At 45.3% G+C, this 59,416-nt stretch overlaps 1 protein-coding gene across 1 annotated transcript; it reads left to right on the top strand.

Moving 5' to 3' along the window:
* Nucleotides 1-1,600: 1,600 nt before the first annotated feature.
* LOC140120405 (calpain-8-like) lies at nt 1,601-40,815 on the top strand. Its single transcript, XM_072139462.1, has 21 exons — nt 1,601-1,763; nt 4,945-5,194; nt 7,782-7,851; nt 7,938-8,062; nt 9,325-9,458; nt 12,667-12,832; nt 13,795-13,866; nt 13,943-14,028; nt 15,252-15,326; nt 16,313-16,464; nt 17,744-17,901; nt 20,542-20,753; nt 24,343-24,379; nt 25,081-25,131; nt 28,109-28,172; nt 29,027-29,091; nt 35,303-35,371; nt 35,497-35,575; nt 39,739-39,852; nt 40,217-40,275; nt 40,523-40,815. Exons 2-21 carry the CDS (start codon nt 4,958-4,960, stop codon nt 40,556-40,558), a joined length of 2,061 nt encoding a protein of 686 aa, XP_071995563.1. The 5' UTR covers nt 1,601-1,763; nt 4,945-4,957; the 3' UTR covers nt 40,559-40,815.
* The last annotated feature ends 18,601 nt before the right edge of the window (nt 40,816-59,416 follow it).

The raw sequence follows: 59,416 nt of genomic DNA, 5'->3' as shown, positions 1-59,416 counted from the left end.
ATCTCTGGGAGTGATTGTTGTCTTATTGTACAGATCTGAGAATATTATCAGTCTCCATTTCCTGGACATTATAATAAAAAAGGAAAAGACTCATTTCAGCAAGAATTTTTTTTTTTCCCATCTCTGTAACTTTTAGTCCCTGCAGTTACATCACAATGTGGTCCGGACATTGTACAAGCTGAGACTTTATGTTCAGAGATGAAGCCCTGAACGTTCTGTCACATTTTATCAATCTGGTTCTATCATTAGTCACAGATGAGATTTACTTTGTAGGGTAAACATTTGAGACAAATTTGGCACAAATGAATCGGACATGAGACAATTCCAAAGTGCATTTACTAAGGCAGAACCAGATCCATCATAGATCAGGAGCCAAAAAGAAGAACAAACCAGGCACAAAAATAGGCGAAGCTGAGACCCCTATGATTAATGTCCCCACTAAGTTTGGTTTAGGACTGGTGCTAGAGCCTGGGCGTGGATACCACGCCAATGAAATCCGGCAACGATGAACTGCAAAGCAAATTTGGGTGACACAGTGACAGTCATAGACAGAAGATACCCAGTGCAACATCTCAACACCCAAGTAGTATTATCCACCGTGCACAACCACATATCCGACAGGTGTTCCAGACGCTAGAATTTTTCTCCATGCAGTAGCTTGTGGGAAGTGTTGAGCGGACCTGAAACACAAAGCTTGCACCTCGGACCTGACCCAGAAATTCATTAGAAGTCCTGGCCCAAGTTTGACTCAACATCCCCACCGTTAATATTCAGTTAATACTCTGTTGGTGGTGTAAACTTTTTCAAATTCCACTGGTTTACAGCGGCACTTATATCATGACCCAGCGCCATTTTCTGGGATCGTCAACTCACCTCCATAACATCAACCGTCGCCTCTCCCCAAAATGACGACGTGCAACACTTAACAGCATGTGCCGGAGGATGGTGGTGGCTATAGTTTAAATGCGGCTGGCAACGTTTGTTTGCAGAATTTAAACAGTTAACACCCGTGAGCAGTGCCAGCAGCGACGGTGGGGGATTGGGTCTGGGTTTGGTAGCCGGATACAAACAGATTTTTAAAATTCGGGTTCCGGTGGACCAGAATTTTAGTGGGTCTGCTCATTACTACTTCTGGGTGAAATGAAAACTTTTTGGCATTCCTGTTGTGTAAAGGTGACACCCATATCCTGTTCCTACTTTGGCAAATACCCGGAGTCCCCCTGTTTGTAATAGAGAATATATAAGGGAGACGAAACATGCTGACGGAGAGCCTTGTGTGCACAAAAGGAGTGAGAGTGGAATCAAACATAAGGTTTCCCCTGGAAAGGTTCACAGTTTTAACCCGAATTTTCTAATCCCCTCCATAAATCATCATTACAGTCACACAGAGAAAGTCTCTTCCCAATCCATTTGAGAATGGGGGTTATAAATCCTGATACGATCCTTGTATTGTAAGACAGAGGTCTATGTAGTTACATCAGATGACATAGAGCCCGGGAGCTTTGTCGCTCTGTATCCGCTCGCCTCTATTTGGGAAGACACGACGCCCGTCACATGTGTTTGCTAAACACACAATTGTCTTCATAGGTTCTGGTCCACGGGCACAAACCAGTCTGTGCATAAATTATAGGCAGCTCATAGTAGCTAATGGTACCGGTTATACTTACTCCAGCAAATCGTCCTGAACTGGTCCTAAAAGCTGCTGGGAATACAGAACCTTTTCCCTGGACATCATTTCCCTTTTTTTTAACCAGGAAAAACTGGTGAGTAATGTTATGACTAGAATAATCCGATATAACTGCAGTACTCGGATCTCTTGTATGAATGTTATACTTGTGTATAGAACAGTGCTGCATCATGGGGGACATTAATCATAGGGGGGTCTCAGGTTCGCCTAATTTTGCGCCTGGTTTGTTCTTCTTTTTGGCTCCTGATCTATGATGGATCTGGTTCTGCCTTAGTAAATGCATTTTTGAATTGTCCCATGTCCCATTCATTTGTGCAAAATTTGTCTCTAATTATTGCCCTACAAAGTGGATCTCATTTGTGAGCAACAACAAAGTGAGACTGAGAGAAGGAGACAGAACGTCCAGGGCTTCATCTCCGCACATAACGTCTCAGCTCGTACAATGTCCGGAGCACATTGTGATGTAACTGCAGGGACTAAAAGTTACAGATATGGAAAAAAAAGAAATTCTTGCTGAAATGAGTCTTTTCCTTTTTTATTATAATTTACAGTAAATGGAGACTGATAATATTCTCAGATCTGTACAATAAGACAATAATCACTCCCAGAGATGATCCCATAGACAATAATCACTCCCAGAGATGATCCCATAGACAATAATCACTCCCAGAGATGATCCCATAGACCAGTGATGGCAAACCTTTTAGAGGCCGAGTGCCCAAACTACAACATAGACCCGCTTATTTATCGCAAAGTGCCAACACAGAAATGTAATTTGTGATTTATACTCCCTTCTCGGTCACAGTTTTCATTGATAGCAGCACCTGAGGACACAAAGCAGAAAATAGTCGCAGGTAGCGCTGTCGCTTTAAAATAGCTCTGTGCACAGCAAGTCCTGGGCTGTCTGGGACTGCAGGAAGATACCTGGAGTCATCTCTGGTGATGGCCTGAGTGCCCACAGAAAGGGCTCTGAGTGCCACCTCCAGCACCAGTGCCATAGGTTAGCCATCACTGCCATAGACAATGATCACTCCCAGAGATGATCCCATAGACAATAATCACTCCCAGAGATGATCCCATAGACAATGATGAAGTCGTTACTGGAGAATTTTTACATTTTATCCTGAGCAGAAGGATTTTTTATGTTGCATTTTGTAAATTTTTCATTTAGGAAGCGAAAACCTTTGGTAATTAAAAGTGAAGTTTTTTTTAAGTGCAGCTGCTCAGAGTAGGAGCATTTTTGCGACTTTTTTGCACTTTTTAGGCGCAAAATAATGATAGATGCCGAGCAAACATCTGTATAGCAGCCGCTCACTATGTCAGATAAGGCGCAGGGACTCAGAACCACTAAGTGCCGAAGTTTTGTTTGCACTTAAAAAAGTTGCAAATTACAGACAAATTTTACTACTGCGCCAAAAAATTGCACAAAAAAACCCAGCAAAAACAGTTTAAAAAATTATGATCGATGTCCCCAAAGGGTACAATGGGCCCCTGGGCTGTGTGAAAAGCGGGTCCTCTACATCCCTGTATTTTAAACAAGTGATGAGACTGGGACTGGATTTCCATTATGCCATTATGCAGCAAAAAGACACAAAACAACAATGTAAGGGGGGGAAAAAGTGACCCCCATTATCTACTTTATATTTCTGCATCTATAATTCTATCATCTATCTATAAATCTCTATCATCTTCCATATGTATCTTCTATCATCCGTCTCCCTATTCTCTGTCTCTCCTATAAGATTCTCCTACATCTCCATATTACAGACACTTACCTACTACTGGGTGTAACTACAAAGTGTTATCACTCTGCAGGGATAAAGGAGCCTCTTACTGACTGTGACTGCTTATAAAATAGTTTTATTTTGGGGCTCCACTTTTAGTTTTGCCCAGGGCCCCACTTTGTCTAAAACCGGCCCCTGATAAGGAAAACGTTGCCTCTTAGCTACCTTGTAAGGCAGCCCCTTAATATAAAGCATGACTTGCAAGAAGCCTAATAACATGATGTGGGATTAAAGACAGCAGTAGACGGCAATGTTTCCATGTTTTTGCATCTTGTTGGTAGAGTGTATGGAACTGGTTTAAGAGTCTTTTGACCCTACCCTACACCTACCCTACACTTTTGACCCTACACTTTTGACCCTACACGTACCTTACACCTTTGACCCTACACCTACCCTACACATTTGACCTTACACCTTTGACCCTACACCTTTGACCCTATAACTACCCTACACTTTTGACCCTATACCTAACCTACACTTTTGACCTTACACCTTTGACCCTATAACTACCCTACACTTTTGACCCTATACCTAACCTACACTTTTGACCCTACACCTACCCTACACTTTTGACCCTACACTTATGACCCTACCCTAGACTTTTGACCTCACACCTTTAACCATACACCTTTGACCCTATACCTACCTTACACTTTTGACCCTACACTTTTGACCCTACACTTTTGACCCTACACTTTTGACCCTACACCTTTGACCCTACATCTACCCTACACTTTTGACCCAACACTTTTGACCTTACACCTTTAACCATACACCTTTGATGCTATACCTACCTTACACTTTTGACCCTACACTTTTGACCCTACACTTTTGACCTTACACCTTTGACCCTACACCTACCCTACACTTTTGACCCTACACCTACCTTACACTTTTGACCCTACACCTACCCTACACTTTTGTTCCCTACACTATACTGATGAGTTGCAAAGACATGGAAACAGCACTAGAGTTGGGAATATGTTCCTTCTGGAATAGATAAACTGGTTTGGCTTTAATCCCATCATCATGTCATTAGGCTTCCTGAAAGTCATGCTTGATGTTAAGGGCACTCCCTAACAAGGTAGCAAAATGAGGCAATGCTTTCCTTATCCCATCCTGGTAAATCTGCATATTTCAACAATTATTATACAGTTTTGACCCCAAATCAGAGATACATGATAGCACGAGCCAACATGGAGAGACCACCTTTGTAAGTCTTTCTAGTCACGTAGACTTCTGGACTTACAAAGTCCGATGAAAATAGTTTTTTGGAAGGTTTTTCTTATTAATAGAAAATAGTATATAGATGGAAGTAACCAGAGGTGCAGGGACTTATTAATATTCATGGTCTAGTATTTACACAGCCATGTGATCACAGCTCTGCTTCACCCCGGGGTCTTATCCCGCACATAACATATGTGTATAAATACCTCCCTGACTGTCTGTAACCATCCACCACGTCTCGTGTAGAAAGCGTCACATCATGTCTGGGGTCGCCTCCAAGATCGCCCATCAGAGGGCCAAATCCGAGGGACTCGGCTCCATCAACAACCCAAGGAAGTTTGCAGGTCAAGACTTTGAGAAGCTGAAGGCAGAATGCTTGGCCGCTGGTACACTATTCCAAGATCCTGTATTCCCCGCTACGGCCGCCTCCCTAGGTTTAGCGCGTTTCGGTCCAGATACAGACAAGGGAAAGGATATTGTGTGGAAGAGACCATCGGTAAGTGAAATGTCTATATATCTTCTTGTTTGTTTGCTTTATGTTAAATATCTCCTCCAAAGTCATGTGCAAATGAGCTGAGAAGAGTCATTTTTTGAGGCTGGAGGAGAGCATCACTTCAGACACAAAACAAAACAGAAGAAACAATAAAAATCCACCTGATGCCTCAACCGTCCTCAGATTCTGTAGCTCGCAGAACCTCAATACTGAAGATGAGATTTATACCTTTAATATGATGCTATAAACATGGTTCTTGCTGCTATGGAGCCCATATATATGTCTGAAGTCAAGCTCCCCTTCCACTCCCTAAAAGTGATTCATGTCAGGAAAAAAGTGACTCATTTAATTTCATTTGCATATGGCTTTGGGAGGTTTTTTGTTTATCTATATAGGTAAGTGCCCGACATTAGTGATGAGGGGGTTGGTTGAAATTTGGGTTTGGCGCTTGTTTCCGAATTTTGAGACAAAATTCAGTTCAGGACCCAGACTTCGGGCTGAACTTTCACTCGAACGCGAACGCACATTGAAGTCAGGGGGATCCAGATTTTAACACCTAAAAATGGCAGTAAAATGGGGCTACAGGGGGGTGCAGGGCTGAAACATGGGGGCAATAACAGGGGCAGTTACTCTGATCACTACAAGCTGTGGTGCCTGCGCAAGGTCTGTATTATTACTGGGGGGGGGGGGGGCAAAAATTTTACTTCATGACATGCGAGCTTTATCTTGATACGATAGTTTTGTTAATTAGCATATTTTTTTCTTTTTAAAATTTGCCAATAATTGACTAAAAATGTGAAAAGACAAGTCATTTTTCCGATTTAAGTTTTTTTTAATAAATAGTAAATTTCACCAAAATATAATAATAATAAAAATATTTAATAATAATAATAATCTTTATTCATCAAATTCTGTAGCGCTTTGCACTTTCCCAGGTTCAGCTACAGATGCAGAGGGTGCATGTACTTCTGCTAAGTTAAAGTAAAAGTCTCTGACTTGGCCCCCGCACCAGAGGTCAGAATAATATACAGTAATGAAAGAAATTGTAGTCACTGTATCTTAATACCTTTGTATACTGCAACCACGACATTTCTGCGGGTCCTCATCGGCATCATATTAACCCTTCATGGGACCTTCATAGTTGAGTACTCGCCACACCAGAAAGGAATCAATATACAGGCAGTCCCCGGGTTACGTACAAGATAGGGTCTATAGGTTTGTTCTTAAGTTGAATTTGTATGTAAGTGGAAACTATATACAGGCAGTCCCCGGGTTACGTACAAGATAGGGTCTGGAGGTTTGTTCTTAAGTTGAATTTGTATGTAAGTGGAAACTATATACAGGCAGTCCCCGGGTTACGTACAAGATAGGGTCTGGAGGTTTGTTCTTAAGTTGAATTTGTATGTAAGTCGAAACTGTATATTTAATAATTGTAGATCCAGACAAAAAAAATTTTGGCCTCTGTGACAATTGGAGTTTAAACATTTTTTGCGGTAATGGGACCAAGGATTATCAATAAAGCTTCATTACAGACACCTTACAGCTGATCAGTGCAGCCTGGGACTATAGTAACATCCAGAGAGGTCACCAGAGGTCAGAGGGGTCTGTCTGTAACTATGGGTTGTCTGTAAGTTGGGTGTCCTTAAGTAGGGGACTGCCTGTACCATGCGTCTCCTTCTCTGTTTTGATTGGTTGTGTAGTTACCAAAAACAATCCATATGATAAACTTACTGCCGAATATAATGAATATTATTGGTCACGATTAATAAAATTCCGGCACAGAAAAACTGCATGCAAACATTTGTACGCAAGAAACGAAGCCAAGATGTGCCAGATATGGAGGAGGTCTACAAGGAAATTATAGGAGACAAATCTGAAGACACAACCATGGGGAGAGAAGATGTGGTTTATGATATATATACGGAAACAAAACAACACTTCTACTTGGTGAAAATAACACACTTACAGTGAACACATATGTGATTATGGATACATAAAACTGCTACTTTGCAAAAAAACACCCTAACCCTATAGATGATGATGATACAATAGTAAGGTTCTCTTAATTTCAAAGTGCTGTGAAACTGGAAAGTATTTCTCTCCCGTCCTGTGTGCCCTGAAAAGGGCAATTCTGAAATTCAGGATGCTCGATTTTTTCCCTCACTGTCCCTATAAGTGCAGCTTTTCTCTCTCTTGTCTGCTCTCTGATCTGTAACCCTACTTGTTATACAGCAAGGTCACATGTCCCGCTTGGCCAATCACAGCTATGCCCATAGAGGGGACCAAACTCTGCTTGATTGGCTACTCAATGAAGCAGTCTTTTGCGCACTTTTACAGCCAAATAACAAACCCAAAAATTTTGAAAAAACTTTAGTTCTGGGCCCGGGACTACAAACTCTTCAAATTCGGTTCGGACCCGCTCATCACGGATTTCACATAAAATGGGGAATTCTATGAAGGACATTTCATTCCCTGGGCGGGTAGTTTAGGGGGGGGGGGGGTAACAGGTGTTGCCATTTATCATAAAATACTTTCCGAATCCCTTAATGACTGCAAAGAGAATAAAATTCCCAAATCTTTTCGTCCTCAGGAAATAAATAACAATCCAGTGTTTATTGACAAAGGGGCGGATCGTGAGGATGTCCGCCAGGGGTCCGTAAGTAAGTCATCCATAAACTACTGTAGGCTCAGATTATTCTACATGTTTAGGATCCGTGTTTTAACCCTTGACTATTCCTGTACACAGATAACTGTTGGTTCGTCTCCGCCACCGCATGTCTTACACTTAATCCGGACGCCCTATCTCAAGTAGTCCCACAAGACCAAACCTTTGAGAAGGAAAAAGGTTATGCTGGGATCTTCAATTTTACGGTAATTTCACCAATTTTCAGATAACCAATTGTTTATCTTCTTAACCAGAATTTGGCGACTCTAACAGAACCTCCACCTACCAAAGCCGTCCCATGTGGCCCGTGGGCGCCTCCATCGGGGGCTTCATGGTGTTTGCTATTCATTCTCTCTCTAGTTTTGACAGCCGACCACACGCCACCTCTATTAAAGCGAATCCTGGAAATTAAATCCAATTAGACGACTGTTTACCAACTTTCTTAATCAACCCCCTCTTCAGGCATACCATAATTTCCATCCATAACTTAATTTTCATCCATATAGAATTATTCACCATAGCAACAACTTAACTGAATGAAGCCTTTCCAGCAAGTGATTAGCAGAAATATTAGCCACAATATGAGGGGGAGATGAGGGGCCACAATATGACGGGGGACAAGATGGACTACAATATGAGAAGGGGATGAGGGCCACTATATGAATGGAAGATTAGAGGGGTCACAATATGAGGGGGGGTTGAGAGGGGCCACAATATGAGGGGAGATGAGGGCCACAAAATGAGGGGGAGATGAGGAGCCACAATATGAGGAATGATCAGAAGAGCCGCAATATGAAGAAGAGATGATGGGGGTCACAAAATGAGGACAAGATGGACCATAATATGAGAAGGAGATGTAAGGGTCCACAAAATGAGGGGGAGATGAGGGCCACAATTTTAAATGAAAGAAAGATTGGGGCCATAATATGAGGGGGAGATGAAAGATGTCACAATATGAGGAGGAGGATGAGAGGGGCCACAAAATAAGGGGGAGATGAGGAGCCACAATATGAGGGGGGGGATGAGGGTGGTCACAATATAAGGGGGGTTAGAGGGGCCACAATATGAGGGGAGAGAAGATCGTGCGCCCAATATCCTGCATGTGTCGCTTCCCCGCTCAGGTCCCCGGAGTTCACCTTCTTCTTCCTGGTGCATGTAAGTGCATTGTCTTGCGACACAAATTGAAAGTTAAATCCCGCGATCAGTCCGAATCAGTCGGATCGTCTGATGGCCACGCCCCCTGATTTCTGTCGCACGGAAGCAGCGCAGCTGCGCCAAAATCCGATCACGTGCGACACAATCCCAGTGCAGACCCCTGTCAAAGCTGCGCAAATCCTGAAAACCGCTAAACTGACGAAAGTGCGATCTGCGACCCTTAGTAAATAAGCCCCAATAACTTTTACCTGATGACCTGATGCCATAGCCCGCATGATGAATAGTTCACCTGAAAGCTGTGGTTTTGTTGCAGTTGTCGCAGTTTGGAGAGTATTTCAATGTGATTATTGATGACCTGCTGCCTACCAAGAATAATAGTCTCAGGTTTGCTAAGTCCAAGACTTCTAATGAGTTCTGGTCCAGCCTCCTGGAAAAAGCCTATGCTAAGTAAGTGAAAGAAACCATGACAGATTGGAAAAAAATAAAATAAAGCAGCCTTAATGTTACGTTTGTGCAGAAGATGTGGCAAAGGATGTGCTGCTGACTGTGATTTTTTACTTTGTATTCTGTCCTGTACTAGTCTGAACACTGCCTTATTGCACTCTTTGATGTCTAAATTGATTTCCACAATATCTGTCTCCTGCTGACTTTGTTCTGGGCTGCAGACGGTTAAGCTAGCTATAATGCACAGATGCCTCCTCCACTTACATTGCTCTCCAGCATTTTTCTGGATGTCAGGGGGCCAGTCCAATCACTGGCCCGGGACCCTGATACAGGCGGTCTCCTACTTAAAAACACCCAACTTACAGACGACCTCTTGTTACAAACGGCCATCTGGATGTTGGTAATTTACTGTACTTTAGCCTAAGGCTACATAATCAGCTATAACAGTTATCACAGGTGTCTGTAATGAAGCTTTATTGTTAATCCCGATTCTTATGATAACCCAACATTTTTATAATCAAATTGTCACAGAGACCCAAAAAAATTCTAGCTGGGGTTACAATTGTAAAATATACTGGCTGTATTTCATAAGAGGATTGTCTTCCCACTTCTCAGTGCTTGCTATTAAACTTCTTTGGAGTTTGCCAGTTCTTTCTGGATTCATGCACTTTTGGGCTTCTGTTGCTTGCTTGTCTTGACTATCTGTTTTTATCATGATTCTGTACTGCATTACCCTCTTGGTTGTGACCCATTTTAGTACAACCATTTGGTGTTTGTTTTTCCTCGTTTTCTCTTTGGTACAAGAAAGGAATGGCAACAAGTTGTTGCCTACTGTTTAGTGTAGGATAGGAAAGCAGGTAGGGATAGCTGGGTGAGTCCAGCTTTAGTGCTAATTGTTTGTGCCTGTCCTTTCCTTTTCCATTTTTTTTCTGTTTTCAAACAGCAGCATTACACTCCCCCTCAGGATTCTCCCCTTCTCTATTAATCGTCTTTCTTATATGTCTATGTTAAGATGAGCAACAAGACCGTAGCTTCACACATTCCTGATCCGCACACATAAAGGATCTGTTCACTTTGTTAGATTTTTGACCTTATCAGAAAGTCCTCATTGTGCTCATAGCTGAAAACCCTCTTGGCTTATACACTCACCGACCACTTTATTAGGTACACCTGTCCCACTGCTCGTTAACACTTAATTTCTAATCAGCCAATCACATGGCGGCAACTCATTGCATTTAGGCATGTAGACATGGTCAAGACAATCTCCTGCAGTTCAAACCGAGCATCAGTATGGGGAAGAAAGGTGATTTGAGGCCTTTGAACGTGGCATGGTTGTTGGTGCCAGAAGGGCTGATCTGAGTATTTCAGAAACTGCTGATCTACTGGGATTTTCACGCACAACCATCTCTAGGGTTTACAGAGAATGGTCCGAAAAAGAAAAAACATCCAGTGAGCGGCAGCTCTGTGGGCGGAAATGCCTTGCTGATGCCAGAGGTCAGAGGAGAATGGGCAGACTGGTTCGAGCTGATAGAAAGGCAACAGTGACTCAAATCGCCACCCGTTACAACCAAGGTAGGCAGAAGAGCATCTCTGAACGCACAGTACGTCCAACTTTGAGGCAGATGGGTTATAGCAGCAGAAGACCACACCGGGTGCCACTCCTTTCAGATAAGAACAGGAAACTGAGGCTACAATTTGCACAAGCTCATCGAAATTGGACAGTAGAAGATTGGAAAAACGTTGCCTGGTCTGATGAGTCTCGATTTCTACTGCGACATTCGGATGGTAGGGTCAGAATTTGGCGTCAACAACATGAAAGCATGGATCCATCCTGCCTTGTATCAGCGGGTCAGGCTGGTGGTGGTGGTGTCATGGATCCATCCTGCCTTGTATCAGCGGCTCAGGCTGGTGGTGGTGGTGTCATGGATCCATCCTGCCTTGTATCAGCGGGTCAGGCTGGTGGTGGTGGTGTCATGGTGTCTTTGGGCCCCTTGGTACAACGCCACAGCCTACCTGAGTATTGTTGCTGACCATGTCCATCCCTTTATGAGCACAATGTACCCTGTAACATCTGATGGCTACTTTCAGCAGGATAATGCGCCATGTCATAAAGCTGGAAGCATCTCAGACTGGTTTCTTGAACATGACAATGAGGTCACTGGACACAAATGGCCTCCACAGTCACCAGATCTCAATCCAATAGAGCATCTTTGGGATGTGGTGGAACGGGAGATTCGCATTATGGATGTGCAGCCGACAAATCTGCGGCAACTGTGTGATGCCATCATGTCACTATGGAGCAAAATCTCTGAGGAGCTTCCAGCACCTTGTTGTATCTATGCCACGAAGAATTGAGGCAGTTCTGAAGGCAAAAGGGGGTCCAACCCGTTACTAGCATGGTGGACCTAATAAAGTGGCCGCTGAGTGTAGATGTCTACAAGACATTGGGGGTCATTTACTAAGGGCCCGATTCGCGTTTTCCCGACGCGTTACCCGAATATTTCCGGTTTGCGCCGATTTTCCCTGTATTGCCCCAGGATTTTGGCGCACGCGATCGGATTGTGGCGCATCGGCGCTGGCATGCACGCAACGGAAATCGGGGGCGTGGCCGAACGAAAACCCGACGGATTAGGAAAAACCGCTGCATTTTAAAAAAAGAAAGTGTCGCGGGACTCGTGCTTACCTTCACCAGGAATAGGCCGGTGAACTTCAGTGCATTTCGGCGGGCCTCGGCGGACTTCAGCGCAGCAGCGCCATCTGGTGGACGTCAGAGGAACTTAGTGAATCCCGTCCGGACCCAAATCCACCGCATAGATCGCGCCGCTGGATCGCGAATGGACCGGGTAAGTAAATCTGCCCCAATGTATGGAAGTCCATCTGTCCACCACCTAAGGTCAAAGCTGCACAATCCCAAAACAATGAATGTTCAATCCAATACCATTTTTTGTAAACTGAGTCCCTCATCTCTAATTCTATATCTTACAGTAAATAAACAGACACTGTCTCCAGAAATAAGAGTTAAATTCTAAACTATCCCTTGGAGGTAGCTGACCACACCAAGATTTTTACCTTTTTACGTTCACCTTGTGTGTTTGTCAGCTTCTTGCACCTTCATAATTCGGGATCACTTTGTTAGTTTGGGGACAGAATTCAGATTGGGCTCCGGCCAAACAAGCAGAACATACTAATAAGTGAAATGTATTCTCCGTAGGGTCAATGGATCGTATGAAGCCCTTGAATATGGTTACCAGGTGGAAGCTCTGCAGGATCTGACTGGTGGGGTCGGTGTAACTTATAATACATCGACTGCTCCGGATGATTTGTTCCAGATAATCCAACGTGAATTACGAGACAACAACTTGGCTGGCTGTAGCTCTGTAAGTTCTTAGCAGTTTTGTTAATGTACCGTAGGTCCTGAAGGGTCGGCGTATGACACAAGGATTCAAAGGAGGAGACTCACCAAGGATTGTCCACCAGATTTCTTGTAATAACCACCAGTGGCGAACCACCAGTAATTGGGATTATTTCCACCTTTACGCCTCCTCCACGGAAAGAGGGCATGGAGGGGTCTGATGGGGGGTGTGACCGGTGGCAGAGTGGGCCGGTGCGAGGCAGTCCGGGTCCATGACTGAGCGCACACTAAAGCCTGTGAACTTCTCATGCGGTGGCACAATTCTACACCGGTGTTTACCAGGCAATTAAAAAAAAAACTTGTCCTGCAAAAAACAAACTTAAACCCAGTCTAAGGCTGCATTCACATGACCGCATGGGGGTGGTATGTACGGCCGCAGGCTTGGGGCAAGCAATGGATGGCAAGCATAGACGGCAATGGCCACACGGAGAGATACGGTGCCAGACACGTGTGGCATCGTACCGCTCCGTACTCTGGAAAAAGATAGGACGTAGGGGCAGCACTGTGGCTTGGTGGTTAGCATTACAGCCTTGCAGCGCTGGGGACCTGGGTTCCCATTGGGGACAGGGACTAATCTGGTATGCCGAGAAAAGATAGGACATGTTCTATCATTTCACGGGATGCGGAACAGTACGGCGACGCACTTGTGCTGCACCGTACCGCTCCCATAGGGCCCCGCGCCCATTGAAGTCTATGGGTGATGCATATAGGCCATATATACGTCCCCCATACGGCAGTGTAAATGCAGCCTTAGGCAAAACTAGACATATGAACGATGGACTCCCTACAGATGTACAAACTTCATCAAAAATGACATATAAGCTGCCTGTGTTATGCTTCATTTCATCTGGATTTGGGGGGTGGGGAGGTTAACCCTTCACTGGTGTAGAACTACAGGAGATGACTCGTATCAATTATTCCTTGCAGGTCGGTGCAGAAGAAGCTAAGGCTAAAAATATTGTTACCAATCATATATACTCTATAGTGAGAGTGGAGGAGGTAAGGCCACTGCATTGTGACCCCTCTGATCTTATACAGAGAGATCTGCTTATACAGGGTGCTGTGTACTTTACAGGTCCAGTCTAATGGAGAAGTGGTGCCGCTCATCAGAGTGAGGAATCCCTGGGGCTACAAAGAATGGAACGGAGCCTGGAGTGATAAGTATGGGCTGTAAAGTTATGACTCTTAAGATTCTTGTTAGAGATGGAGAGTAAATATTGTAAGGGTTCTTGGTTGTTTCTGTATCTTCTATAGAGCTCCATGTTGAGTAACACATGTATGGCAACCTCTCAGCTCAAATTAGTATCAAATTACATTTGGCCATGGAAGTCTATAGAGAAGGAAGGGGGGAGAGGGAGGAGTATTTAATTACATTTGCCATAGAAATCTATAGAGAAGGGAGGAGGGAGTGGGAGGAGTATCAAATTACATGTGGCCATAGAAGTGTATAGAGAAGGGAGGAGTATCAAATTACATCTGGCCATAGAAGTCTATAGAGAAGGGAGGAGGGAGAGGGAGGAGTATTTAATTACATTTGCCATAGAAGTCTATAGAGAAGGGAGGAGTATCAATTACATCTGGCCATAGAAGTCTATAGAGAAGGGAGGAGGGAGTGGGAGGAGTATCAAATTACATGTGGCCATAGAAGTGTATAGAGAAGGGAGGAGGGAGTGGGAGGAGTATCAAATTACATGTGGCCATAGAAGTCTATAGAGAAGGGAGGAGTATCAATTACATCTGGCCATAGAAGTCTATAGAGAAGGGAGGAGGGAGAAGGAGGAGTATTGTACTACATGTGGCAATAGAAGTTTATAGATATGGTAGGAGGGAGGAGTATTGTATTACATGTGGTAATAGAAGTCTATAGAGAAGGGAAGGGGGAGAGGGAGGAGTATCAAATTACATGTGGCCATAGAAGTCTATAGAGAAAGGAGGGGGGAAAGGGAGGAGTATCGAATTACATGTGGCCATAGAAGTCTATAGAGATGGGAGGGGAGAGAGGAAAAAGAATTGAATTAAATGTGGCCATAAAGGTCTATTGAGATGGGAGGGGGGAGAGGGAGGAGTATTGAATTATATACACAGGGCCAAAGAAATCTATAGAGATGGAGGGGGAGAGGGAGGAGTATCGAATGACATATGTCCATAGAGATGGAAGGGAGGATAGGAATGAATTGTGATGTGAGAAACAGGCAAAAGCAGCTGCAGGTGCAAGTAAGTTTTCTATCTCACACCAGAACTTTTCTACATGTGCTGATTAAAAAGCAATATTTGCCATTATCGCATGGAGAAGGATGTTATGACAGCCAAGACTTGTTGTCAGATCGGTTTGTACAAGCTCCCTGTGATAATTAGGATAATTCACGCTTGGTATGTCTCCGTAGTGCTCCAGAGTGGGACAGTGTGGATCCGAAAGTAAAGGCGGAGCTGAACGTTCAGAAGGATGATGGAGAGGTTTGGTGAGTTGTCAGGTTCTAATAAACACTGGAAGTTTCCATGGAAATTACATACAGTTCCTCGTCTGGTGCATTTTTGGAGAATGTACAAAGTTTTGATCACTTTTTATTACCACATTTTATGAGTTGCAAAAGGCCCATTAGACATTTCGATCCTCAGACGACTAGATGTTGGTGCCCAATCTTTGCCCGGGGTATTTAAATGATAAGCACCTGTGATCAGTCCAAGCATAAAGGGAACCCGTCAACACATATTTCACAAATACATCTAGTGACAGGTTCCCATAGAGCCCTATTAACGCCACCCTTCTTTTAGCTAAAAATTGTTTCCCGTTACATCACCATAAAATCAACTTTGTTATCTTACCTGGCATCCCCAGTGGGTGAAAGGTGGCATATCCTTCTTGGTCAAGTCCAGTGGCTCCTCCCTAAACCTCTTTCTCACCATTTAGCAATTTTTGTCTGGTGAGCAGGGTTATCTAAGGTCCTTTACCCACTTACATTTTCAGTCCATGGAGTGGCTGTGATTTCATGGAACCAGATACATACATGGGGTAGATTTTTCAAATGTTAGTGTTAAAAGGACCTTAAATGACATCAACTTGGTCACGTTAATGGAAGTTCTGAATGGTTATAAGGAGGCCTGTGGCATAGGGAGGAGTAAAGGTGAGTGAGGATAGGGGGAGCCACTGGACTTAGCTGAGCAGGACACACCTTCGACTTGCTACAGGATCTTGCTGAATGCCAAGTAAGATTACAAAGTTGATTTTATGGGGATGTGAGGGAAACTATTTTTAGCTAAAAGAAGGGCGTCATTTAGTTAATTGAGTAATATTGACTTCCAATAAAGGTTGTTTGGAAATATCACATGACAGATGGGCACTGGGCGTCATGATTACCTGGAAACTTATATAGTTCTGATAATTCACCATCTTATAAGAGTAATTCTAAGCCCTGACATATATCATGTGATGTTCGCACCTCCGCAGGATGCGCTTCTCCGACTTTCTGAAACAGTTTCGCCTTGTGGAGATATGTGACCTGCAGCTGAGCAGCGCTCGTTGTGGTGATAAGTGGTGTCTGACCGAATTCAATGGGAGCTGGAAAACTGGAAGCAGTTCAGGAGGACCTGCAGGGTCGGGTAAGACTAAGTGCTCTCCAGATTTCCCTCATTAAGCTACCAGCCCCTCAGGTAGACGATGAAACTTCCTTTCTAGAATTCCCTCTTTTATGGGAAATCTCACCTATAGAAAATCTCCTCCAAAGTCATGTGACAATGACCAGAGAAAAGTCATATTTTGTCTGAGATTAATCAAGTTTAGAGGCTACAGGGAGAGAGTCCCCTCAGATGCCCCTATCCTCTGTGCTTTTGTAGTCATATTAAAGGGGTCGGCCACTCTTTTACATAAGTTTCCCATGTGAATTTACTACCTTAATAATAATCCCTGAATGTTCTTGAGTGATTCAGCAGTCCTGCTACTTATGTTTGTGCTGTGTGCAGACTCTCCATTATTCTATGTTTACATGTCTGAGCTCTGATGAATAGAAGGTGCTGTAGCAGGAGAGATACGACTCATCCTGCTCCTTCCCCTCTTACTGAGAAGGAAGACACAGTGGGAGACGCCATAAGAAAGGCATAGAGTAGCGAGAGAGAGGAAGTTGTGTACAGGCGGTCCCCTACTTAAGAACACCTTACAGACGACCCCTAATTACAAACTGACTTCTGGATGTTGGTAATTTACTGTACTTTAGCCCTAGGTTACAATAATCAGCTGTAACCGTTATCACAGGCGTCTGTAATGAAGATTTATTGTTACTCCTGGTTCTTATGACAACCCAACATTTTTAAAATCCAATTGTCACAGAGACCAAAAAAATTCTGGCTGGGATTACAATTATAAAATATACAGTTCCGACTTACATACAAATTCAACTTAAGAACAAACCTACAGAACCTACCTTGTATGTAACCCGGGGACTTCCTGTATGTATGTAGAGGGCAGCATGTTGGGAACAGGGAAAGGCTAAAGCTATGAAAGGAGGCAAAGACACAGGTACATATATGCAGAGACATGTCTTATAGAAAAGTGGCCAACCCCTTTAAAGATAAGAATCTGTGATCTACAGATCCGAAAGATGAGATTTTCATCTTTAAAAGGACACCAGCATCATGTTTCTACGTGCTATAGAACTGAAGATAGGGGCATCTGAAGTGACTCATCTCAGGCAAAATATGACTCTTTTCTGCTCATTCTCTTTGCAAATAGCATAAACTACTTCACCTTTACACTTCTGTGGGGGGAATGTTATAAATGGGTTTACTAGGATGCAATTTGCTAACACATGTTCAATGGGATCGACCCATTTAATACATAATGTAATGATTCACTGCTATTTCTCGGACTTTCTTCCATACACAGACACATTTTGGATCAATCCTCAGTACCGGATCGCGCTGCAGGCCCCGGGTGGTGATGCCAGTAAGAAGTGCATTGTGATTGTGGCTCTGTCACAGAAGGAACAAAGGAAGAAAAAGTCTGGGAAAATCACAACCAGCACCGGCTTCTACATATACAAGGTTGGGGGTCATTTGTTTCTCCTTCATAAAGAGGGAAAGTTATTACATATTTTTGCCTGTTTTTGGTGTAAAAACCACAGATTGGGGCTCATCCTCCATTCCCCAAGTAGCTAATTCTTGTCCCAGATGTAGGAAGTGGCTCCAGACTTGTAGGGGCCATAATATCCATACAGCCAAGGGCACATGGTGGTCTTATCTGCCCCTGAGCACCACAGGCACATATTCAGAACACAGACTTGGCCACTAACACTCTGTGATTTACACTATACTGTACATGCCGAGAGCTGACTACATTATTGATTAGACGCAGGTATCTAGTAGCTTGGAGGCGACACTCTGCTCCATCAGGAAGAGGACTTCACTACAACTTATCTCTGCCGGGAATTATCCTTTAGCTTTGTGCATCTCATCTCCACACTATGTAGTAAAACGTCTGCACACTGCGCTCCTAAATAATATATACACATGACACTATAAGCAAAATGTGACTGTCATGTGCATATAAAACATAGAGGGGTCATTTACTAAGGGCCCGAATTGCGTTTTTCCGTTGCTTTACCCAAATATTTCCAGTTTGCGCCGATTTTCCCTGAATTGCCCCGGGATTTTGGCGCACGTGATCGGATTGTGTCGCATCTGCGACGGGTTGCACGCGACGCAAATCGGGGGGCATGGCCATAAGAAAACCCGACAGATTCAGAAAAAACGCCGTATTTAAAAAAAAAAGTGTAGTTTGACACGCGCTTACCTGCACCCAGCGTAGGATGGTGAAGTTCAGTGCACTCCGACGGCAGCAGCAGCGACACCTGGTGGACATCGGGCGAACTACCTTAGTGAATCGCCGGAAGACCCGAATCCTCCCCATAGAGGCTTATTTACTAAGGTCCCGTGTGCGCATTTCCATCGGGTTTCCCGATGTTTTCGAGGATCGCGCTGGGGATTGCGTCGAACGAGATCGGATAGTGTCGCAATCGCGCCTGCTTTCACGTGACACAAATCGACGGAAGATCGGACAGAACGTGGGATTTAACATTTAAAATTGTGTCGCAAGACAATGCACTCACATGCATCGGGAAGAAGAAGGTGAACTCCGGGGACCTGAGCGGGGAAGCGACACATGCAGGATATCGGGCGCACGATCTTAGTGACTCCCCGCACAGCGCATTATACACGGACAATGCACTTACATGCACCAGGAAGAAGAAGGTGAACTCCGGGGACCTGAGCGGGGAAGCGACACATGCAGGATATCGGGGGCAGGATCTTAGTGACTCCCCGCACAGCGCATTATACACGGACAATGCACTTACATGCACCAGGAAGAAGAAGGTGAACTCCGGGGACCTGAGCAGGGAAGCGACACATGCAGGATATCGGGGGCAGGATCTTAGTGACTCCCCGCACAGCGCATTATACACGGACAATGCACTTACATGCACCAGGAAGAAGAAGGTGAACTCCGGGGACCTGAGCAGGGAAGCGACACATGCAGGATATCGGGGGCAGGATCTTAGTGACTCCCCGCACAGCGCATTATACACGGACAATGCACTTACATGCTCCAGGATGAAGAAGGTGAACTCCGGGGACCTGAGCGGGGAAGCGACACATGCAGGATATCGGGTGCAGGATCTTAGTGACTCCCCACACAGCACATTATACACGGACAATGCACTTACATGCACCAGGAAGAAGAAGGTGAACTCCGGGGACCTGAGCGGGGAAGCGACACATGCAGGATATCGGGCACAGGATCTTAGTGACTCCCCGCACAGCGCATTATACACGGACAATGCACTTACATGCACCAGGAAGAAGAAGGTGAACTCCGGGGACCTGAGCAGGGAAGCGATACATGCAGGATATCGGGCGCAGGATCTTAGTGACTCCCCGCACAGCGCATTATACACGGACAATGCACTTACATGCACCAGGAAATAGAAGGTGAACTCCGGGGACCTGAGCGGGGAAGCGACACATGCAGGATATCGGGGGCACGATCTTAGTGACTCCCCGCACAGCGCATTATACACGGACAATGCACTTACATGCACCAGGAAGAAGAAGGTGAACTCCGGGGACCTGAGCGGGGAAGGGACACATGCAGGATATCGGGCGCACGATCTTAGTGACTCCCCGCACAGCGCATTATACACGGACAATGCACTTACATGCACCAGGAAGAAGAAGGTGAACTCCGGGGACCTGAGCGGGGAAACGCCACATGCAGGATATCGGGCGCACGATCTTAGTGACTCCCCGCACAGCGCATTATACACGGACAATGCACTTACATGCACCAGGAAGAAGAAGGTGAACCTGAGCGGGGAAGCGACACATGCAGGATATCGGGCGCACGCTGGTAGTGAATCCCGACAGACTTCATCCTCGTCTGACAGTCCGGATCGGGGATCGCGCAGGGACCAGGTAAGTAAATGTAAATGATTTACAGGATCTTGAAGGTCACAGGTAGGAGATTAGTACTGATGCCCATAATTAGATGACTAAGTACCATCCAATAGATAGGAGTTTTTTTGCATAGTTTTTATTATTCTTATGTTCTGCTCTGTTATTCTTGTATTATATACGGAGCGGTGGGTAAGTGACGCTGACGACACCTTCTTACTGTGTATTAACCAGATCGACCCATCAGACCAAGTTCCACTGGGGAAGGAGTTCTTCAAGAAGAACCAATCTGTAGGGAGTTATGACGATTTTCGTCCTTACCGGGATATAGCAAAACAATTTGAGCTTCCCCCGGGGGATTATGTCATTGTGCCAGTGACTAAGACCGTCCCGGAGGACATTGATTTCTACATGAGGGTCTTCACTGAGAAACCAACCGGAGCGCAGTAAGTATTGTACACGGAAGTTACAACACTTTGCTCTAAACTTTTCCATCATAAACGCCATTAATGTCATTTAACCTCTTCCCGCTCAGCGTCCGATATATCGGACGCTGAGCTCAATGACTTAGCGCTCAGCGTCCGATATATCGGACGCTGAGCTGATGCCGGTTCAGCTCAAGATCTGAGCCGAACCGGCATCGGGAAAGACGGGGTGCCGGCTGTGACTGATAGCCGGCACCCCAGTGTAACACCCGCGATCGGAGTTGTCTCCGATCGCGGTTGCTTAACCCGTTAAATGCCGCGGTCAGCGCGACCGCGGCATCTAACATGTATCTTTCCCCCACGATCGGCCCCCCCGAACCGTTTTCGGGGTGCGCCGATCGTTGCTATAGTAACTCTGGGGTCCGATCTGGACCCCAGAGTTACCTGCAAGAATTGCCAGTAAGATGGCGTCTGTGACGTCATCTTACTGGCACAGTGCCAGCCTATGCAAGTGTATAGGCTGACACTGATAATACTCTGCAATACATGAGTATTGCAGAATATTATCATGAACAAGCAATCAGAGGATTTCTTGTTCATGTACCATGGTATAAAAGTGAAAAAGTAAAAAAAAAAAAGTTATTCAATAAAAAAATAAAGTCATAAATCACTAAAAATGCCCAAAAGCCCCAAAACATATAAAGAGACATATAACTAAAAAAAAAGTCTAAATCATAACACAAACCCCACATATATAGTATCACCGCGTCCGTAACAACCCGTAGAATAAAAGTAAATCATTATTGAACCCCCACGATAAACGCCGTAAAAAAAAACTGCTATAAACCTTCCAAAAATTATGATTTTTAGCTATTCAATCCCACAAAAAATGCTATAAAATGCGATCAAAAAACCATGTGTACTCCGACATGATACTGGTGCAAAGTACAACATGTCCCGCAAAAAACAAGTAAAGTAACAATGTTATGCCACTTGGAAGACGGCAATACATAAATGATAGATTTTTCCCCACATTAGGGTTTTGTTTGACAAATTTAGTAAAACGTAAGAAAATATATTCATGTCTGGTATCCCCGTAATCGTATCGACCCATAGAATAAAGATAACATGATTATTAGTCTATACGGTGAACACCAAAAAAAAAAAGAGTAAAAAATCCAGTACAGAATTGATGCTTTTCTACTCCTGCCCTCAAAAAAAGTTCCTAAATTTTCAACAATAGGTGATACCAACCCCAAAATGGTAACAATGGAAAAAGCATCTCATCGCGCAAAAAAAATGGCATCACATGGCCCCAATAACGCAAAAGCGAAAATTTTATAGCCTTCAAAAAGGGGCCAATGAGGAAACTAAAATCCTGGCAGCTGCAGCGCCCTCCTTCCCTTCTGCGTCTCGCTGTGCCCCCATAACACAAGTCACAGCCACATGTGGGGGGTCTTTGTACTCAGGAGAAATTGCAGAACAAATTGTATGGTGGGTTTTCTCTTTTTATATTTTGGAAATGTGTAAATTTTAGGGCTAAATGAACGTATAAGGGAACAATTTGACCATTCTAAATTTCACCTCCATTTTGATTCAATTACTATGAAGATCTCAAGGGGTTAACAATCTTCGTAAAAGCTGTTTCTGATAGCTTGAGGGGTGCAGATTTGAAAATGGGTTGGTTATATAGGGGGTTTTGATGCTAAATATGTAAAATTTAATTCCAAACTGTATTTATCCCCAAAATAGTCAATTCTGAAAATCCGGAAAAGCGATATTCTATTTGTGAGCCGCGTGACATCAAAATAAATTATCCAGACATATCAAAAATTATGAAAATGTAAAGTAGACAAATGGGAAATGTTATTCAGCAACTTATTTAGGTGGTAAATCGATCTGCCTGGAAACGCAATGATTTTGAATTTCGAAAATGGCAAATTTTTCAAAAAATTTATCATATTTTCTTTTTTTTTGTAAATAAACGCAAAACTTATCTGCCAAAATTTACCACTAAAATGAAGTACAACATGTGGGGAAAAAACAATCTCAGAATCGCTTTGATAAGTAACAGTGTTCAAAAGTTATAACCGTATAAAGCGACGCAGGTCAGAATCCAAAAAATCGGGCTGAGCCTTAAGCTACAAAATGGCTGCGTCCTTAAGGGGTTAAAGGGGGTTTCCATCTGAACGACTACTACTATACCACCATGATACCATAGGGTGGATTTATCACGGCTTCAACGCCTTAAAACCAGTGTACAAACCGTGATTTAGTAGCAGAGCCGGGAATTGTGACTTCTCCAAGGTGGCGATGCTGGGCCGTGCCTGGAATAATCCCCCAGTCCTTAAAGGGAACCTGTCATCACATTTGCACACATACAGCTAGTGACAGGTTCCTATAGAGCCCTATTAACTAACTGACGCCCTTCTTTTGGCTAAAAAGGGTTTCCCTCACATTCCCATAAATCAACTTTATCTTATATTCCCTGGAATCAGAGGGGGCGTGTCTTGCTTGGCCGGCCCCTCCCATCTACTCCTTCCCATGCCTTATGCCTCCTTACTATTCAGCAGTTCATGTCATGTGATCAGGGTGATGTCATCAAAGGTCTTGTACCCTTTACATTTGCAAAATGTACCCCGTGTATGTATCTGATGACATGAAATCACAGCTGCCTCCATGGACTTCTACTCCTCACCATCCTCTATGGAGGCTGCTGTGATTTCATGTGATCACATCCAGTACAGTACACTACAGTACTCTCCTCTCTTACGCTTCCGGTAAACCACGTCCGCTTATTTTGACTGACATCTCAGCCTTGTGTTATTTTCATGTCATTTGACCCGATTGACATCATCGCAGGTCCTTTAACCTCCAAACATTAGCAAACTGTAACCGTACTGTACTGTACTGTGTGTATGTGATCACATGAAATCACAGCAGTCTCCATAGAGGATGGGGAGGGAGTAGAAGTCCATGGAGGCTGCTGTGATTTCATGTGATCACATACATACAGTACAATACGGGTACAGTTTGCTAATGTTTGGAGGCTAAAGGGCCTGCGATGATGTCACTCTGGTCAAATGACATGAAAATAAAACAAGGCTGAGATGTCAAAATAAAGGGCGTGGTTAATATCAGCGCAAGAGAGAAGTGTCAAAGCCAGCAGACATGAGTCAGGAAAGCTAATTTGCATATCAGGAAACCAGCTGTAATTAAGGTGCAGTGTCGCAATGGAAGCTAATTTTAGGTGACATGGGGAGGACTTGTAACCCTTTATCAGCAGGCATTGTTAGTCAAGAGGGTAAAATTCTGGTGACAGGACCCCTTTAAGCTCTACCACTAATTAACAAATATATATATAACCCCATCTAGTCCTAGTAAATCACACATTTTTTTAATGAAAAGTTCTTTCATAATTTTTTAGTAATTTTTTACCATTTTTTTCCTTTTGTCTCACTCCCCGGTTGGAGCCGCACTGATTAATGCCCATGAGGAACCAGCAGCGATCTCCTTCTACTCATCTGTTCTATGTATAGTTCATTGGAAGTATAGCAGTCTAGAAAAACCCTTTAAAAAACCCATGTTTTTACTTTTGCTTTTTTTCAAGGGATACAGGAAGCAACGTGCAGGCCAATATATATGAGGTAACTTTGTAATTTCTTCCTGATTTAGTAAGAGCTTATATCTCTCTGTATCAGAGACAGAGACAGTGAGAGAAAACCAGAGTCAGAGACAGACAGAGATTGTCGGAGACAGACAGAAACAGAGATAGTCGGAGACAGAGACAGTCAGAGACAGACAGACAGAGAGACTCAGAAACAATAACAAGTCAGAAAAAGAGACAGTCATAGACAGAAAGACTATTAAAGACACTCAGAGACAGAAACGTTCAGAGACAGCCAGAGACAGTCGTAGAAAAAGACAATCAGAGAAAACCGGAGTCAGAGACAGAAACAGAGACAGTTGGAGACAGACAGACACAGTTAGAGACAGTCAGTCAGAGGCAGAGAGAAACAGAGATGTAGAGATCCATATTCTAGCCTGTATAGTGTGTGGTGGATGGCTACTCGCTTCAATCTAACTTCCCTGCCGGACCATAATGTTCTATGAGCACCATTTTCTAACGGAAGATCTGATCGATCCCTGCTCAACCCTCTTCCTTATCTAGCTGAAAGAGAAACAATTCTGATAGAAAATAACGCTTACACAATACTATAGCAAGGGAGAGAGCAGAAAGAGTAAAAACTCACTGCTCATAGCTGCATATACAAAGTCAAGAATATTCTTGCTCCCTGCAGAAATGGATTATTTGAAAATAAATGTTGAGTATTTTTCTCATTTTCAGCCCATTATTACACCAGAGACGGATTCTGAGTTTGAAATTGTGAAGGATGAGGTATCTATCATGTAACTATCATGTATGTATGTATGTATTTATCTATCTATCTATCTATCTATCTATCTATCTCATATCTATCTATCTATCTATCTATCTCATATCTATCTATCTATCTATCTATCTATCTATCTATCTATCTCCTATCTATCTATCTATCTATCTATCTCATATCTATCTATCTATCTATCTATCTATCTATCTATCTATCTATCTCCTATCTATCTATCTATCTATCTATCTATCTATCTCATATCTATCTATCTATCTCATATCTATCTATCTATCTATCTATCTATCTATCTATCTATCTATCTATCTATCTCATGTCTATCTATCTATCTATCTATCTCCTATCTATCTATCTATCTATCTATCTCCTATCTATCTATCTATATCCTATCTATCTCATATATATCTATCTCATATCTATCTCATATCTATCTCCTATCTATCTATCTATCTATCTATCTATCTATCTATCTATCTCATATCTATCTATCTATCTATCTATCTATCTCATATCTATCTATCTATCTATCTATCTCATGTCTATCTATCTATCTATCTCATATCTATCTCATATCTATCTCATATCTATCTATCTATCTCATATCTATCTATCTATCTCATATCTATCTATCTATCTATCTATCTATCTATCTATCTATCTATCTATCTATCTCATATCTATCTATCTATCTATCTCATATCTATCTATCTATCTATCTATCTCCTATCTATCTATCTATCTATCTCATATCTATCTATCTATCTCATATCTATCTATCTATCTATCTATCTATCTATCTATCTATCTATCTATCTATCTATCTCATGTCTATCTATCTATCTATCTCCTATCTATCTATCTATCTATCTCCTATCTATCTATCTATCTATCTATCTATCTATCTCCTATCTATCTCATATATATCTATCTCATATCTATCTCATATCTATCTCCTATCTATCTATCTATCTATCTATCTATCTATCTATCTATCTATCTATCTATCTCATATCTATCTATCTATCTATCTATCTCATATCTATCTATCTATCTATCTATCTATCTCATATCTATCTATCTCATATCTATCTCATATCTATCTCATATCTATCTATCTATCTCATATCTATCTATCTATCTATCTATCTATCTATCTATCTATCTATCTATCTCATATCTATCTATCTATCTATCTATCTCCTATCTATCTATCTATCTATCTCCTATCTATCTCATATATATCTATCTCATATATATCTATCTCATATCTATCTCCTATCTATCTATCTATCTATCTATCTATCTATCTATCTCATATCTATCTATCTATCTATCTATCTCATATCTATCTATCTATCTATCTATCTCATGTCTATCTATCTATCTATCTATCTATCTCATATCTATCTCATATCTATCTATCTATCTCCTATCTATCTCATATCTATCTATCTCATATCTATCTATCTCATATCTATCTATCTATCTATCTATCTCATATCTATCTATCTATCTATCTATCTATCTCATGTCTATCTATCTATCTATCTATCTATCTATCTATCTATCTATCTATCTATCTCATGTCTATCTATCTATCTATCTATCTATCTCCTATCTATCTCATATCTATCTATCTCATATCTATCTATCTATCTATCTATCTATCTATCTCATATCTATCTATCTATATATCTCATATCTATCTATCTATCTATCTATCTATCTATCTATCTATCTCATATCTATCTATCTATCTATCTCATATCTATCTATCTATCTATCTATCTATCTCATATCTATCTATCTATATATCTCATATCTATCTATCTATCTATCTATCTATCTATCTATCTATCTATCTATCTATCTATCTCATATCTATCTATCTATCTATCTATCTCATATCTATCTATCTATCTATCTATCTATCTCCTATCTATCTCCTATCTATCTATCTATCTATCTATCTATCTATCTATCTATCTCATGTCTATCTATCTATCTCATGTCTATCTATCTCCTATCTATCTATCTATCTATCTATCTCATATCTATCTATCTATCTATCTATCTATCTCATATCTATCTATCTATCTCATATCTATCTATCTATCTATCTCATGTCTATCTATCTATCTATCTATCTATCTATCTATCTATCTATCTCATATCTATCTATCTCATATCTATCTATCTCATATCTATCTATCTATCATCTATCTATCTCATATCTATCTATATATCTCATATCTATCTATCTATCTATCTATCTATCTATCTCATATCTATCTATCTATCTATCTATCTCATATCTATCTATCTATCTCATATCTATCTATCTATCTATCTATCTAACTATCTATCTATCTATCTATCTATCTATCTCATATCTATCTATCTATCTATCTATCTATCTATCTCATATCTATCTATCTATCTCTCTATATCATATCTATCTATCTATCTATCTCATATCTATCTATCTATCTCATATCTATCTATCTATCTCATATCTATCTATCTATCTATCTATCATCTATCTATCTATCTATCTATCTATCTATCTATCTATCTCATATCTATCTATCTATCTCATATCTATCTATCTATCTATCTATCTATCTATCTCATATCTATCTATCTATCTATCTATCTATCTATCTCATATCTATCTATATATCTCATATCTATCTATCTATCTCATATCTATCTATCTATCTCATATCTATCTATCTATCTCATATCTATCTATCTATCTATCTATCTCCTATCTATCTATCTATCTATCTATCTATCTATCTATCTATCTATCTATCTATCTATCTATCTCATATCTATCTATCTATCTATCTATCTCCTATCTATCTATCTATCTATCTATCTCTGAATTACCTACCTATGATATTTGCTGTATCTTTCCTTTATCTATGTGTTTATTAACAATGATTATATCTTCTACAGTTACAGAAAGGGGAATTCAATGAGTATGAAGTGAAGGATCTTCTAAACAAGATGTTATCAAAATGTGAGGTTTGGATGATTTGATGTGTGAAGACCATTTGCTCAGTTTTTTTGACATGTAAAAAGACAAAAAGTAACGGTCCCTGTATCCTCTCCCTTATAAGAAACAGAAATAGAAAGAATTTATCCCTGAAATCAGGTGTAAAAGCTCACAAATAGGTGCAGTTAGAGAGAAATTGTGCCCATTTCCCCCTGTACACTACTTCCACACCAGGTGGGCATGGAGGAATGTGAAGGGGGACGCGGCCGGTGGCAGAGGGGGCTGGTGTCGGGGTTACTGCCACCCATAGTCTGCACCAGGAACTATGGCTACTCCTATCTCCTCCCTGGCAGAAGAAGGGTTAATGCTGAGGAAAGACCGGGGGTAGCTGGTACTCAGGTAAGGGCTGGAGCCCAGCGTCTATGGCAGAGTATCCCTGTCTCAGCTTTCTCTTCTGATTGTTTAGCTCTGTTCCCCAACCGCAAGACACTAAGGACTGGGACTATTCTCCTTATACACCTCCTGCCTAGGAAGGACTGGTTACATTTCAGTATAAAAACAATGACAAGGCGATCTCCCATGGACTTAGTCCCAATAATATTCTATGGCAGCAAGTTTCTAAAGTGTAAACAACTTTCCAGACAGAACCTGTCATTCTAAAGGACAAGCCGTCTGCTTGTCTGGTAAACAAGTCTGTTACACGGTCAGAAATGTCTCTCAATGTTCATTAACCCTTTCTACTAGTCTACACAGATACAGTAATAATAAACAGAATCTACATAAAACACTATAGATTAATGCAAGTTAATCCTTGATGGGGCACTGGACCTTGAGGTTAATATATGACGTGATACAGATAGATATCTCTCTGTGTGCAGATCCTGAGATCAAGTCTGAGGGATTCGATGCAAAAGCCGTGGGGCAGCTGATCAAACTTATGGACGTATCCTTCATAGATCTGGAAGACAGATGTGATTGGAAACCTTTCACCTCCAGTAAGTGATCTATGACCCGGACAAGAGGTGAGCGAAGCGATTCAGACAAAGTGGAAATAAATCTGAACAACAATGACAAATTTCCTAGTGATTTGTGTAAATGAAGTTCCCCTAGAATGGCAGCTAAAGCAAGGAAGAAGGCAGGAATGAAAAGCACGGGAATGCTACAGCACAGGTCAGGAGGTGCTACAGCACAGACCAGGAGGTGCTACAGCACAGGTCAGAAGGTGCTACAGCATAGGCCAGGAGGTGCTACAGCACAGGTCAGGAGGTGCCACAGCACAGGTCAGGAGGTGCCACAGCACAGGTCAGGAGGTGCTACAGCACAGGTCAGGAGGTGCCACAGCACAGGTCAGGAGGTGCTACAGCACAGGTCAGGAGGTGCTACAGCACAGGTCAGGAGGTGCCACAGCACAGGTCAGGAGGTGCCACAGCACAGGTCAGGAGGTGCCACAGCACAGGTCAGGAGGTGCCACAGCACAGGTCAGGAGATGCCACAGCACAGGTCAGGAGGTGCCACAGCACAGGTCAGGAGGTGCCACAGCACAGGTCAGGAGGTGCCACAGCACAGGCCAGGAGGTGCCACAGCACAGGCCAGGAGGTGCTACAGCACAGATCAGGTGGTGCCACAGCACAGGTCAGGAGGTGCCACAGCACAGGTCAGGAGGTGCAACAGCACAGGTCAGGAGGTGCTACAGCACAGGTCAGGAGGTGCCACAGCACAGGTCAGGAGGTGCTACAGCACAGGTCAGGAGGTGCTACAGCACAGGCCAGGAGGTGCCACAGCACAGGTCAGGAGGTGCCACAGCACAGGTCAGGAGGTGCCACAGCACAGGTCAGGAGGTGCCACAGCACAGGCCAGGAGGTGCCACAGCACAGGTCAGGAGGTGCTACAGCACAGGTCAGGAGATGCTACAGCACAGGCCAGGAGGTGCTACAGCACAGGTCAGGAGGTGCTACAGCACAGGTCAGGAGGTTCTACAGCACAGGTCAGGAGGTGCTACAGCACAGGTCAGGAGGTGCTACAGCACAGGTCAGGAGGTGCTACAGCACAGGCCAGGAGGTGCTGCAGCACAGGTCAGGAGGTGCTACAGCACAGGTCAGGAGGTGCTACAGCACAGGCCAGGAGGTGCAACAGCACAGGTCAGGAGGTGCTACAGCACAGGTCAGGAGGTGCTACAGCACAGGTCAGGAGGTGCTACAGCACAGGTCAGGAGGTTCTACAGCACAGGTCAGGAGGTGCTACAGCACAGGTCAGGAGGTGCTACAGCACAGGTCAGGAGGTGCTGCAGCACAGGTCAGGAGGTGCTGCAGCACAGGTCAGGAGGTGCTACAGCACAGGTCAGGAGGTGCTACAGCACAGGTCAGGAGGTGATACAGCACAGGTCAGGAGGTGCCACAGCACAGGTCAGGAGGTGCTACAGCACAGGTCAGGAGGTGCCACAGCACAGGTCAGGAGGTGCCACAGCACAGGCCAGGAGGTGCTACAGCACAGGTCAGGAGGTGATACAGCACAGGTCAGGAGGTGCCACAGCACAGGCCAGGAGGTGCTACAGCACAGGTCAGGAGGTGCTACAGCAGAGGTCAGGAGATGCCACAGCACAGGCCAGGAGGTGCTGCAGCACAGGTCAGGAGGTGCTACAGCACAGGTCAGGAGGTGCCACAGCACAGGTCAGGAGGTGCAACAGCACAGGTCAGGAGGTGCTACAGCACAGGTCAGGAGGTGCTACAGCACAGGCCAGGAGGTGCTACAGCACAGGTCAGGAGGTGCCACAGCACAGGTCAGGAGGTGCTACAGCACAGGTCAGGAGGTGCCACAGCACAGGTCAGGAGGTTCTACAGCACAGGTCAGGAGGTGCTACAGCACAGGTCAGGAGGTGCCACAGCACAGGTCAGGAGGTGCCACAGCACAGGCCAGGAGGTGCTACAGCACAGGTCAGGAGGTGCTACAGCACAGGTCAGGAGGTGCTACAGCACAGGTCAGGAGGTTCTACAGCACAGGCCAGGAGGTGCTACAGCACAGGCCAGGAGGTGCTGCAGCACAGGTCAGGAGGTGCTACAGCACAGGTCAGGAGGTTCTACAGCACAGGCCAGGAGGTGCTACAGCACAGGTCAGGAGGTTCTACAGCACAGGCCAGGAGGTGCTGCAGCACAGGTCAGGAGATGCTACAGCACAGGTCAGGAGGTGCTGCAGCACAGGTCAGGAGGTGCTGCAGCACAGGTCAGGAGGTGCTGCAGCACAGGTCAGGAGGTGCTACAGCACAGGTCAGGAGGTGCCACAGCACAGGTCAGGAGGTTCTACAGCACAGGTCAGGAGGTGCTACAGCACAGGTCAGGAGGTGCAACAGCACAGGTCAGGAGGTGCTACAGCACAGGTCAGGAGGTGCTACAGCACAGGCCAGGAGGTGCTACAGCACAGGTCAGGAGGTGCCACAGCACAGGTCAGGAGGTGCTACAGCACAGGTCAGGAGGTGCTACAACACAGGTCAGGAAGTGATACAGCACAGGTCAGGAGGTGCCACAGCACAGGCCAGGAGGTGCTACAGCACAGGTCAGGAGGTGCTACAGCACAGGTCAGGAGGTGCCACAGCACAGGTCAGGAGGTGCCACAGCACAGGCCAGGAGGTTCTACAGCACAGGCCAGGAGGTTCTACAGCACAGGTCAGGAGGTGCTACAGCACAGGCCAGGAGGTGCTACAGCACAGGCTAGGAGGTGCTACAGCACAGGTCAGGAGGTGCCACAGCACAGGTCAGGAGGTGCCACAGCACAGGCCAGGAGGTGCTACAGCACAGGTCAGGAGGTGCTGCAGCACAGGTCAGGAGGTGCTACAGCACAGGTCAGGAGGTTCTACAGCACAGGCCAGGAGGTGCTACAGCACAGGCCAGGAGGTGCTGCAGCACAGGTCAGGAGGTGCTACAGCACAGGTCAGGAGGTTCTACAGCACAGGCCAGGAGGTGCTACAGCACAGGTCAGGAGGTTCTACAGCACAGGCCAGGAGGTGCTACAGCACAGGCCAGGAGGTGCTGCAGCACAGGTCAGGAGGTGCTACAGCACAGGTCAGGAGGTGCCACAGCACAGGTCAGGAGGTGCTACAGCACAGGTCAGGAGATGCCACAGCACAGGTCAGGAGGTGCTGCAGCACAGGTCAGGAGGTGCTACAGCACAGGTCAGGAGGTGCCACAGCACAGGTCAGGAGGTGCTACAGCACAGGTCAGGAGGTGCCACAGCACAGGCCAGGAGGTGCCGCAGCACAGGTCAGGAGGTGCCACAGCACAGGCCAGGAGGTGCCACAGCACAGGCCAGGAGGTTCTACAGCACAGGCCAGGAGGTGCTACAGCACAGGCCAGGAGGTGCCACAGCACAGGTCAGGAGGTGCTACAGCACAGTCCAGGAGGTGCTACAGCACAGGCCAGGAGGTGCCACAGCACAGGCCAGGAGGTTCTACAGCACAGGCCAGGAGGTGCTACAGCACAGGCCAGGAGGTGCCACAGCACAGGTCAGGAGGTGCTACAGCACAGGCCAGGAGGTGCTACAGCACAGGCCAGGAGATGCCACAGCACAGGTCAGGAGGGGCCACAGCACAGGTCAGGAGATGCTACAGCACAGGTCAGGAGATGCTACTGCACAGGTCAGGAGGTGCTATAGCACAGGCCAGGAGGTGCTGCAGCACAGGTCAGGAGGTGCTACAGCACAGGCCAGGAGGTGCCACAGCACAGGTCAGGAGGTGCCACAGCACAGGCCAGGAGGTGCTACAGCACAGGTCAGGAGGTGCTACAGCACAGGCCAGGAGGTTCTACAGCACAGGTCAGGAGGTGCTACAGCACAGGTCAGGAGGTGCTACAGCACAGGTCAGGAGGTGCCACAGCACAGGTCAGGAGGTGCCGCAGCACAGGTCAGGAGGTGCCACAGCACAGGTCAGAAGGTGCTACAGCACAGGTCAGGAGGTTCTACAGCACAGGTCAGGAGATGCTACAGCACAGGTCAGGAGATGCTACAGCACAGGTCAGGAGGTGCTACAGCACAGGTCAGGAGGTGCTACAGCACAGGCCAGGAGGTGCTACAGCACAGGTCAGGAGGTACCACAGCACAGGTCAGGAGGTGCCACAGCACAGGTCAGGAGGTGCCACAGCACAGGTCAGGAGGTGCTACAGCACAGGCCAGGAGGTGCTACAGCACAGGTCAGGAGGTGCTGCAGCACAGGTCAGGAGATGCCACAGCACAGGTCAGGAGGGGCCACAGCACAGGTCAGGAGGTGCCACAGCACAGGTCAGGAGATGCTACAGCACAGGTCAGGAGGTGCTACAGCACAGGTCAGGAGATGCTACAGCACAGGCCAGGAGGTGCTACAGCACAGGTCAGGAGATGCCACAGCACAGGCCAGAAGGTGCTACAGCACAGGTCAGGAGGTGCCACAGCACAAGTCAGGAGGTGCCACAGCACAGGTCAGGAGGTGCCGCAGCACAGGTCAGGAGGTGCCACAGCACAGGTCAGAAGGTGCTACAGCACAGGTCAGGAGGTTCTACAGCACAGGTCAGGAGATGCTACAGCACAGGTCAGGAGATGCTACAGCACAGGTCAGGAGGTGCTACAGCACAGGTCAGGAGGTGCTACAGCACAGGCCAGGAGGTGCTACAGCACAGGTCAGGAGGTACCACAGCACAGGTCAGGAGGTGCCACAGCACAGGTCAGGAGGTGCCACAGCACAGGTCAGGAGGTGCTACAGCACAGGCCAGGAGGTGCTACAGCACAGGTCAGGAGGTGCTGCAGCACAGGTCAGGAGATGCCACAGCACAGGTCAGGAGGGGCCACAGCACAGGTCAGGAGGTGCCACAGCACAGGTCAGGAGATGCTACAGCACAGGTCAGGAGGTGCTACAGCACAGGTCAGGAGATGCTACAGCACAGGCCAGGAGGTGCTACAGCACAGGTCAGGAGATGCCACAGCACAGGCCAGGAGGTGCTACAGCACAGGCCAGGAGGTGCTGCAGCACAGGTCAGGAGATGCTACAACACAGGCCAGGAGGTGCCACAGCACAGGCCAGGAGGTTCTACAGCACAGGTCAGGAGGTGCTACAGCACAGGTCAGGAGGTGCTACAGCACAGGTCAGGAGGTGCCACAGCACAGGTCAGGAGGTGCCGCAGCACAGGTCAGGAGGTGCCACAGCACAGGTCAGAAGGTGCTACAGCACAGGTCAGGAGGTTCTACAGCACAGGTCAGGAGATGCTACAGCACAGGTCAGGAGATGCTACAGCACAGGTCAGGAGGTGCCACAGCACAGGTCAGGAGGTGCCACAGCACAGGTCAGGAGGTGCCACAGCACAGGTCAGGAGGTGCTACAGCACAGGTCAGGAGGTGCTACAGCACAGGCCAGGAGGTGCTACAGCACAGGTCAGGAGGTGCTGCAGCACAGGTCAGGAGATGCCACAGCACAGGTCAGGAGGTGCCACAGTACAGGTCAGGAGGTGCCACAGCACAGGTCAGGAGATGCTACAGCACAGGTCAGGAGGTGCTACAGCACAGGTCAGGAGATGCTACAGCACAGGCCAGGAGGTGCTACAGCACAGGTCAGGAGATGCCACAGCACTGGTCAGGAGGTGCCACAGCACAGGTCAGGAGGTGCCACTGCACAGGTCAGGAGGTGCTACAGCACAGGCCAGGAGGTGCTACAGCACAGGTCAGGAGGTGCCACAGCACAGGTCAGGAGGTGCCACAGCACAGGTCAGGAGGTGCTACAGCACAGGTCAGGAGGTGCTACAGCACAGGTCAGGAGGTGCTACAGCACAGGTCAGGAGGTGCTGAGAGCCAATCAGCATGGAAGTACAGAATCTTGGGGTTCACTGTAGCTGCACATACAGCACAGACTCTTACCTTTCCTAACTGTTTCTGGAAATACCTTACATTGGGGTTTACAGGAGACTCCGTTGCAGGGTTTTCCTCCTGTTTGCTGAACATGAAAAAAACCCTAAAAATAAGGGAGGGGGCCCCCATCAGCCACAAGTCCAGGAACTCCAAGTAGTCAATAAGAGGGATCCCATTAGCCAACAAGGGATTGGGCTCCCATCAACTGATAATGAAGGGGCCCCTGTTCGTGGTAATTAATAAAGTTTTTTAAAAAAAAATTATTGAAATTGGAGAAACCTTAACTGCAGTGTGTACAGGAGGACAACACCGGGACACTGAGCACGTACGAATTCAAAAGAACATGGCTGAAGGTGAAGAACTACATGGTAATTATATCCGAAGTTACATCATTTTATAATCATATACTAGTTAATGACAGGTAAACCATTTTTGGGGTGGGATTTGATCCCCTGCACTTCCTACTGAACCTTTATATCACTTTATATTTTAGAATATTTTCCGATCTGCGGATGTGGACGGTTCGGGAAGTATCAGCTCTCCTGAGTTCCGGAACGCGCTGAAAGAAGCAGGTAGGAGACAACTGTAGCAGAATTGGTTTTTACAACATTTTGTTATGTAGCTACTTTTTTGCATTTGCTACATTTTCTCAAGATTTCAATAGGAAGCAGAATATGATGGATCTGTGTAGTGAATTATACACTATAGTAAATGTCATATTTATAGGTAGTTTATTATCCTGCTGTATATAGTGAAGGAGAAAATGCTTCTTTTGTAGGAAATCTACCATCAAAATCCATCATAAATCCAGAAACCGTGACTGATCTTGCAATAATTGTTATTCATGGCCATCTTCCTTCTAAAATCAACTTCTAAAATGATGCAAATGAGCCAGAAAGGCTCCTTTACAGGCTATTACAGTGTCTCAACCTCACCCCTGCTCCCTCAGCACTTCCCCCCTCCTTTTGCCTGATGTAATCTTGTACAGAGGAAAATCCTCCTGCTCAGTGTAATAGCCTGTGAAGCTACAACAAGCAGAGGCTCTGGTAACCCCCCCCCCCCGAGCCCTTTAAGCTCATTATCATAATTTAAACATTGATTTTAGAAGGAAGGAGGTCATGGATAACAAATATAAGAAGATACCACAGTCCTGGTGCCTGGGTCTATGAGGAATGTCCCTGGTTTATCAGGATGAATTTTGCTGGTAGATTTCCCTTTAACTCTGCAGGTGTTAACCCTTTGCACAATCACACAAATGTTGTCAATGTTAACGTCATCACATCCTTCAAAAAATGACACCTTACACAGCTCCATCCGCCAAAGTATGAAAAAGTTATTAGCGTCAGAATATGGCAAAGTGACGAAAAGTTTTCGGTGTATAAGATTAGAATTTTTGAAAACCTATATAAATTTGGCCTCCCCGTATTTGCACCGTCCCTAAGTAGTGGTGTTTGGAGCGCACAGTGAAAGCTGTAAAAACAGGGAGCATAAACAAATGGCGCAAAAGCGTTTTTCCGTCAAGTTCACTGAGTTCTGAATTTATTTTCCTGCTTCCCAGTTACATTGCTCGGAATGTTAAATACGGTCAATAGGAAGTGAAATTTGTTACAAAACAAGCCCTTATAAAGCCACGTACACTAAAAAGTAAAGGGAGGAAAAAGTGGAAACACAAAAAAAGGAAAAATCGCGTCGACAGAAAAGGGGGGAACTAGTGATTTTTGCAAAGTTTGAAAAGCTAGTGACCATTCATCTCCTGAGGCGGTCGGTTACTGCTTCTCCTTATCGTTCTGTTCTGCTGTCTTCTACTTGCGGAGTTCCACTGTTGCTTTAAAGTACAACTGTAAAGTATAAAGACCCTCTGCACTCAGCAAAAATAAGCAATTCTCTAATTTACTATAATTAGTAAATTAGTTGCTTTTTAGCAGCTAGCAGTGGTTTTGACCTTGCCCCCCAGGCTAATCTCCATTTGCCATGCTTTCTGGTTGCCATAGGAAACCATATAGAACAGCTGGAGATCACAGGAGGCTTGTTGAGAGGAGCTGTAGGACCTGTAGTGATGTCACAAGTAGTGGTGGGTCTTCCGCGAACGAGCCGACACAAAGAGCAGGCTTCTTTGTGTGAACGACGGGAATCAGCTCCCCTCAGTGCGCTGATAACTCACTTAATCGCGCCCCTAAATGGTTCTCCATTAACCCGATAAAATTGGGTTTAAAGTGGTGTGCAGAAGGGTGACTGGCTGTCTGTATATATTTTATAGGGAGCCGTTCAGGAGCCAGAAGAGCCAAGTCTTTTTAGTGAGCCAGACTTCCCATCACTAGTCACACGCATGTGACTCATCACAGGTTGGCCAGTTATACACAAGCTGTCCTGTATTATTTGAAAGAACTTAGTGTGATGCAAAGGACCCTCAGTGATGTCTTCAGATCGGCCAATTACAAACTTGCTGTGTCTTGAGCTGATGTCACAACCTGGAAGTGCCCACCCACATCAGGAATAGCTGAATCTGAATCTATTGTTATATATACACCAGATATATCTCCGGCTAGGAAGAAGCCAGCAGCATGATACAGGCATCGTTGGATTTGTTATCAAAGGCTCTCTCCAGCTCTGCTAACACTAATTTTTTGCAGTAACTTTCTAGTTACTCTTTAATGACTCAGGAGAAGCAAACTCTCCGATAAAAGCCCCATCCCTGCACATACCATTGTCCGCACAATCCTTGTCTTGACTTGTTCTTCATCCCTCTAATCATAGCGCACAACATCTGTAAATAAAACTTTACAAAAATATTTTCACTTTCTGACAAAAATTACAAGCTCCGTGAAAATGGGTCATCTTAAAAAACCAAAAGGATGACTTACAAATGACCGGATCTTACATTAACCACATATTTTGGTTCCTTGAGAAAACACTTGCTTCTTCCACATCCCTTGTAATCGTAATGAGTGTAGGTTTACTTTACTCGAACTCTTGTCTTGTCACATCTGTAGTGGAGATGACTACCTGTAAGTGTAGTCCAGTAGGGTTCTTCAGCACATCTAAAACTCTTGTCCTGTCACATCTGTAGTGGAGATGACTACCTGTAAGTGTAGTCCAGTAGGGTTCTTCGAGACATCTAAAACTCTTGTCCTGTCACATCTGTAGTGGAGATGACTACCTGTAAGTGTAGTCCAGTAGGGTTCTTCGAGACATCTAAAACTCTTGTCCTGTCACATCTGTAGTGGAGATGGCTACCTGTAAGTGTAGTCCAGTAGGGTTCTTCGAGACATCTAAAACTCTTGTCCTGGCACATCTGCAGTGGAGATGACTACATGTAAGTGTAGTCCAGTAGGGTTCTTCGAGACATCTAAAACTCTTGTCCTGTCACATCTGTAGTGGAGATGGCTACCTGTAAGTGTAGTCCAGTAGGGTTCTTCGAGACATCTAAAACTCTTGTCCTGGCACATCTGCAGTGGAGATGACTACCTGTAAGTGTAGTCCAGTAGTGTTCTTCGAGACATCTAAAACTCTTGTCCTGTCACATCTGTAGTGGAGATGGCTACCTGTAAGTGTAGTCCAGTAGGGTTCTTCAACACATCTAAAACTCTTGTCCTGTCACATCTGTAGTGGAGATGGCTACCTGTAAGTGTAGTCCAGTAGGGTTCTTCCAGACATCTAAAACTCTTGTCCTGTCACATCTGTAGTGGAGATGACTACCTGTAAGTGTAGTCCAGTAGGGTTCTTCGAGACATCTAAAACTCTTGTCCTGTCACATCTGTAGTGGAGATGGCTACCTGTAAGTGTAGTCCAGTAGAGTTCTTCGAGACATCTAAAACTCTTGTCCTGTCACATCTGTAGTGGAGATGGCTACCTGTAAGTGTAGTCCAGTAGGGTTCTTCGAGACATCTAAAACTCTTGTCCTGGCACATCTGTAGTGGAGATGTCTACCTGTAAGTGTAGTCCAGTAGGGTTCTTCCAGATATCTAAAACTCTTGTCCTGGCACATCTGTAGTGGAGATGGCTACCTGTAAGTGTAGTCCAGTAGGGTTCTTCGAGACATCTAAAACTCTTGTCCTGTCACATCTGTAGTGGAGATGGCTACCTGTAAGTGTAGTCCAGTAGGGTTCTTCGAGACATCTAAAACTCTTGTCCTGTCACATCTGTAGTGGAGATGGCTACCTGTAAGTGTAGTCCAGTAGGGTTCTTCGAGACATCTAAAACTCTTGACCTGTCACATCTGTAGTGGAGATGGCTACCTGTAAGTGTAGTCCAGTAGGGTTCTTCGAGACATCTAAAACTCTTGTCCTGGCACATCTGCAGTGGAGATGTCTACCTGTAAGTGTAGTCCAGTAGGGTTCTTCAACACATCTAAAACTCTTGTCCTGCCACATCCGTAGTGGAGATGTCTACCTGTCAGTGTAATCCAGTAGGGTTCTTCCAGACATCTAAAACTCTTGTCCTGCCACATCTGTAGTGGAGATGGCTACCTGTAAGTGTAGTCCAGTAGGGTTCTTCGAGACATCTAAAACTCTTGTCCTGGCACATCTGTAGTGGAGATGGCTACCTGTAAGTGTAGTCCAGTAGGGTTCTTCGAGACATCTAAAACTCTTGTCCTGTCACATCTGTAGTGAAGATGTCGACCTGTAGCAACCATGCTAGAAATCTTTTGATGTCCTTAATGTCCTCTCTTCTCAGAATGCTCCGCACATGTCATGGAGTCATTCCCTTTGTGTCTTCTCACTGTTATGTATCGCAGGGTTTACTCTCGGTGATGGTAATTTTGATGCTATTGTGGATCGATGTATGGATCGTACCCAGCTGCAATTTGTTGAGTTTTTGACCTCGATTGCTAACCTGGAGACCCTATTTAGTGAGTATAGATTTTTTTTTTCTCTATATCTAAAGTCTCAAATTTTGTTGGTGGTCTGGATTGAAACATTTAGGTACTTTAAGGGGTTGTCCATGTTTTATTCTTATCCCCTATTTCTATTATCGATGGAGCAGCAGGTTGAACAAGTTTCCTGTCGCTCAGGTCAATACTAGAAGAGTGTCGTAAATTGCCAAAATATCTCAGGCTCCCTCATGTATGGTCTATGGAGGTGCCAGAGATATCTGGGTCCTACGAAGAGCAATATCTGTCACTCACCCAGACACGGAGCGGCAGGACCTGTTACTCCATTTAGTGCACAGTATATGAGTCTGTAATGATACATACTGTCATCTTCTCACCACAGAAATGTTTAAAACCTTGGATCGCAATCAAAGTGAATCGATCAAGTTGTCTGTATATGAGGTGAGTATCGCTAACAGGATGGAGAGATATGTACTTTTTATGACATTATAGGGGTAGGGCCACAAAGGACCGGACTGACCCAGGCAAAAATTACATTTTTTGAACTGTATTTTTTTGATTTTTGTGTTTCAAAGCAAATCACTGGGCCGTTCCCTTATGTCCCTAACCTCACATTATCCCTAGACACGAGCTTGTGATCTGATATATAGACTGTAATAATCCACCACTTTGTACTTTATTTCCGCAGTGGCTCTGCTTAGGATTGTCCTATGAAAGACTATGAACATAATCTTGACCTCATCCATCAATCATCGCCTTTTACAGATTCCATCTGATCGGATATTAGATTAAACATTTGATTATTCCATAAAATATTCTCTGCAATTCCGAAAATTCTCAGTCCACTGTTTCTGATTCTTGTGATTTGCATAATAAAAAAAACTTGCTTATGTAGGATATTAAATCATGGGCTGAAGATGAAGGATGAACAGAGGAAGGGAAAACTACAAAATTATAGCAACAATAAAGGAAATTTGAATCCTTTGTGTTCTTTGTAGCTTCTGTAACGACTTCTTTATACTTGTTGTTTAGTTCCTTGGCCATAACTTTGTCACCAAGAATTTTCCAGAGATTTTCTATTGCGTTTAGATCAGGACTCTCGGCCATTTCATTGTTTCAAAAAAGAGCTTCACGCCTTTTTCTATGTGTGTCAGGGGGTCATTATCCTGCATGAAAATTGCTGGTTGATTGAGTGATGAACGCAAGGAAGGAGCCCTGTGTTGTTGAAGAAGTTTCTGATACACACTTGCAATCACTCTGCTATGTAGCTGTATGAGAGATCCAACTCCAACCATAGAAAACATTCCCTAAACCATGGCACTTGATCCACCACTTTTCACTGACTTCTTTACACACTTTGGGTTCAGTCTTTCCCCAGTTTGTCAGCAAACATAATGTTCCCTATTAGATTAAACTTGATTTCATCACTAAAATGAACAGTGGACACTTCTCCTCTGACCACACAGCATGCTCCTCAGTAATGGTGAGTCTCGCCTCCTGATTCTTTCTACTAATCAGAGGTTTGGTCGCAGCAGAGTCGGCTTTCGGTCCAAAAGCTCTTAAATGTCGAGACACTGTATGACAAGATAGATCCTTACCCTGTTTAATGCTGAACTGGTGAGCAATTCCAGCTGCAGTCATGAAACGATTACCCATGGAGATTCTCCGCATTATCCTGTCCTCTCTTGCATTTGTCTTTTGAGGCCTTCTTGAGATTCTGATGTTGTGACAATACAATATTCTAGTGAGGAGAGACTGGGAACAACCAACTTCTCTTTCTATGGCTAATAAGGTCCCCTCTTCGGTCTTCATCCGCATAACCCGCTACAAACTTCATCTGATACAGAGCCTCATAATACACACCTCAGCTGCTGCAGAACCTCATCATACACACCTCAGCTGCTATAGAACCTCATCATACACACCTCAGCTGCTGCAGAACCTAATCATGTGCAACATCCCCCACCGGGGCCTAGCCTTTTCTCGGGGCCTGGAGTCAGCCGGGGCCCGCAGTACCTGAGTGGCTGGCGGTTGTGGCCTAGGCACGCTAGTGTCACGGTGCTTGGTATGGGGACCGGAGGGCTGTCCTACAGCCTGGCAGGTCTCCAGCAGGGTGGTGTTGGCAAGAAATGATGAGGGAGAGGCTGCTATAGCGGTTCTCCCTGGGGAAACCCTTTGGTGTCTAGAGTATAAGTCTCTGTGTGGTGGACAGGGTGCCTGTGATGATGGCAGCCGTACTAGCAGGGAGCAGACGTTGAACAAAAACAACATACAGTTCTTTATTGGAACCGACAGGAACCGCAGCAAAGTAGGAATCTTTGTAGGAATCTCTGCTGTGGCAGAGGAAGGGGTGCTATCATAGCACATGACAGTGGGCAGTTCAAGGAGAGTCTCTTGACTGAGATCAATAAGGGTGAGAGTCCCAGGAAAGTTTCTGGCTCTTGTGGGATAGGGGCGCTCAGCCCAAATGGGATAGCAATAATAAAGAAATAAGCATATTTACAATATTCACAGTACCTGAAGAAGGCTTTCAGTCCATCAGGGGTTAATCTTGCTGCTCAAGAGCAATGGCTGCAGGCATGGGAGCAGGAACTGCAGCAGGGACATCATCAGCTGGGGTGAAGAAAGCAGTGTTGAGATCTGTCACCTGAAGACATCTGGTGGTAGAAACTGGAACTGCTGACATGGAACACCCAGAAGCTGGAGCTGGAACAGCAGGGAGGTCATCTGCGGCGGCAGGCATCTCAGCAAAGGAAGGAGACAGGCACTTCTCTGGCTGACCTTCTGTAGCTGGGGGCGCTGTGGAGTGCATGATGATGACAGCAGGAGCTGTAACTTCTTCACTGCTGACAGCTGAAGGATTGTTGTTCCTGGACTGACCTGTAGCTCTTGGGGGCGCTGTTGCGCTGGCGGTGGTAACCTCTGTAGCTGGCAGGGCGTTCTCACCGGACAGCCTGGGCCTCTTAGCAGGTGGTCCTGGATACTCCGCAGGACGATCAGCAGCATTAGATAAGGGGTCAGGCCCCTTTAAGAGAGTCCCTTTTGTAGCCGGGGCTAAGGGAGATATAGTGACAGTCACTGTGATATAGGCCCTGGGGGCCACGGTACTCAGATCCGCGGTGGTCCTCTGGAGGTCCGGAATCGGAGGAGGCAGCCGCTGTGGAGAATCCGCCATTGGAGACTGCGTACAGGAGACAGCAGTAAGCGGTGCAGCAGATGAAGGTGCCCGAGGCTCGGGGACAGACCATGTGACACTTGGTTCCTCATTTCGGCGGCTGTACAGCATGTCGGCAGGACAGGAGACAGCACGTGGAGAAATCCAAGATGGCCGATTAACCTCTCTGCGCCACAGCCTTGTGAGGTAAATTCTTCAACCGCTCTGCACCAACTGTAGTTGAGCTAACAGAGTCCGTTGGCAGGGATTAACCCCCTGATTGCTGGAGCGATGCTTGACAGCGCTTGGCAGCAGTAATAAAGTCAATGTGAAATATAGCACAAAATCACCTGGGCCTATACCCGAATGGTAGCAGGGTTAGGCAGCACAGTAGTTTTTCAATAAAGGATAGTCTCTAGTGCCAGAATAAGGCACATAAGTAATGATCCTGTTCGTGACGCCACTTGCAACATCCCCCACCGGGCCCTAGCCTTTTCTCGGGGCCTGGAGTCAGCCGGGGCCCGCAGTACCTGAGTGGCTGGCGGTTGTGGCCTAGGCACACTAGTGTCACGGTGCTTGGTATGGGGACCGGAGGGCTGTCCTACAGCCTGGCAGGTCTCCAGCAGGGTGGTGTTGGCAAGAAATGATGAGGGAGAGGCTGCTATAGCAGTTCTCCCTGGGGAAACCCTTTGGTGTCTAGAGTATAAGTCTCTGTGTAGTGGACAGGGTGCCTGTGATGATGGCAGCTGTAGTAGCAGGGACCAGACGGAGGCAGAGGTTGAACAAAAACAACTTACAGTTCTTTATTGGAACCGACAGGAACCGCAGCAACGTGCCTTAACAAAATGGTGGAGTGCTGAGATGCCGTTGGAGGGAGCCACAGGAGGGATCATTAGCCTGGATGCAGGGGCAGGCTGGGAGGTAGCTGTGTCCTAAAAGGCTGCTTCAGCTTGTCCTGAGTTGCTTCAGATATCACCCTGGAAGGTAGGATGATACCCCTTTCCTCTCTCTGTCTAACTCACTACACTCTACTATCTCACTGCTTGGTCTGACTGGCTAGTCTTTCTGACTGAACTGACTGTTGGAAGTTTCTTGAAGAGGGATCTTGTAACTCCCCCTGGTCAGGTGGTGGCTGCTCCTCCAATTACATCTCAGCTCACAGAAACAGAGTGTAACGCATGTGATTGGCTGACACATATGACATCACACAAAACAATTAACTCCTGCCTTACCAGGCAGGATCTACCACTGCAGAGTTCATCTGTGTTATCTAGTGTTATGTAGTGACATGCTGTGGGGCTGATCAGACCCTACACAGGCTGCAAGCTTCATAGTGGGACGTATTCGCAAACATAGCTCTGCCTTGCATCGGCGAGGGTGCTGCACATGCACCTCAGCTGCTGCAGAACCTCATTATACACACCTCAGCTGCTGCAGAGCCTCATCATACACACCTCAGCAGCTGCAGAACCTAATCATGCACCTCAGCTGCTGCAGAGCCTCATCATACACACCTCAGCAGCTGCAGAACCTAATCATACACCTCAGCTGCTGCAGGACCTCATCATACACACCTCAGCTGCAGCAGAACCTCATCATACACACCTCAGCTGCTGCAGAACCTCATCATACACACCTCAGCTGCTGCAGAACCTCATCATACACACCAGATATAAGTCCAACCTGTCTCTATCAGTCCTGCTGTACACAATTTCAGTTGGCCCTAGCCACGACCCTGTAACTTCTTAGGGTCTTTCTCTGCTCTGAGCCTGTAGCCACGCCCCCTGCAGTAAAAGACAGAGTTCACACTTACACATACATCAATTCACTTCCTGCCAGCAAACAGCACATGGTGAGGAAAGAGAGGCTGCAAACTACGGGCAGATAAGTTATCTGGGGGAAGGGGGAGGCGGGCTCATATCTGTGAAAACAGAGATGTAGCAGGGCTCACAGTGTAAAAGTCTCATGCATCTCTGATCTGTCTCATTTGCAACACCCCTGCCAATGCATAGGCTTTGTGGTTGTTGCGAATAGCGCCCTCTTCTTGCCAGGAGCTGTATGGTGAGCCTGAGCAACTCACTCAGAAGCTACTGCCCAGTAAAGTAGTAATTGTAGCTGTAAGTGACTGCCTGGTAGAGCAAGAGGGTTTTTTTTTAGAGGAAGAGTTAACATGTGAAATGTTGTTAACCACTGATATCCTTTGTTCCATTATAAAGCCAGCTGGAAACTGATTGGCGGCTGCTGCCACCTGACCTGGAGAGTATAAAACCCCTGGTCGGCGGAATCACATAGTCCGTCAGTCCTTAGGCAGACTTTTGCAGGAAGAGCAGATGGTCTGAAGTTCAAGTACGGTCCAGTAAGCAGATTAGAGTGCAGCACCTACCTGTGCTGCATCATCCAGTGTCATACCACCAAGAAACAGAATTGCCTCAGGCTACTGCCTGACACCGTGGGCCATTCAGGAGACAAAGCCCCAGAGCAGAGGTCCACTGTCCGGACTCAGCTCCATCTTTACCAGCCCAGTCTGCAGTTACCACCAGGCTGCAAGCAACACTTCCTGTGGACCAGCTACCTCCTACCAGCTTTCCAGCCGGCTAAAACTGCTGCTGATGTAAAGGCCGTTTGAAGTTGAATAAAGAACTGTAAGTTGATTTGCACAACATGCCTCCGTATAATCTCTGAATTAGACTGCTTCACCATTGTGGGCTCCCCATCCTCGATCACCCAGGGTTCCCATAAAAACCACAGGGGTTGCACCCGGGAGAAACCTCTTTCATCAGCCTCTCCATTCAAATTTCTTGCATACACCACCTGCTGGAGAGCTGCCGAGCTGTAGGACAGCCCTCCGGTCCCCATACCAAGCACCATGACCATAGTGCCCAAGGTCGCTTTAGCCAGCCACTCCGGTATTCTGGGCCCCGGCTGTCTCCAGGCCCCAGGAAAAGGCTAGGCCCCGGTGGGGGATGTTGCACATTTGTGCAATACCTAATTCAAGCACGTTGTGTGAACACGGCCTTAGGCACAGTCTTTGACCACTTTGTAATAAGGATATGTCTATAACTCATCAGGATGTAAATGATGACAGTGTGAAATAACAGCGACACATAGTAAGAATGTGATGGACAATTAATCCTCCTCTGCAGCTGCCGGATGTACAGAGACACCACACGCAAACTTTCAGCATTTCCAATTAAATGTTTTCTTAGTTTTCTCTTTTCACCCGCTCCCTGTGTGGTGCCCAGAGGGGACTTGGTGTTATGGTACAAGGGTTTGCTGGAGCTTATAGTACATGTTTCACAGGCGGCGTGGTGGGGGGCTCAACCCTGTGTCCCGCACAATGAGCCCATACAAATCTCTTGGAGCGATGCAAATCCATAATGACCAACTGAGACACCGGTTATACCTGGAATAAACTGGAACATAACTTGTAGGGTATTTTATAGCAGGTTAATACTGGCAATGGGGGTTATAGATGAGGACGCTCTCTCTTCTGGTATATGAGGTTATAGAGGAGGACGCTCTCTCTTCTGGTATATGATGGTACAGAGGAGGACGCTCTCTCTTCTGGTATATGAGGGTATAGATGAGGACGCTCTCTCTTCTGGTATATGAGGTTATAGATGAGGACGCTCTCTCTTCTGGTATATGAGGTTATAGATGAGGACGCTCTCTCTTCTGGTATATGAGGTTATAGAGGAGGACGCTCTCTCTTCTGGTATATGATGGTACAGAGGAGGACGCTCTCTCTTCTGGTATATGAGGGTATAGATGAGGACGCTCTCTCTTCTGGTATATGAGGTTACAAATGAGGACGCTCTCTCTTCTGGTATATGGGGTTATAGATGAGGACGCTCTCTCTTCTGGTATATGAGGTTATAGATGAGGACGCTCTCTCTTCTGGTATATGAGGTATAGATAAGGGAGCTCTCTCTTCTGGTATATGAGGTTATAGATGAGGACGCTCTCTCTTCTGGTATATGAGGTTATAGATGAGGACGCTCTCTCTTCTGGTATATGAGGTTATAGATGAGGACGCTCTCTCTTCTGGTATATGAGGTTATAGATGAGGACGCTCTCTCTTCTGGTATATGAGGTTATAGAGGAGGACGCTCTCTCTTCTGGTATATGATGGTACAGAGGAGGACGCTCTCTCTTCTGGTATATGAGGGTATAGATGAGGACGCTCTCTCTTCTGGTATATGAGGTTATAGATGAGGACGCTCTCTCTTCTGGTATATGAGGTTATAGATGAGGACGCTCTCTCTTCTGGTATATGAGGTTACAGAGGAGGACGCTCTCTCTTCTGGTATATGAGGGTATAGATGAGGACGCTCTCTCTTCTTGTATATGAGGTTATAGATGAGGACGCTCTCTCTTCTGGTATATGCGGTTATAGATGAGGACGCTCTCTCTTCTGGTATATGCGGTTATAGATGAGGACGCTCTCTCTTCTGGTATATGAGGTATAGATAAGGGAGCTCTCTCTTCTGGTATATGAGGTTATAGATGAGGACGCTCTCTCTTCTGGTATATGAGGTTATAGATGAGGACGCTCTCTCTTCTGGTATATGAGGTTACAGATGAGGACGCTCTCTCTTCTGGTATATGAGGTTATAGATGAGGACGCTCTCTCTTCTGGTATATGAGGTTATAGATGAGGAGGCTCTCTCTTCTGGTATATGAGGTTATAGATGAGGACGCTCTCTCTTCTGGTATATGAGGTTATAGATGAGGACGCTCTCTCTTCTGGTATATGAGGTTATAGATGAGGACGCTCTCTCTTCTGGTATATGAGGGTATAGATGAGGACGCTCTCTCTTCTGGTATATAAGGTTATAGATGAGGACGCTCTCTCTTCTGGTATATGAGGTTACAGATCAGGACGCTCTCTCTTCTGGTATATGAGGTTATAGATGAGGACCCTCTCTTCTGGTATATGAGGGTATAGATGAGGACGCTCTCTCTTCTGGTATATGAGGTTATAGATGAGGACGCTCTCTCTTCTGGTATATGAGGGTATAGATGAGGACGCTCTCTCTTCTGATACATGAGGTTACAGATGAGGACACTCTCTCTTCTGGTATATGAGGTTATAGAGGAGGGCGCTCTCTCTTCTGGTATATGAGGTTATAGATGAGGACGCTCTCTCTTCTGGTATATGAGGTTATAGATGAGGACGCTCTCTCTTCTGGTATATGAGGTTACAGATGAGGACGCTCTCTCTTCTGGTATATGAGGTTATAGATGAGGACGCTCTCTCTTCTGGTATATGAGGTTATAGATGAGGACGCTCTCTCTTCTGTTATATGAGGTTACAGATGAGGACGCTCTCTCTTCTGGTATTTGAGGTTATAGATGAGGACGCTTTCTCTTCTGGTATATGAGATTATAGATGAGGACGCTCTCTCTTCTGGTATATGAGGTTACAGAGAAGGACGCTCTCTCTTCTGGTATATGAGGTTACAGAGGAGGACGCTCTCTCTTCTGGTATATGAGGTTATAGAGGAGGACGCTCCCTTCTGGTATATGAGGGTATAGAGGAGGACGCTCTCTCTTCTGGTATATGAGGGTATAGATAAGGGAGCTCTCTCTTCTGGTATATGAGGTTACAGATGAGGACGCTTTCTCTTCTGGTATATGAGGTTATAGAGGAGGACGCTCTCTCTTCTGGTATATGAGGTTATAGATGAGGACGCTCTCTCTTCTGTTATATGAGATTGCAGATGAGGACGCCCTCTCTTCTGGTATATGAGGTTATAGATGAGGACGCTCTCTCTTCTGTTATATGAGATTGCAGATGAGGACGCTCTCTCTTCTGGTATATGAGATTATAGATGAGGACGCTCTCTCTTCTGGTATATGAGGTTATAGATGAGGACGCTCTCTCTTCTGGTATATGAGGTTATAGATGAGGACGCTCTCTCTTCTGTTATATGAGGTTGCAGATGAGGACGCCCTCTCTTCTGGTATATGAGATTATAGATGAGGACGCTCTCTCTTCTGGTATATGAGGTTATAGATGAGGACGCTCTCTCTTCTGGTATATGAGGTTATAGATGAGGGCGCTTTCTCTTCTGGTATATGAGATTATAGATGAGGACGCTCTCTCTTCTGGTATATGAGGTTACAGATGAGGACGCTCTCTCTTCTGGTATATGAGGTTACAGAGGAGGACGCTCTCTCTTCTGGTATATGAGGGTATAGATAAGGGAGCTCTCTCTTTTGGTATATGAGGTTACAGAGGAGGACGCTTTCTCTTCTGGTATATGAGGTTATAGATGAGGACGCTCTCTCTTCTGGTATATGAGGTTACAGATGAGGACGCTCTCTCTTCTGGTATATGAGGTTACAGAGGAGGACGCTCTCTCTTCTGGTATATGAGGTTATAGAGGAGGACGCTCTCTCTTCTGGTATATGAGGGTATAGATAAGGGAGCTCTCTCTTTTGGTATATGAGGTTACAGAGGAGGACGCTTTCTCTTCTGGTATATGAGGTTATAGATGAGGACGCTCTCTCTTCTGGTATATGAGGTTACAGAGGAGGACGCTTTCTCTTCTGGTATATGAGGTTATAGATGAGGACGCTCTCTCTTCTGGTATATGAGGTTACAGAGGAGGATGCTTTCTCTTCTGGTATATGAGGTTATAGAGGAGGACGCTCTCTCTTCTGATATATGAGATTATAGATGAGGACGCTCTCTCTTCTGGTATATGAGGTTACAGATGAGGACGCTCTCTCTTCTGGTATATGAGGTTATAGATGAGGACGCTCTCTCTTCGGTTATATGAGGTTGCAGATGAGGACGCCCTCTCTTCTGGTATATTAGGTTACAGATGAGGAAGCTCTCTCTTCTGGTATATGAGGGTATAGATGAGGACGCTCTCTCTTCTGGTATATGCGGTTATAGATGAGGACGCTCTCTCTTCTGGTATATGAGGTTACAGATGAGGACGCTATCTCTTCTGGTATATGAGGTTATAGATGAGGACGCTCTCTCTTCTGGTATATGAGGTTACAGATGAGGACGCTATCTCTTCTGGTATATGAGGTTATAGATGAGGACGCTCTCTCTTCTGGTATATGAGGTTACAGATGAGGACGCTCTCTCTTCTGGTATATGAGGTTACAGATGAGGACGCTATCTCTTCTGGTATATGAGGTTATAGATGAGGACACTCTCTCTTCTGGTATATGAGGGTATAGATGAGGACACTCTCTCTTCTGGTATATGAGGTTATAGATGAGGACGCTCTCTCTTCTGATATATGAGATTATAGATGAGGACGCTCTCTCTTCTGGTATATGAGGGTATAGATGAGGACACTCTCTCTTCTGGTATATGAGGTTACAGATGAGGACGCTCTCTCTTCTGGTATATGAGGTTATAGATGAGGACGCTCTCTCTTCTGGTATATGAGGTTATAGAGGAGGATGTTCTCTCTTCTGGTATATGAGGTTATAGATGAGGACGCTCTCTCTTCTGGTATATGAGGGTATAGATGAGGACGCTCTCTCTTCTGGTATATGAGGTTATAGATGAGGATGCTCTCTCTTCTGGTATATGAGGTTATAGATGAGGACGCTCTCTCTTCTGGTATATGAGGTTATAGATGAGGACGCTCTCTCTTCTGCTATATGAGGTTATAGATGAGGACGCTCTCTCTTCTGGTATATGAGGTTACAGATGAGGACGCTCTCTCTTCTGGTATATGAGGGTATAGATGAGGACGCTCTCTCTTCTGGTATATGAGGTTATAGATGAGGACACTCTCTCTTCTGGTATATGAGGTTACAGAGGAGGACGCTCTCTCTTCTGATATATGAGGTTATAGATGAGGATGCTCTCTCTTCTGGTATATGAGGTTATAGATGAGAAGGCTCTCTCTTCTGGTATATGAGGGTATAGATGAGGACGCTCTCTCTTCTGGTATATAGGGGTATAGATGAGGACGCTCTCTCTTCTGATATATGAGGTTATAGATGAGGACACTCTCTCTTCTGGTATATGAGGTTATAGATGAGGACGCTCTCTCTTCTGGTATATGAGGTTATAGATGAGGACGCTCTCTCTTCTGGTATATGAGGTTATAGATGCGGACGCTCTCTCTTCTGGTATATGAGATTATAGATGAGGACGCTCTCTCTTCTGGTATATGAGATTATAGATGAGGACGCTCTCTCTTCTGGTATATGAGGTTACAGATGAGGACGCTCTCTCTTCTGGTATATGAGGTTATAGATGAGGACGCTCTCTCTTCTGGTATATGAGGTTACAGAGGAGGACGCTCTCTCTTCTGGTATATGAGGTTATAGAGGAGGACGCTCCCTTCTGGTATATGAGGGTATAGAGGAGGACGCTCTCTCTTCTGGTATATGAGGGTATAGATAAGGGAGCTCTCTCTTCTGGTATATGAGGTTACAGATGAGGACGCTTTCTCTTCTGGTATATGAGGTTATAGAGGAGGACGCTCTCTCTTCTGGTATATGAGGTTATAGATGAGGACGCTCTCTCTTCTGTTATATGAGATTGCAGATGAGGACGCCCTCTCTTCTGGTATATGAGGTTATAGATGAGGACGCTCTCTCTTCTGTTATATGAGATTGCAGATGAGGACGCTCTCTCTTCTGGTATATGAGATTATAGATGAGGACGCTCTCTCTTCTGGTATATGAGGTTATAGATGAGGACGCTCTCTCTTCTGGTATATGAGGTTATAGATGAGGACGCTCTCTCTTCTGTTATATGAGGTTGCAGATGAGGACGCCCTCTCTTCTGGTATATGAGATTATAGATGAGGACGCTCTCTCTTCTGGTATATGAGGTTATAGATGAGGACGCTCTCTCTTCTGGTATATGAGGTTATAGATGAGGGCGCTTTCTCTTCTGGTATATGAGATTATAGATGAGGACGCTCTCTCTTCTGGTATATGAGGTTACAGATGAGGACGCTCTCTCTTCTGGTATATGAGGTTACAGAGGAGGACGCTCTCTCTTCTGGTATATGAGGGTATAGATAAGGGAGCTCTCTCTTTTGGTATATGAGGTTACAGAGGAGGACGCTTTCTCTTCTGGTATATGAGGTTATAGATGAGGACGCTCTCTCTTCTGGTATATGAGGTTACAGATGAGGACGCTCTCTCTTCTGGTATATGAGGTTACAGAGGAGGACGCTCTCTCTTCTGGTATATGAGGTTATAGAGGAGGACGCTCTCTCTTCTGGTATATGAGGGTATAGATAAGGGAGCTCTCTCTTTTGGTATATGAGGTTACAGAGGAGGACGCTTTCTCTTCTGGTATATGAGGTTATAGATGAGGACGCTCTCTCTTCTGGTATATGAGGTTACAGAGGAGGACGCTTTCTCTTCTGGTATATGAGGTTATAGATGAGGACGCTCTCTCTTCTGGTATATGAGGTTACAGAGGAGGATGCTTTCTCTTCTGGTATATGAGGTTATAGAGGAGGACGCTCTCTCTTCTGATATATGAGATTATAGATGAGGACGCTCTCTCTTCTGGTATATGAGGTTACAGATGAGGACGCTCTCTCTTCTGGTATATGAGGTTATAGATGAGGACGCTCTCTCTTCGGTTATATGAGGTTGCAGATGAGGACGCCCTCTCTTCTGGTATATTAGGTTACAGATGAGGAAGCTCTCTCTTCTGGTATATGAGGGTATAGATGAGGACGCTCTCTCTTCTGGTATATGCGGTTATAGATGAGGACGCTCTCTCTTCTGGTATATGAGGTTACAGATGAGGACGCTATCTCTTCTGGTATATGAGGTTATAGATGAGGACGCTCTCTCTTCTGGTATATGAGGTTACAGATGAGGACGCTATCTCTTCTGGTATATGAGGTTATAGATGAGGACGCTCTCTCTTCTGGTATATGAGGTTACAGATGAGGACGCTCTCTCTTCTGGTATATGAGGTTACAGATGAGGACGCTATCTCTTCTGGTATATGAGGTTATAGATGAGGACACTCTCTCTTCTGGTATATGAGGGTATAGATGAGGACACTCTCTCTTCTGGTATATGAGATTATAGATGAGGACGCTCTCTCTTCTGGTATATGAGGGTATAGATGAGGACACTCTCTCTTCTGGTATATGAGGTTACAGATGAGGACGCTCTCTCTTCTGGTATATGAGGTTATAGATGAGGACGCTCTCTCTTCTGGTATATGAGGTTATAGAGGAGGATGTTCTCTCTTCTGGTATATGAGGTTATAGATGAGGACGCTCTCTCTTCTGGTATATGAGGGTATAGATGAGGACGCTCTCTCTTCTGGTATATGAGGTTATAGATGAGGATGCTCTCTCTTCTGGTATATGAGGTTATAGATGAGGACGCTCTCTCTTCTGGTATATGAGGTTATAGATGAGGACGCTCTCTCTTCTGCTATATGAGGTTATAGATGAGGACGCTCTCTCTTCTGGTATATGAGGTTACAGATGAGGACGCTCTCTCTTCTGGTATATGAGGGTATAGATGAGGACGCTCTCTCTTCTGGTATATGAGGTTATAGATGAGGACACTCTCTCTTCTGGTATATGAGGTTACAGAGGAGGACGCTCTCTCTTCTGATATATGAGGTTATAGATGAGGATGCTCTCTCTTCTGGTATATGAGGTTATAGATGAGAAGGCTCTCTCTTCTGGTATATGAGGGTATAGATGAGGACGCTCTCTCTTCTGGTATATAGGGGTATAGATGAGGACGCTCTCTCTTCTGATATATGAGGTTATAGATGAGGACACTCTCTCTTCTGGTATATGAGGTTATAGATGAGGACGCTCTCTCTTCTGGTATATGAGGTTATAGATGAGGACGCTCTCTCTTCTGGTATATGAGGTTATAGATGCGGACGCTCTCTCTTCTGGTATATGAGATTATAGATGAGGACGCTCTCTCTTCTGGTATATGAGATTATAGATGAGGACGCTCTCTCTTCTGGTATATGAGGTTACAGATGAGGACGCTCTCTCTTCTGGTATATGAGGTTATAGATGAGGACGCTCTCTCTTCTGGTATATGAGGTTACAGATGAGGACGCTCTCTCTTCCGGTATATGAGGTTATAGATGAGGACGCTCTCTCTTCTGGTATATGAGGTTACAGATGAGGACGCTCTCTCTTCTGGTATATGAGGTTACAGATGAGGACGCTCTCTCTTCTGGTATATGAGGTTACAGATGAGGACGCTCTCTCTTCTGGTATATGAGGTTATAGATGAGGACGCTCTCTCTTCTGGTATATGAGGTTACAGATGAGGACGCTCTGTCTTCTGGCATATGAGGTTACAGATGAGGACGCTCTCTCTTCTGGTATATGAGGTTACAGATGAGGACGCTCTCTCTTCTGGTATATGAGGTTATAGAGGAGGATGTTCTCTCTTCTGGTATATGAGGTTATAGATGAGGACGCTCTCTCTTCTGGTATATGAGGGTATAGATGAGGACGCTCTCTCTTCTGGTATATGAGGTTATAGATGAGGATGCTCTCTCTTCTGGTATATGAGGTTATAGATGAGGACGCTCTCTCTTCTGGTATATGAGGTTATAGATGAGGACGCTCTCTCTTCTGCTATATGAGGTTATAGATGAGGACGCTCTCTCTTCTGGTATATGAGGTTACAGATGAGGACGCTCTCTCTTCTGGTATATGAGGGTATAGATGAGGACGCTCTCTCTTCTGGTATATGAGGTTACAGAGGAGGACGCTCTCTCTTCTGGTATATGAGGTTATAGATGAGGACACTCTCTCTTCTGGTATATGAGGTTACAGAGGAGGACGCTCTCTCTTCTGGTATATGAGATTATAGATGAGGACGCTCTCTCTTCTGGTATATGAGGTTATAGATGAGGACGCTCTCTCTTCTGGTATATGAGGTTACAGATGAGGACGCTCTCTCTTCTGGTATATGAGGTCATAGATGAGGACGCTCTCTCTTCTGGTATATGAGGTTATAGATGAGGAGGCTCTCTCTTCTGGTATATGAGGGTATAGATGAGGACGCTCTCTCTTCTGGTATATAAGGGTATAGATGAGGACGCTCTCTCTTTTGATATATGAGGTTATAGATGAGGACGCTCTCTCTTCTGGTATATGAGGTTATAGATGAGGACGCTCTCTCTTCTGGTATATGAGGTTATAGATGAGGACGCTCTCTCTTCTGGTATATGAGGTTATAGATGAGGACGCTCTCTCTTCTGGTATATGAGGTTATAGATGAGGACGCTCTCTCTTCTGGTATATGAGGTTATAGATGCGGACGCTCTCTCTTCTGGTATATGAGATTATAGATGAGGACGCTCTCTCTTCTGGTATATGATGGTACAGAGGAGGACGCTCTCTCTTCTGGTATATGAGGTTACAGATGAGGACGCTCTCTCTTCTGGTATATGAGGTTACAGATGAGGACGCTCTCTCTTCTGGTATATGAGGTTATAGATGAGGACGCTCTCTGTTCTGGTATATGAGGTTACAGATGAGGAAGCTCTCTCTTCTGGCATATGAGGTTACAGATGAGGACACTCTCTCTTCTGGTATATGAGGGTATAGATGAGGACGCTCTCTCTTCTGGTATATGAGGTTACAGATGAGGACGCTCTCTCTTCTGGTATATGAGGTTACAGTTGAGGACGCTCTCTCTTCTGGCATATGAGGTTACAGATGAGGACGCTCTCTCTTCTGGTATATGAGGGTATAGATGAGGACGCTCTCTCTTCTGGTATATTAGGTTACAGATGAGGACGCTCTCTCTTCTGGTATATGAGGTTATAGATGAGGACGTTCTCTCTTCTGGTATATGAGGTTATAGAGGAGGACGCTCTCTCTTCTGGTATATGAGGTTATAGAAGAGGACGCTCCCTTCTGGTATGTGAGGTTACAGATGAGGACGCTCTCTCTTCTGGTATATTAGGTTACAGATGAGGACACTCTCTCTTCTGGTATATGAGGTTACAGATGAGGACGCTCTCTCCTCTGCTATATGAGGGTATAGATGAGGACGCTCTCTCTTCTGGTATATGAGGTTACAGATGAGGACGCTCTCTCTTCTGGTATATGAGGTTATAGATGAGGACGCTCTCTCTTCTGCTATATGAGGTTATAGATGAGGACGCTCTCTCTTCTGGTATATGAGGTTACAGATGAGGACGCTCTCTCTTCTGGTATATGAGGTTATAGATGAGGACGCTCTCTCTTCTGCTATATGAGGTTATAGATAAGGACGCTCTCTCTTCTGGTATATGAGGTTACAGATGAGGACGCTCTCTCTTCTGGTATATGAGGTTACAGATGAGGACGCTCTCTCTTCTGGTATATGAGGTTACAGATGAGGACGCTCTCTCTTCTGGTATATGAGGTTATAGATGAGGACGCTCTCTCTTCTGGTATATGAGGTTACAGATGAGGACGCTCTCTCTTCTGGTATATAAGGTTATAGATGAGGACGCTCTCTCTTCTGGTATATGAGGTTATAGATGAGGACGTTCTCTCTTCTGGTATATGAGGTTATAGATGAGGACGCTCTCTCTTCTGGTATATGAGGTTATAGATGAGGACGCTCTCTCTTCTGGTATATGAGGTTATAGATGAGGACGCTCTCTCTTCTGGTATATGAGGTTATAGATGAGGACGCTCTCTCTTCTGGTATATGAGGTTATAGATGAGGACACTCTCTCTTGTGGTATATGAGGTTATAGATGAGGACGCTCTCTCTTCTGGTATATGAGGTTATAGATGAGGACGCTCTCTCTTCTGGTATATGAGGTTACAGAGGAGGACACTCTCTCTTCTGGTATATGAGGTTACAGAGGAGGACGCTCTCTCTTCTGGTATATGAGGTTACAGAGGAGGACACTCTCTCTTCTGGTATATGAGGTTACAGAGGAGGACACTCTCTCTTCTGGTATATGAGGTTACAGAGGAGGACGCTCTCTCTTCTGGTATATGAGGTATAGATGAGGACGCTCTCTCTTGTGGTATATGAGGTTACAGAGGAGGACGCTCTCTCTTCTGGTATATGAGGTTATAGATGAGGACGCTCTCTCTTCTGGTATATGAGGGTATAGATGAGGACGCTCTCTCTTCTGGTATATGAGGGTATAGATGAGGATGCTCTCTCTTCTGGTATATGAGGTTACAGATGAGGACGCTCTCTCTTCTGGTATATGAGGTTACAGGTGAGGACGCTCTCTCTTCTGGTATATGGGGTTATAGATGAGGACGCTCTCTCTTCTGGTATATAAGGTTATAGATGAGGACGCTCTCTCTTCTCGTATATGAGGTTATAGATGAGGACGCTCTCTCTTCTGGTATATGAGGGTATAGATGAGGACGCTCTCTCTTCTGGTATATGAGGTTATAGATGAGGACGCTCTCTCTTCTGGTATATGGGGTTATAGATGAGGACGCTCTCTCTTCTGGTATATGAGGTTATAGATGAGGACACTCTCTCTTCTGCTATATGAGGTTATAGATGAGGACGCTCTCTCTTCTGGTATATGAGGTTATAGATGAGGATGCTCTCTCTTCTGGTATATGAGGTTACAGATGAGGACGCTCTCTCTTCTGGTATATGAGGTTACAGATGAGGACGCTCTCTCTTCTGGTATATAAGGTTACAGATGAGGACGCTCTCTCTTCTGGTATATGAGATTATAGATGAGGACACTCTCTCTTCTGGTATATAAGGTTACAGAGGAGGACGCTCTCTCTTCTGCTAAATGAGGGTATAGATGAGGACACTCTCTCTTCTGGTATATAAGGTTACAGAGGAGGACGCTCTCTCTTCTGGTATATGAGGTTACAGAGGAGGACGCTCTCTCTTCTGGTATATGATGGTACAGAGGAGGACGCTCTCTCTTCTGGTATATGAGGTTATAGATGAGGACGCTCTCTCTTCTGGTATATGAGGTTATAGATGAGGACGCTCTCTCTTCTGGTATATGAGATTATAGATGAGGACACTCTCTCTTCTGGTATATGAGGTTATAGATGAGGACGCTCTCTCTTCTGGTATATAAGGTTACAGAGGAGGACGCTCTCTCTTCTGCTAAATGAGGGTATAGATGAGGACGCTCTCTCTTCTGGTATATGAGGTATAGATGAGGACGCTCTCTCTTCTGGTATATGAGGGTATAGATGAGGACGCTCTCTCTTCTGGTATATGGGGTTATAGATGAGGACACTCTCTCTTCTGGTATATGAGGTTATAGATGAGGACGCTCTCTCTTCTGGTATATGAGGTTATAGATGAGGACGCTCTCTCTTCTGGTATATGAGGTTACAGATGAGGACACTCTCTCTTCTGGTATATGAGGTTACAGATGAGGACTCTCTCTCTTCTGGTATATGAGATTATAGATGAGGACGCTCTCTCTTCTGGTATATGAGGGTATAGATGAGGACGCTCTCTCTTCTGCTATATGAGGGTATAGAGGAGGACCCCTTCCTGGCATGGACTGTAGGCAGCTCGGTGCGTTCTGAGGTAAGTCTCTCACGGTGCAGTGATCACTGCGGCTCCAATGCTGGGAATGGATGTTGGTGTTTAATACAGAACTCTATCTAGATCAGGGAATTGGAAGCTGGGGCCTAGGCTGAATGTAAAGAGAAGCTTAAAGAGCTGTGTACTCAAGTCCTGACTGAAAATCTCCTCAGAATCCAGTCACAGCTAGCTCCTCCCTCTGGTTAACAGGTTTGACTTGGGAGACTCCTCCCTCAGGATCACAAGTATGTCTCAGGAGACTCCTCCCTCAGAAGATTCTAGAGCAGTGGTGGCGAACCTATGGCACGCGTGCCAGAGAGGGCACGCCGAGCCCTCTCTGTGGGCACGCGGACCATCTCCCCTGCTGTCCATATATAAATCATTAGAACTCCCGGCAGGCAGGAAAAGCTGCCGATCGCCGAGAGCTCCAGTGATCTCTTTCACTGACGGCTGCATCAGACCTGCTCTGTGCTCATTAATGCTGCCTAGAGACACAGCAGCAGGTCTGTGCCCGCCCCTCCACCCCCTCCCCCTCCCCCTTCAGCCCGGGAACTTGAGGAGAAGAGAGGGAACTGCCGGAGCACGCAGCCGGTGCACAGTGAGTACAAAAGTGCAGCAGGAGGGCAGGAGCTGCTCTGTGTGTATTACACAGGCAGCAGGCAGGCAGCTTTGGGACACTGAACAACTGTAGGTGCTTATTGTTTAGTGTCCCAAACTGCCCTGTATGACACATGTCTGTGGCCACATGTATACTGCCCCTGGTCCAGTGCTCCTGTCACTGTGCTATGCTGCCAGTGACCCTGGGATGCACTACACTGCCCTCACTGACAGCATGGCACAGGTGCCCAGAGCTCCAGACCAAGGGCAGTATATATATGTATATATGTATGTGTGTGTGGCCACAGACATGTGTCATGTGGTGATTTGATGGTA

The sequence above is a fragment of the Engystomops pustulosus genome, chromosome 3 (assembly GCF_040894005.1).
Source record: "Engystomops pustulosus chromosome 3, aEngPut4.maternal, whole genome shotgun sequence".
In the NCBI taxonomy this organism is placed as follows: domain Eukaryota; kingdom Metazoa; phylum Chordata; class Amphibia; order Anura; family Leptodactylidae; genus Engystomops; species Engystomops pustulosus.
This window is presented reverse-complemented; position numbering and strand designations above follow the sequence as displayed.

What these genes read in the sequence shown, in the direction of transcription:
- LOC140120405 (XM_072139462.1), top strand. Translation starts at nt 4,958, where the DNA reads ATGTCTGGGGTCGCCTCCAAGATCGCCCATCAGAGGGCCAAATCCGAG. An exon ending in CTGGAAAAAGCCTATGCTAA is followed by an intron (nt 9,459 to 12,666) that starts GTAAGTGAAAGA and finishes TATTCTCCGTAG; the next exon opens with GGTCAATGGATCGTATGAAG. An exon ending in ACTTGGCTGGCTGTAGCTCT is followed by an intron (nt 12,833 to 13,794) that starts GTAAGTTCTTAG and finishes TATTCCTTGCAG; the next exon opens with GTCGGTGCAGAAGAAGCTAA.